This window comes from Pinus tabuliformis, chromosome 1_1, assembly GCF_031772625.1.
Source record: "Pinus tabuliformis cultivar Carrire ecotype Pingquan chromosome 1_1, CPIR1, whole genome shotgun sequence".
NCBI classification, from domain to species: Eukaryota; Viridiplantae; Streptophyta; class Pinopsida; order Pinales; family Pinaceae; genus Pinus; species Pinus tabuliformis.
Window position 1 is genome coordinate 745623295 of NC_142297.1, and position 72089 is coordinate 745695383.

Here is a 72089-nt window from a genome sequence, read left to right on the forward strand (position 1 = left end):
CTGCATGCTCAGCCAGGGCCGAGGACTTGGTCCTACCATGTCTTAAGTCAGCCGAATCCATATTTTATCTAAATAAATATGGATTATTAATGATTGTTTATGGGTATATTATGATATATTTAAACTTGAAATATTGATTTAATATTGAGTAGTTGACCATTAGGTTTAATAGATATTTACGATATACCAATTTGGATTTTAACAACCCTAAAATCTGTTTTTTCCTTAAGGAGCTAAATTCTAGGAATAATTATGATTTAACAATTTGTTGGAATTATTTAATTTTGAATAGACCCTTATATTTAAATAATAAATAAAAATAATATATTCTATAATTCTAACTTACCATTATTACCATTTACCTAATAATGTGTAGAAAATATATTGGAATTATATTAAATATGGATAAACGCGAAATAACCATGATAACTAGATTATTAAGATATGAATTCTCTTAATAATTAATATTAGATTTAATTATTTTTAATTAACTCCTTTATTATATAATTTTAAATATTGATTAACTAACTTGACTAGGGTCATTGGTCAAAATTAGCCGTTGGAGTCTCTGCACCTCTATTTAATCAAGCTAGGCCAGATTGGTTCTTCAACTTGTCCTGACGATGAACCACACTGGTTGGTTCGAAACGCGTCGACAAAAGATTGGTTATGTGATTTTGCCGAAGATTTTCTAAACAATTATTTTATTGTCTTGGTACTCAGTTAACTCATAGCTCATCTTATCATCCTCAATCTGATGGGCAAACTGAGATAGTAAACAAATGTTTGGAAGGATATTTTCATTTCTTTGTATCTAATAAATAGACACAATGGGTCAAATGGTTGCCTCTGGCTGAATGGTGGTATAACACTTCCTTCCATACTGCAACGAAAATGACCCCATTTATGGCACTTTATGGATATCATCCACCATCCATCACATCATATTTAAGAGAAAATTCTAAGGTTCAAGCAGTGGAAGATCACATCGAGCATCAACAACAAGTTCTCCAACTCTTAAAGGATAACCTCACCTTGGCACAGAATAGAATGAAACAGCAGGCAGATCAACATCGTAGTGAAAGAAGTTTTGGTGTAGGTGATTTGGTATTCCTACGGCTACAACCATATAAACAAATGTCCCTCAAGCAAGCTAAGAAGGATAACAAATTATCACCAAAGTATTATGGTCCGTACAAGGTGTTGCAAAAGATAGGTACTATGGCATACAAATTGGAGCTTCCTGCAGCTTCTCGAGTGCACCCAGTTTTCCATGTTTCATGCTTAAAGAATGTTACACGTGACAAGCTTCCAGTTTAGACAATATTTCCAGAACTTGATGAGGAAGGAAAAATCATATTGGAACCTGAAGCAGTCAAAGAAAAAAGAACTCGATACTTACGAAATAGATCAATTTCAGAGTATCTCATTAAGTGGAAGAACTTACCCGTTGAAGATTCCACATGGGAGGATGAGAATTTTATACAAAAGCATCCATAACTACTCAAGTGTTGAGGACAACACTTTTTTGATGGAGAGGGGCATGTTAGGTCCCTATAATATTAGTGATCCCCCCATTACTATTGTCATTGTATCCCTTATTTTTATTATTGTGCCCCTATTGTCCCCATATTGTTATTATTGTGCCCCATAGAATCTCTCTATTGTTATTTTTATGCCTTTATATTATTATTGTTAGGTCGACTTGGTTATATTGTGAGCCTATAGACTCCTATATATAGAAAGGAGGTTTTGTCATTTGAATCATCCAAGAATTGTTCATTTGTGTAATGTAAAGGAGGTTTTCCCCTCGAAGAGGCTTATTTCTAAGGCGTTGATCTATATTTTCTATTTTTTTGTGAGCTGGTTTCATAACATAGTCAATAGCCAATATCCCAAATCTAAGCATTTGCAGATTTTGTTCCATAAGTGTTATTTTTTTTCCTTATTGCAGATATCTTTCTTTGCTAGTAAGAGATGCATGCAAGAGAACCTAAAGTATGTTACTTTTCAGTCAAATTTCATTAATAAATCCTTTTTTATGAAGTGCTCTTTCATTGTTCATTTCTTTTTGCTGGTATGTCTCGCCAATTCGCACAATTTTTAATAAAAGAGGAGGTGAGGTTAATATGTTTTATCATGTTGTTAGTTTAGAATATTAAGAATCAGAATTAATGTTTTTTTACAAAATTTAATGGTAAGAGTTATGTGTCTCCTCCAATTTGAATAAAATAAGACCAAAGTATTTGTGGCAATTTCACTCAACGAAGTTCCATGCAAAACAATAAGTTTAAAGGGGATCACATGTGATAGTAGAGAATAAAACCACTTTTACCAAATACTTGATGATGACTACATGGTATTGGATTCTCCCAACTTTGATATGGACTTGCATTATCTTTTGACTCAAATAAATTTTGGGTGCCATTTCGCTAGATCAATTTTGTTTTATGATTGTTACCTTTTGTCTCACTTCTTAAATATTAAAAAAAAAATTGTATATAAAAACAAAATTTAATGTTCACTAACTTGCATTTAACTTAAAATGATTAGTGCAAAAAAAATGACCATCACGAAATTTTCATTGGAAGAGCGAAGCAAATTTAAATTCCAAACCTATACCCAACCATTATATTACATTTTATATTATGCCTTGAAATAAAATACACACCACTTGGTCAAGATATCATTTGATGTGATCGATCAAGAGATTGTGTTATGTGATGAACTTCTTATGTACAATTTTCCTACATATGACATGGTCACCCAACTATAATTTCCCCCAACCCCTCTACATTTTGCGTGTTATTTAGCTAGATAAATGTTGTTTTAGGATGGTTAACTTTTGTCTCACCTCTTAATTATTATAAAAAGACTATATATAACAACAAACTTTAATTTTCACTAACTTGCACTTAAATTAAAATGATTTTGAGAAGAAAATATTACCATCACCAAATTTTCAATGGACAAGCAAAGAAAATTTGAAATTCTAAACATATGCCCATCCATTTTATTCCTTATATTATATTTCATGTTATACCTCGAAATAAGACATGCACCAACTTGTTAAGAGATCATTAGATGTGTTGAATCAAGAGTTTGTGTAATGTGATGAGCTTCTTATGTACAATTTTCCCACATATGACATGGTCACCCCTCATAAGATTTAAACCCTAATGATGGTGTGATGTGATGGACCTCTTTTCTAAAGTTTTCCAAAATATGACATGGTAAACTCTGATAAGATTTCAACTCTAATGTCATTTTGACAAGGGTTGAGATCAACCTTTGAATTCTATGTTTCAATGAATGCTTTTGGTTTTTTAAATGTTTTTTACCATGAATGTAAATTTCAAAATGACAAAATTGACACGTTAAAAAATTTGGCTCTTAAATTTGATATCAAATAATTTGAGTTAATTATCATAATTTATGGGTTGGAAGAAAAGGAAGCCCAATAGTTACCAATATTGTAGAAGCTGTATCCAAAATTACTTGCAAATTTGTTTGTACAAGTACGTTATCTAATGGTAATGCTTTGCACTTTTATTAAGAATTATTTCTTATATAAATAGTTCCACAGTGGGCTAATGGTCACTATCGTAAATATGAGGATTTGCATTCTCATTAATTATTCCATATTTGTGATTGATTCTCTTCTTTTAGTGGATACATTTACTTGCTTCTAGAGATGAGTGTTGGGAAAACTATAACAAAGAAGGATAATTTTCATCCCAATTCCACTATCAAATCTATTTTTTATTGTTGTGATTCCTCATCGTTCTTTTATTTTTGCATGTATATGCTACAAATTTGTATCTTTCTAAATAATCATGTCATAATTTAATAAGATTTATATGTTATGACACTAAAAATAATACAGGCTATTCGTAATCATCATTTTTAACCATAATCAACCAAAATTAACCATAGCAAACCATGGTTAACATGGTCCACCATGATAAACATCACAATATTAAATAAGAAATAGGAAATGTGGTAATATAACCTAACCCTTAAGTGTAACGTACCTCCTGAGCCTATCTGGGAAAACAACCACTAGGCTCCATAAGTTTAAATCTTTTCTTCATTTACCGTGAAGGTTCACCTCATAGCACAAATATTATGTTTCTTTTATTACATGTCCATTTATTAGTTCTGCAACTATACTTATCTTCAAAACAACATAAGTAAGGAATCCATAGTACTACATACTCTTATAGTTTTTGCGGGGTCCATGATGGGACATTTAGATTCCTTATACCACTTAATATTAGATCTATCACAAGTTGTAGAAAGGGAGAATGCAACCCATACAATTATTCTCTATGGAATCATTAACAATATCTTGCATCTAGCATGAATCATAATTATCGTACTACATGCATAGTCAAAGATGTTAATGTCATAACTCCTAAGCAACATGACAAATAACTAATCCAGTCTTTGTTTCACATGCATAACTTGCTAGTCTAGTTTCCTTCGATGAATTCCTTATGACAGACATGGCATGGATGACCTAAACCATAATTAGATGCATTATCACCTAAATTGTTCCGCATGCACCATGGTATTATGCCAATTTAAAACATAGATGCTATCTAGTATTAAATTCAATAGTTATTCCAACCATGACCATCTCAAAGAGAAGTCTTAGTGAAATCATTATGATAAATATACACTGCCATTATCATTACCTATAGTATAAACAAATCATACTGAAATATATATATGGCACAGCCAGACTTAGCAGATGCACCCATTTATAAGCATAGTCAATGTTAAACCTTAAGATATTTCATGTCAAGCAATATATCAAAATATACATTTATGTTCTTCCTCATGCATAAGGTTTACATAAGTTGAAAAAATGACAACATGAACATTTATTTCATCCATACTCATATGTCATGTTCCTTTACTACATCTTGGACTACTTCCACCTATGCATGCATCTAAAATAATCTCACAAATTTCAATTAACACAGGTAATCTACTCATGTATAATGAAGAAACTCATGCAAATAATTCCATAAGCTAAATGAATTTGAAATGGATAGGAAAGAAGCATCATACAGAACATTTTGCACAAATGAATCCTACTAAAACGTCACTTGGAGAGCGGAGCACCATCGCCCAACCATGAATCACCTTTGATTCCCCCCCGAGTTGAGGTTCTTTCCATGGATCAACTGCCTCCAATTGATCTATGCCATGGGTATTTAATACCCTCTTTCATGATATAGTTTCCATTAGTGGTGTCCCACTTTTATAGATTTATTTCCATTTGCGTAGGTCTTTCTCCGGAAAATCTTTCCTTTATCTCCCACGAGGCGTTTCCTCATAAAATCTTGCCTTTATCTCCCACAAGGCTTTTATTTTTTTTCCTTGATGGATATTTATCTCCAATCCATCTAATCTTATCTAGAATCTTATCATAAAAGATTTATCCCTATCCCATTCCTCAAAGGGATTTGGCAAGAATCTCATCTCTTGGTGTCTCGCTTTTCCAAGTGATTTATTTATTAATTTATTTAATAATATATTTGCTTTCCATATTTCATATCACACCTGCATTTTCTTAGCTTAGGTTACAATAATCTAACACACAAGGGAAGGGTGTTACATATTACCCCCCTTAGATTTTACACTGTCCTCGGTGTATCCCTCCATCAAGTCCTCATTCATAGGGAGTTGGCTTCTAAATCCATCACTTTCATGGCCTTTCCATTTGATGTAAATCTTCCGATGTATATTGGTTACAAGGAGTGCTCCTAGCACACCTCCTTCCATAGCTACGTGTAACATTGTTTTCAACATTTTGTAAGAAAATTTAGATGCAGAAATGCAACTAGGTTTACCATGATCAATATCATAATTTGTTACTCAATACTACTAAAACAGCTATGGCTTATATTTCCCATTATTCATTTTATTTGAAGAATGCATGTTCTCCCCCTGCATTCTTCCAAGCCTTTGTGTTCTTGCCAAACACTTGCTTCATACAGGTTCTTTGCATACAACAAGTCAACTAGCATATGCATAAAACATTATAACATGTTAGCTCACATATCATTATAACCACATAAATTCATCATAATCATATGTATGCCATATTGCAATTAAACCATTGCTACTTACCCTTGAACCACTTCTTAATTATTTTTGCTGTGCAACTTCCAGGCCGGTTGCCTTGCTACACACCCACCTAGTGTCTTCATGCATACCTGCACATAAGGTGCATTACACATATAGCTATACATATCATGTTTTACTCATACCATGCATATATCCATATTGGTACCATATGTACTGCTTGTACATAGTACTATCTGTACCACTACACATCATACCATGTCCATAGCATCACCTGCACGACATACACTTATCCACATGTTTTTATTCATGTTAGCAGTATTCCAAACATTCCTTTATCTATTTCTGGTAAGTAGAACAATTCTGTTAAGTTCCTTGCTAAGGACTTTCATGAACCTGTTCCATTTCTATAACAGTCATCATGCACCTACAATAGTATCATAATAGTCATCATGCATACTATAACTCAATCATACCCATAAATTTTAGTTTTGGGATTTAATCTATCACCTATACCAGGTTTTAACGACAATGAAATATGTCATAAAGTGGACTATGATACTCTGTCTATCATAGATATTTGAGGTCTCATGCTTATCAGAACAAATCTGGCGAGTTCATAATATTTATTCCTTACTTAAATAATCATGTCATATGATTTCCTTCTTTCAACACCTTGTTGGTTCATGTAGGTCAAAACAGTATGCACCTGCATACAACTCCCAAATATGAGTTATAAATGAAAACTTATACCATTCACATGTTCACCTTCTTAAGACCAAAATATTGGTTATCATTTCTTATGTTATTTTTTAATTTAATGCTAACATTAAATTTTTAGATCATTATGAGTGTTGATTCTGCAGATAAAATATCTTTTCTTTACCCAATTCATTCTTACTAATTCAAAGGCATTTCCCGAAGAAGCATCAAGACTTGCTTCTAGTTTTCCATTTTGTATGTACAATGGATGTGCTTTTGAAGTCAGTCTATTGACCTCCTTATCATATATGTATGTATGTATACAATAGGTTGTATCGTTTTTCACACCTACCTGACAATCTCATTTCTTAGTTAGATTAACATGTTCTTTATGACTCTTACTTTACTCAACGAGAATTCTATAGATTCCAACCTATGCATGTTGAACTAACTATACATAATTCTTCATTAAGTTGATCATTTTCTTATTAAAATGATTCATTTTTTGGCAACCATACAACTTTAAAATTTTAAATATATTAGGTTGGTCATATCATCAAATCTATCAACCACATATTGCTTACTGAACTAATTGGTTTTGATTTTATTTCAATAAAGTTTTCTAGGGAGTCTCTCTTCCCCATACTATAACTATCCAACAACTTGTATGTTTATCATTTGTGTAATGATTAGTTTCCGTTTTTCTCATATATTCATTTAATGATTGTTAAGACATCATAGTTTAATCTTGGATTTCTTATCCAAAACCAATTACACCCTAGATTTCAGGGTAACTTCTTCTTTGATTTTATCATAGTTTAGTTGTGAGAATTTGTGATTCTTTCACATATTAAGGCACATCCATGCAACTCATTGCATCCCATAATGTGTCCTACATGCAAGTCACACTTGCCAATGTACAATTCATATTCTTCTACTGTATGCATTATTTTCCAACCAAATTAATATTGTCTTAATATGATGACTATTCTTTCCCATGACTGTCAATTATTTAATTATCCTGTTATAAGCCTCTATTTTCAATCATGTCATTGTATCCACATAAGAGTGTTTATCCATAGTGTAAATTTTAAAATTTTTACCAATTATAATAACTTTTTAATAGCAATAGCAATGTTATTTTCCCACTTTAGCACAGCTTTATGTAACATACCGAAGTAATTTCTAGCATCCATATACTAGATATGCTACCCCCAAGAGCATCATCTTATAACCAATATAAAATCATAGCCAATTTGTGGATTGGTCCATATGATGGCAACATTAGGTTAAACAATACCTATGTCTATCATGACTTCATCACATATCATCTTCATTTTCAATATCAAAGAAAAAATATTATTCAGCTAATCTCGAACCCATTCTAATAGCCATATGCCACATAGCGTAGAAACAATTATTCATGCCATATGTGTATACTATAACCATACTTGAACAAAATATAACATCATCAATTTTAAGCCACTTGTTCATTATGATGTATAGCATGCAATAACAACTTAGTTATAAGATTTTTTCATATAATTGTAGGAATTTGATACCTACCATATTTTTTCCAAGGTGTCTTAAATCTATGGTTTTAGACATGAGATAATTCTCATAACTTGATCATCCACTCCCTTGTTGCTTATCATAAGAATATATATATATATATATATATATCATGCACTTCCTTCTTGCTTATCATAAGAATATATATATATATATGCACACAAAGGTTAAGGTAGAACTTTCAAGCAACTCGAGAATGTTCATATCAATATAAAAGTATTCATGCATATTTTCTTCTTAATGATATCTTCTGCTTAATGTTCTTATTCAGCCACCCACAATATTTTCACTCAGACATACTCTGGAACTTATAGTTAAAAATATAGGTGAGATTTTATTATAACATTGTACTGTGAAGATTTATTTGAAGCCCTCTAAAGTGTATCAATCACTACTACATGTAGGGGGGTTTTAAGACAATATTTGAGTCAATTGTATTAACTTGAGACAAAAAGAAACTCAAATATTGTCTTAAATATTGTCTCTAAGCGGGTGTCTCAAAATATAATGTCTGAAAAATTTGTCTCTATAAAGACAATATCGAACACATATTATTATTGTCTCTATAAAGACAATTTTATTTGTCTCTCTAGAGACAATTTCATTTGTGTCTCTTTAGAGACAATTAAATTTTTGTCTTTTTAGAGACAATTCCATAATTCAAACTATTGTCTCTCTAGAGACAATATAAAAAAATATTTAAAAAAAATAAATGTCCATAATTCAAACTATTGTCTCTCTAGAGACAATATAAAAAATTATTTAAAAAAAAATAAATGTCCATAATTCAAACTATTGTCTCTCTAGAGACAATATAAAAAATTATTTAAAAAAAAATAAATGTCCATAATTCAAACTATTGTCTCTCTAGAGACAATATAAAAAATTATTTAAAAAAAATAAATAAAATCATTTTGAATGTCTGCTGGCCCGTATCGTTCTCACCTGGAACAGATTCGTAAGATAATAAGCAGGAATCTTCCACACAATACATACATATAATTTCAGTTCCCCATTAATGATCTTTAAAGGGGAAGTATAAAACAAGGGTGAGAATATTTGCAAATCTATTCCAAACATTAAAATTCAGGCTAGAGTTGGGACTTACATTTATAATACATTTTTGCAATTTCCAAGACACTAGAATAACCAAAACTCACAATCTGTCTAAATTTATAATATGCCCCAGCTCTACAGGAATTGTTCCCGTGATATTGCTGGAGGACAGATTTCTGTAAAAGCAGCAACGTTATCCATTATTCACATTGAATATGCTTAATGCAATTCAACAGCTCATTATGTTATAGGTCAATTTAGAATATGGCCGAGGATTACTTACAGATAAGTTAGCCTGTTAAGTTTTTGAAATTCCAAAGGAATAGTTCCATTCAAACAGTTGCCATGCACATTGCTACAGGACAAAGGACAATGAAGGCACAACGTTAATACTGTTAGCCAATGGGAAATTATGCTCCACAAATTCATCACTTGGCTTGAAGATTATATCACTTACAAGAAAATGAGAGCAACACATGAACTAATATTCTCTGGGATCGGACCTTCAAGTTGATTTCTAGCAAGATTTCTGTCTAAAAAAATACAACCTTGGAATGTTAAATACTTACAACAAGAATCCAAAAGATATCACAGATTAATGTTTAGTGTATGGGAGGTTTCAAGATATTTCTATCATTTTTATCCCCACTTTCTAGAAAAAGGTTTGGACACAAACTTACAATTCGAACAGCTGTTCCAAATTCCCCAGCTTAGGTGGAATTTGCCCAGTGATTGTCATTTAGCTGCTCGCATATGCATACAATCGTTGACTATCAAAGAGCTATTTCTTATCATGCACGTCCAGTTTCCATTTCTTACATATCAATCATCACAAAATATGTGATTGGAATCTCTTACAGGTATCCCAGCTTTGTCATGTTCCCCAATTTTGGTGGAATAGATCCCATGAGATTATTACTGTGTAAATATCTGAGTAGTGCAAAAGAAAGAACAAGAGAATCAACTTCTTGAAAATTGAACATAAAGGAAACTTAATGTCAAAAAGTAATGGAATTTCACAAACCTAGATGGGAACAATTCGAGCATTAACTATGCAAGCAACTCACAGTTTATCAGTGTAAGTCAAGTTGCCTAGAATCGGAGGAATTGTTCCAGTAAGATGATTATCACTCAAATTCCTGTAATAAATATTAAATGTATCAGTACACTAAAGCTTACACCATAATTACATAATCAAGTTTTTGCCAAAGGTCACAAAACATTTATCAATGAATGAAGGAATATTGATTGATTCTGCATAAGAAATATATTGACAATATCCAAAATCGTTATGGATTCTTATTGATCTAGGCTTCCATGCAATTAAATGTAAGAGATTATACTTTAATCTGATTACAGGAAAATTTTGGACAAGTTGAGATCCAGAAAAAACTGTACTCACAGAACAGTAAGAGCCAGCATGAGACCAATTACTTCAGGTATCCTTCTGGTCAGCTTGTTTCCTTGTAACGACCTAGGATAACCACTTTAAAATTAGGGTAGGACAACTAAAGCAACCAAATTAATGATGTCGGTTGAATAGTGCATACCCTGCAATGAATTGCATTACTTAGACAACCTGCATAATCTCATATCCCTGCCTATTCAACACAAAATTCCTGATACTAGAACACAGTTCAGTCCTGGAAATATCTCCACTTACAGAGTAGCCACTTATAGAAACCCAATATTGAAGGGGATCTCTCCGGTAAGTTGATTGTATGATAAGTCCCTGATAAGAATACCAGCCCCAATTCAGTAAGTAATTGAGATCACGAGTCTTGCATCAAACCATACATTTACACCCGTTTGTTCATTTAAAATCCAGTTAGGAAAATCAGAAAACATACAAAACTGCATAGCTTGTACAGTTGCCAATATTCTCAGGAATGGTCCCTGACAGGTTGTTGCCTCGCACATCACTGCATAACAGAGATCAAAGTAGTTGATTAGAAACATTTAAGCTACCACGAAGAATCCTTTAGGTAAAATTTGTTAATGCATTGAAAACGCTGCATCGAGATACATAAATTTAAAGATAAATGCTCTGTGACCGCGAGTTTTGATAGGTTTCATATGCAGAATTAATTCGAAGAAAGAAAGCTTTAAAAAATTCTGCATCTACTCCACAAGACAGAAGTATTGTGACTTACAAGAACCACAATCCTGTCAATTGACACATGTCAGGGGAAAGAGTCCCAACTAAGAAGTTGTTGCGCAGCCCCCTGGAAACGATAACAATATGCCCATTTCAAAAAGAATGGGCGCCAAATTTAGTTTGCAAACCTAAGAACAGTACTATTAACACAAATGCTTCTTCCAAACCTTAACAGGAAAATAAAAACAAATTTTGCTTAGTGAGAGAACGATAAGCCCAGGAAAACTCATAAAGAACCCAGACTCTTACAAATATTGCAAAACTTCATTCCAATAGATAAGCCTGGGGATCTCCCCACTTAATTGATTGTCTGCAAAATCCCTAAAAAATGCAAAAGCATTGTTAAATGATACTCCTCCAGAATCCAGAGTTTACACATCCTATGCACTTCTTTGACAAGTAAAGGGCAGCAAAGAGAGTAGAATCCAAAATAGTATTCCCAACCTACATTTTCTTCAAGTTTGGAATCTGAGACAACGTTGAAGGTATAGGCCCCATTAACTGGTTATTCTTCACAATCCTGTAAATTTGATCAATGTGTCAGAAGGAGCTTTCACTCCCTTCTAAGACAGGGCAAAATACAAAAACATCTACAAATTAAGCTAAATTCTTTACAATAGCGAGCAAGTGCAGAATGTTAGGATACTTACAGTTGTTCTAGTTGTTTCAACTTCGATATTGAAAAGGGAATGTCTCCATATAAATAATTTAAAGAGACATCTCTGCAGCAACATTGAAGATCAAATCAAGTCAGCGGTTTCTACGAAATATAAACCATGAGAATGATGACTTGTAGATTTGACTAGAGGGACGTTTAGACGCACACAACAGCTTGGTTTGGCATCAGATATCTTCTCAAAAGACAGTTGTTTTCAGCATAATACTTAACAATTATCTATAGTAAAGTAATATATGCATCTTGAACCAGACTACGAGTGTTGCATATGGTGAGATCTGCTTTAACCAACTTGTAGTTGAACAGTCATTTTTGTTTGGATAGATAAACGCTTGAAAAGAGACTTTCCTAGATAGGTGGGGTGAACATTTCTTTAAAGGGATTTTCAAGGGTTTTTCATGAGCCATTCTGTATGGAGATGACCTGATTTAACCACTGTAGTCTTGCAAGATTAGAGAGAGTAACTCACAAGATTTTCAATGCAGAGCAATCTCCAATCTCGTCGGGAATTTGGCCTGAGAGACCATTTCCTTTAAGGTCACTGCATGCAGAACACTGAATCAACTATGAACAACATATATATTATAAAGAGCTGCTAAATATAGTCTGCATTAAGACTATCAGTTTAATTGCAATGAACCCAAAGTGCTTAAAAGTAATATATAGTGAACCTATACAGTGAACTTCTGAATTCACATACATTGACTCTAAGCTTTTTAGATTTCCAATCACTGGGGAAATTTCTCCTCCGAGGTTCAGATGAGAGAGATTCCTGCACAACACAAACCAGAACAAATACAAACATATGAGCTTAAAGTAAGCATATAATCAAAACTCAAATAACGACAGAAGCAGGAAAATGCCAACAGAAGCAGGAAAAGCAAACCAGTATTGATCAAAACAACCAATAACATAGTCTGTCTATAAATTCAAAATTAAATTAAATTAAAATTCAAAATAAAGAGACATAAACGAGTAAAATAGAGTGCTGATAAAAAGGAACCAAAAAAGGGCTCATAGTTGCTCCATTGTCATTGATATTGAGGTTAAAAGGTGTTGCTACTGAGCCCACACTACATACATATCAACACAGGAAAATAGAATTGATAAGTCAAAAGTTCTCTTGGGATCGATCCAAGTTTAAATCCATGTAGGACCCTTTTAAACAAAAAGTTGAAAAGGCACTCCAAAAGCTCAAATGTACAGTGCTCCAATCAACAGGTGTCTACTACACCTGCAGAGGATGACAAAAAACACTACTTTCGTAAAGTCCCAAGAGACTTGATTTCAAGTGAAAATCAAAATCAGTCTGGAAAAATACAGAAATGGGAAAATAATAAAACTAATTATTGACGTACCTTAACCACATTTTGTCATTCAACCTTACCTGACTGAGCTATAAAGTTGGGTCAACATTTCATCCTTGGCTTTCTCAACTTGGCAAAGCACCATAGCCTGCAAATCATCAAATCATCAATTCAAGTATCATGGACTGAATAAACACTGAGATTATGTATGGTTGTATTGTGCGCTCATCCACATGGATGTCTTACTTTGGGAACATTTGTAGCAAGACTATTCAGAACAGCGTCCACATAAACACGGACTTCTTGAGCCATCATTCTGAGCTCCTCCTCCGGATCTACAGGCCTTCTTACCATGGTTTCTTGGATTATAAACAAGAAAATCAAAATGAGGTTGAATATTAAGTTGGGAAATAATTTTTCTATTCTCATCGTTGTATATGATCATGGTCTCCTAGGATAAAATGTGCATTGATTCTTAAATTATTTAATAGCGAACATTTTGATTATGTACATTTGCAACTTACGATGGAACTTTATGTGCTTCATTGCCTATATGCAAGTGTTTCAATACAAGCTATAGTTTTTCATGATTATACTTTGGGTTACATAAAGTAGTCTTGGCCTCTGGCCAGCTAAATATTGCCTACCCTCTACCTTATATCTATTTAAGTTTTAACAGTGGAAATAGTTTGTCTTGAAGATCAAAGAAAACTCAAAGGATGTTAGTCCTAGCTGAAAGAAAATACTAGCAATCTATTTTCATTTTCTGCTAGATAGTTCTCTACCAGAGAAACCAAATTTTTTGGTTACTTGTAATTATTCATAAGTTGAACGATTGTCCAGCAGCACAATGCCTACTTATCTGCAATATAATTATCCAATAGAAAATAATGTGACTAGCATGCATTTGAATGCAGTTTACTAATTTTTTAACCTTAAACAGACATGTGAGTACTCGATAGTAAATCAAGACAATTCCATATAACATAATGTAATTCAGTTAATGAAGGCTTCTCACCAGATCATGCCAAAAAATGAGTGATTTTTTGTCTCCTTTTGTTTCATTAATAGGTGATGACAATGAAGCATTTTTGTGCTCTATCTACTCTATACACATGGCATGTGATGATTTCAGATTGAATGAGGTGGCAGAGTATTCTAAGGCAGGGATCAACCAATTTGGGGCTACTGTAGATATTCAAGAAGTAAATTTGATTATTTCAGAGGTAAATGGCAGAGTAGTCAAATAATAAGAGATTAATAATAACTAGAAGAGCTTTTGAAAGAAAGGAAACAACAATTAAAAATCAGATCCAAATTTAGTGGCATTAATCTAGTTCTTTAAGGCATGAAATCAACAGTTCCAGATTTCAAGAGCATTTGAGATTGCATAAAGTCTAGTGGTTCTTGCATACTATGGTAATCACACTAGTGGTGACTACTGTATACAACCAAAATCGCACTAGCAGTGCCTATTGTATACTATTTTGTTTGAAGTCTGTATTTAGGTCAGAAAGCATTACAACTGGCCCAAAAATGTCAGGGACTGGGTGGGGTAAAAAATACCCGTAGGTCAGTTAAAAAATTGACCATGAACAAAAGTTCAATTACTTGACAACAAATGAATTCCATTTGGCTGACTTGCCACACCAAGGGGTGCTCTTTCATCAAAATCAACCAAAATTTGCACCATAATATTGGCCCTAACAACTAATTCGCACCTCCAAGAGAAGTGAATCCTCGGGGTAGCCTAGCATGGGAACGTCATCATCCTTAAACCACAACCCCATTGGCATGTCTCAACTAGTGCTATCACGAGCACCTACATCATCCCTACCGATAAACAAATGAGATCAACAACAAAAAGAGGTTCCAGCAAAAATAAAATAAACCCTATTTTCTCTTTCTTCCTAGTTCCATATTTCCCTTCACTACCACTGAGCCTCCATTTCCTTGATTTCAATGTAAAAGCCAAATGCAACTGGACAATCATAGCTAAATAAACCTGATCTTAAACAAATCGAGAATAAAACTTTTGCATCCAACAAAATCTCACAAAGAAAACAAGCCTGCAAACCTTAACGAAGCTACCAAAACTTCAGCTAAAGCCAAATCAAAGGCGTTCATAATGCTCTACAAGATATAAACATTATTCTCCAAAATTACCACCAAAACCATAAACCCTCACTAAAAAACCTAGAGCTTGTAAAATTACATTCACAATCAGCTGGACAAAATCATGTCGATCATGAAAAGAAATAAACTTTCACAATACAAGCATAAATTCTTTAAAATTTCTTCTTTGAACAACTTCCAGCAACATTATTTTTTTTTTCAGAACGAAAAAGCATAATTGTATCATATTGAGGCAATATAAAGAGAAACAGATAGTACATCCAAGAGCTTTTGAAAGCTGTAGCAAAGACAGGGCAAAAACCTGGATACCCTATGCATACTGGGAAGCAGTAGGGACTGACACACCAAATACCAAATACAGGATTTACTTAAACAAAATGCCTAGGATATAAAACAGATTGGCAAAGAAGGTCACTGATTTATACAACAAACCTATACAGGGACATATATCAAAATGATAAAAAAAATAGAGCACACCTGTAAATTTTCAGAGCATTAAAACCCAAGGAAAGAGAAATAGAATCAAGCTCCGACAAGGAAGTGGAGGATAATTTTGATTCAAAGAATTATTACCTTGAACTGAGGTAATGGGATTCGATCCCTCTGAAGTCTGTGCGCTATTGGAGTGTGGTAATGGGATTCGATCCCTTCGAAGTCTGCTCAATATTGGAGTGCGCGGAATGCTTTGGAAGAAAGAGATTTGTTCTTGAAACTGAAAAGGTAGAGTAGGACGGGCGGCATAAGACCCCCTCCGCGGAATGTGGCTCTATCTAGAACCTACGCTAAAACTTACGCTAATGTAATTACGTAAGTCTTTAACCATAAAATTCATTGATATTATGTTAAAGTGTGTTCTCATCGGTATGAGTGTCTTCTACATTTATTGCTTCTTTACACCTTGAGTAATATTATTTCTGATATATTTTTTGTTTGTTTGTTTTTCTGGTTGTTGGAGGAGTTTGGTAATACAAATTTTTTAATTTTAAGTTAATAAAAGTTTTATTTTAATGCAAAAATGAGTTTGATATAAATATTTCATTTATAATGCTAGTAATTTTATAAATTTAAAATTATTTTTCTCAAATTTCAAAGTGAATGGTAAAAATACATAGTCTTAAGGGTCAATCTAGTTAGTTGAGTTCCCATTGTTAAAAAATATTTTCTATTAAAAGGTCACTTGTTTAATTATCTTGACGTTATTGGAGTAAGACTTCATGGTCGAGCTTATAGGTTGTGATCCTTTCAAGTAGATTTTCCTGGTACAAATTGATACATATTTTATATGTTTTATAATGTTGATAATATAATTATGTTGGAGTGGAAGAACATGAAAAATTGTCCATGTTCTCTTGATGGTTTCAGTGAACTCATGGTTTTTCTACAAACGACAAATGGATCATGGATTCAAATTTGGCTGCCACAGTTAACCCTGAGATTAGATCAGCTAAATCAATAAATCGAGTTGTCACAGCTAGCCATGAGACAAAGGATTGATACATCAGCTCAATTAATCAAAGTATCAGTGACATTAGGGATTCAGGGCACTAAGCTAGGATTTTGGATAACAAATCCTACTTTATTTTACCAACTCGATACCACCAATGGTTTTTCCGACTCGAGAAGGAATTGAAAACTTAGACTTGGAGTAAATTTTATTAAATCTCAATACCATTTATGTGGGTAGTTTAGTATTGAGCATATTTTGTTTTGTTCAAAGCGAAATTTGATGATTTTTACGGAGGAATGAGGGATTGTTCTTTTAGGGCTTCATCAAGGTTCATGCATTATTTTCATTGAGGATATTTAGTGAGTGGCCTCATCCCAAAATGGAAAACAAATCAATAGTAAATGTTAAAAATGTCAAGGAAATCTCATATTTTGTGGAAACAAATCATTTGGGCCAAGTCAAAATTGCCTCAGCGAACACAACAAGGAAGTGGATTTGGGTAATTGCAAAACAATATCAGGGCATTTTAAAGTGGAGACTTGCCCACTTTAAATGGGAACAAGGAAGAAGAAAAAATTCCTAGAGAAACTAGTAGACATATAATAAAAGTAAACAAAATCTTTGAAATGCAAATTTCATCCATGGAACAATGCCTCCTTGAAGATAACATCAAACAACTTCGAAAAATCTACAAAGTAGAGGAAGAATTTTGAAGAGAAATGTCTCCCCTCCTCCATGATGGCACAAGTGTTGAAGATATAGTTGATGGTTTGATATTGAAGTCAAAATCCTTCCTGAACCCTTGAGCCAAAGAGGTCTCTCCTCCAGTATCTCTAAGAATATCCTATGAAGAGTCATAGCATTTAGCTTAGAAAGTATGACCCACCATGATCATATTAATAAATGACAACCACTAAACCAATGTGATAATGTATTCATAATTTCCTTGCAAAAAAAATTAACTTCTTGTTTGCCCCTTTTTTGTAGTGAAAGTAGATTTCCTGATTGTCTCCATCATATTATGCCCCAACACTAGCTAACCAACATGACAACCGATTCACAATAAATGTCATCGACAATGATGTCAAAATGCGCAATTGAATTTGTTAGTTACCCCTTGTGTATATCTCTTGCCAAAGAAGAGGAGTCTAATCTACTCTTCCTTGGCAAAGAACAATTGCCATTGTCCTTTCCACCTGCCAGAACGAACCTTGCAACCTTTAGCATCTTCATGACATCCAAACATACAACTAAATCCACCTCCTCTGATCACATTGCATTGGATAACTCGTCCTCATTCCACCATTTTGATCAACTATCAAAGCCTAGAAATCATTGACCCTTGCAAAAAAACCTTTGCAAAGTCCTCTCCATTCACATCTGATTTGGAACATTGCAAAAAAGTACTACTAGCGTATAATCTTCTCCCTCATGTGGTTCATTGAACTCATAACATCCTTTCAAGTGGTGAGATAAACAACCATTATTGTGTTCACGATTTAGAATACCCTTTTCTTTCTATTACTAAATAGCCAATACTACTTCATGCCTAGTTTAGTACATATCCCCTAGTTTTACCAAATACTTATTTTACTACCTCCAAAACCTATAACCCTCTACCCAAAATCCCCACCCTTTACAACAACATTGCTTCACGAAAGGCATTTTACATTGTTTCATAATTTTTCCTTTGTATATGAGAAAGAAACTAAATGTTACTTCTCCCTTATCCAAGATAATGCTCTTGATTACATATTGAACAATGTATCATGATATTTCCTTTCTCTCTTCGTGTGAACTTGCTCAATTAGCGTCTAAATACCTTGTGAGATAAAAAATCAATGCATGTATTGTATTTGGTATTGTGTCAATTATTCATTTTTAATGTCTTAATAATGTGTTAATTGCCTTCCAATGCATGGTCAGTCTCGAATTAAAATTTTGACATGGAAAATCCCAATTTTACAATTTTGGGAATCAGAGGCACATTGCAGGGACAGTGTGTATCCATCTTGGTGGATAGTGGGGCAACCCAAAATTTTATTGATGCACAATTGGTGGAGTGTAGAGGCATTCATATATTTATATATATCTTGAACAACGTGGGCAATAGAGGATGCCCATGCTTCGCCTCAGTTATCTTCTTGGTTGTTGGTTCGATATGTTGAGGATATGGTTGATGGGAAAAGTGTTGAGGATATGGTTGATGGTTCGATATTGAAGTCAAAATCCTTAACCCTTTAGCCAAAGAGGTGTCTCCTCAAGTATCTCCAATAATATCCTATGAAGAGTCATAACATTTAACTTGGAATTATGGCCCACCATGATCATCTAATAATTAATTGAAATAGCACTAGACCCCAATTTAGGGACTGGGTGGATCATATTGTGAGACTATGCTAGGGTTTTCCCTTTGAGGAGGGTCCAGAGAAAAAACTTGATTTTTGGAATTGCCTCGGATTTCCAAACCACCTTCCAGTGGTGCCAACTTGGCATGGGGTAGTTGATGTTGCAAATATAATGGTGAGCAACTTGGATGGTGTAAGAGGATCTGGATGGGTCCCAACGAAACACATCAAGATCGTTCTTTTTGACTGGGGCTCTACTATGCAAAAGGGATTGAAGGACAGAAAGACTTGCGTTAAGACTATTGGGTATGGCTGGGAAGGCCCAACCTGACCAAAGAAGGGTGTGAGGATCCCATTGGGAGATCTGGTTCAGGGGTAATGAATGCCTGTTCTTTAAAAAAAGGAAAGGATAGGGTGGACTCCCCCATGTCTGTTTATTGTCTGTTGACCCATGATTCTGTCTGCTCCAATATTGATGCTTGCACCTCCCTTGGGGATTTTTGAAGTATTTTGAGCAATTAGTGGAATTGCTCTCTTGCATAATTGTCAAATTTTGGAGGATTCTCTATTGGGAATATCTCGATCAAGAAGCTGCTGTCTAGGAAAATTGAGGTATTTAATTTCCAGAACTTTTTTCCACCATGCTGGGAGTCCAGTAATGAGTCTCCAAACAATTTTGCCTCCAAAGGCTAAATTGAGAAATTTAGGAGATCTAATTCCAATACCTCCTCGGTCTTGGGGCTAGATCACCTGCTTCCAATTAATCAAGTTGAATTTCTTTTTATCATTTTCCCCCTGCCATAGGAATTGGCGAAGGACGATTTCCATTTTGTTGTGGAAGGAGGTCGGAGCTTGAAGAAGAGAAAAATGATATAGGGGGAGAGAAGATATACCTGACTTAAGAAGAGTGAGGCGACCAGCTGGGTTGAGCCAAATAGATCCCCACTGGTGCACTTTTCTTTTCATTTTGTCGACTACTTTGTCCCAGACTTTTGCTCTAAAAGGTCCAGCACTTACCGGCATGCCCAAGTAAGAGAAGTGAGTCCAATCATACTTGCATGTGACTCCAAAGATGATGGCGATATTATGAAGCACCTGTACTATTGTATTCCAGCCATATATGCAGCTTTTCAAATTATTTACCATTCCGCCAGAGTAGCTCATGTATTTGTCAAGGAGAGATTTGAAGCGCTTGGCTATTCTGGTGGAGGCCCCTCCAATCAGTAGGGTGTCAGCGACAAATTGTGAATGATTTATGTTCTTGACCCCGTCCCCAAATTTTATTCCTGTGATTAAGCCAACCCTCCGGCTGAAGTATTTTGTGCCAAAGTTCATCGACATTGCGACCTTCACTTTCTCCGCCTTAGTGCTTAATGTAGCACATTCTTCCACATCTAGCTTATACAGGTTCTTCACACGAACCCCGATCTGCTTCACCTACCCCGTGGCTATGTGTCTCACGAATGTTTTTCCTTTGTTGAATATCACTTCACAACCATGGTAAACCAACCACTCAGTGAATGCTAGTAGACAGACCCCTAATCCTTTACCTTTACCTTTTTTTACTATCGCCTCATATTGAAATTTTGAAGACAAAATATTTCTTTTCTCTTAAAAAATTGTCTTAAAGTCCCCCTCCGCATAGTAGTGCCAAATGTAACAATAAACAATTTGTCTCTAATCGTATCAGCATATATGAAAGGGATAGAAGAGGAATTGATGTCCGAGAAATCTTGTCAGTAAAACTTGTCGTGCTCTTCTTAGTCGACTACCCCCACAAAACAAAGAGCCCAACAAACCGTTGTCTTTATATAAGATAACGTGAATGGTAAGTAAAATAACAACCTCGGTATAGGCGCAAGACAATAGATGTCTACAAGCTGGCTGACTTAGGGCGCACTGTCACAATCAATTTTTCAGTTGTAATTAGATAATATCATCCTAAATTGATGTGTTTGTGTCTTAATTGTTAATTGTATTAAACATAGGTTTTTTTTTCTAAGTAGTACTGATCTATTAATATAATACAAAAAAAGTTACAGAGAAACCTGATCTCAGAGATGTTAAGCATTAGTCATCATCACAAAATGCAACTGTTGGTATTAGACTGCCCCAACAGAGGGGAAACCAGTCCAAGAAGCTTTGAAGATTGCCCCTATTATGGGGGAAACTAGCCATTGAACCAGAATAAATATTTCAAAGTAGACCTTGGTTTTCCAAAATGAACAAAGAGGAATGCAATCCTGAACCAAAAAGATAGGGACATAACCAAGTAATAGTATGCCATTTCCACCTAGCAGAGAGTCAACCAGAGAATTCAAGACACTTGGCGTGAAGACAGAACACATCCAGACCACAAAACCACGAATCATAGAAACATATCTGCCTGGAAGTTGGACACCTTTGCGAGAGACCAAAAACCACAAAAAGTGAGACGAATCCACCTGCGAGCTGGAGAACTTTGCATGAGGCCACATGTTAGGCTGGTGGTTCCTCCATGGTTGGCTCTTCCTCAATCTGGTAGGCAAACTGATACCAATTGTCATCCTCTTAAGACACGTCGCGACCTTGAACAGTTGGAGAATCTACAATGCCTTCAGCATCCATCTGTCGCTTACCAGCGTCCCCAGCATTATCTTTGTCATGCAGAGCCTTACTGCTTTCACCTTGCTGCTTGTTGCTGATCCCATGACTACCTGTCTCTTCCCTGTTCTGCTTGTTCCCACGACTGGACAGAGTAGCTTGCGTCGCAGACTCTTCCTTGAAATAAATTGTGATGGTAGTAGTGATTGTAGGCCTGTTTAGTGAACTGCAGAAATGAAATTGTGTGCTGTGAGGGCCAAAAAAAGGAGGGAGTGGGAGATCCACAATGTGGATAACATTGTCCCTCCAACCTCTCCCACTTTTGGTATTCGGGTAGCTATGAGTGGGGTTAATGAGCGAGTTGGGAAATTCAGTAGTTGAGTCTGGGGAGTCAGAGGTGGAACTGGTAGAAGCTCGCGAGCGGTTAAAACCTCCATGCGAACCTCCACGCCTACTGCGCATGCAGTGCCTGAGGTGAGCCATGGCTGAATTGACAGTGGAAGAATTGGAATGAAGGCGACGATGAGCGGGAGCAGGGGTGGGTGAACCACAATCAAGAAGACAATGACAGGAATGCGAAAAATGAAAACCATTACCAAAATTCTGACAAGGGAGAATTAGGCAGCGACTGCCTGTAGCAGTTCTGAAACACGGTTCAGTCGCTTGTGGAGGAAAAACGCCATGGAGAAGGGGAGGAGTAACAAAACGGTTTGCAGGGGCCATGGTGTTGAAGGAGGTGAGCTCGTCACAGCTTTCGGAGTCAATAAATGTCACCTGCAAGGTGTTTTTAATCCATCTGCGGTGAGCTCTCAGGACGAAGCACTTAGCCAGATGGCTTCCCAACCCACCGGTGATCCGTCTTGTCATTTAAATGTCGTTGTTGACACCCGCATCCAGGTGCGTTTCCTCTGCATTTTCCCTTTCCTTTTGCACTAGATCATTGAAATCCTGCAATTGATGAGTATTGGCTATAGTGCTAAGAGCTCCTACATGAAGAGTCTTACCACTTTCAACGCCAATGTTTGCTAGGAGGTCTGCTACTTTGTTACCATTCCGATGAGTGTGCTTGATGGTAATTGCTCTACGAATGAGTAGACACTGTTCAATCTGTTCCAGCCTTTACGCCAATCTCCAACTGCTACCCACTTTATGTGCTGGAGTTCCCTATAAGATCTGGTTGATCATGTTAATTAAGATCTAAGAGTCCCCTTCAATTATGAGTGGGAAGAATCTATTGTTCTGAGCAAGGAGAAGTCCTTGCCAAATTTCTTCTAATTTGGCTGAGTTGTTTGTATCCCAACCTATTGACCCCATGAATGTTTGGAGAACATTACCCTTGTGATTTCTAAATATTCCCCCAAATCCTGCTTTACCTGGATTTACCTTTGATGCTCCATCAAAGTTGAGCAGTACCATGTGTGCGTGGAGTCCATTTGTCAGGTGTATCTCTAGAGGGAGGGATTTTCCTTAGGTGTACCTGCTCATGGTTCCACTGAAGGTTCTAGTTTAGCCATATATTTTGTTCCTGTGGTGTGGATGGGAAATCATCATCAAGCCACGTTTGGAGCATCAAGGTTTCTCGGATGTTTTGACATATATTGATCCATAGAACTTCTATGGGAGAGGAATGGTCTTTGAAGATCTGACTATTTCTCTCTTTCTAGATTGTCCACATGAGGAAACCTGGTATTAGCTTCCATAAGGTGTTTAAGATTTTGCTTTTATAAGGGTGAGGTGCCCAAGAACGAATAGTGCTGGTTAAATCCTCCTTATTTCGTCCATCTCTTTGACATCTGAAGCTAACCTTCTCCCAAAGTCGGGTTGCTAACAGACATGAGTTTAGGAGATGTTCCTTAGTTTCTTCTGCCTGTTTACAATTTGGGCAGATGGAAGGTCTGTGAAAACTCCGTTTCCTTAGATTATCCCAAGTAAGGATTCTATTTTGGTACAGCAACCAGAGAAAGGTGGAGATTTTTGGCCAAATTGGTGGTTCCCAAACTTTGTGCCAGAGGCTATCCTTGATAGTATGGTCCCTTAGTATTATATGATATGCTTCCCGGGAAGTGAAGGTACCTCTCGTTTCATAACCCCATCTGATGATGTCTTTCTTATCTGATTGGCGAATTTTCCTGTTTGAGAGTTCCGTATCCAGGCTATCTTTGATGGATTGCGTGGCTTGCCCAAGAATGAGGTTCGAGCATAACCATTGCCTATAACCTTGGTTGTGAACTTCCTCCCAAAGTTGATTTACTTTGATCGTCGGTTGCTCTACCCAATCCTGAAGCTGGTGGGGCGTGAGTAGGTCCTTCAATTTTGGTCTTTGCTGCCAGGAGTCCTCCCAAAACCTCGCATTATCTCCATTCCTGATTTCCCAAAAACTGTGTTGTTGGATTAGATCTTTATGTTGTTTAGCAGCATTCCAAATTAGAGAGCTTGTGCCAACTTCTTTGAGCCGAATTAAATCATCCACTGGTCTATTATGAGCATACTTAGCTGTCCAGAGGATTGCCTAAGGAGTATATGGGTTCGAGAGCCATCTCCACCAGATGCGTGCTCCCATGACCTCGTTGCTATGCTGAGGATCCCGTAATCCAGTGCCTCCAGAGGATTTTAGGTGACAAACTGTTTCCCACTTTACCAGAGCCCATTTTCTTTTTTGTTTCGTATTCCCCCATAAAAAATCCCGTTGAAGATTTTTGATTGCTTTAAGAACCCATTTGGGTGCTGCCAGGACCGTGAAGAGGTAGAGCGGCATAGATTGTAGCACTGCCTTGATTAGAACTAGGCGACTCGCCATATTGAGAGCTCTGAAGGTCCATGAAGAGATACGGGCTTCCAGTTTTTCTAGGAGAATTTTCTAGGATGAGTGCTTTAAGGCAGAGGCTGTCATTGGAGCTCCCAGGTATTTGGAGGGCAGAGATGCAATCGAGAAGCCCAAAATTCTGGCTATGGAGGCTTGAGTGATGGGAGGTGTGTGAAAGAAGAAGACTTAAGATTTTGATTTGTTAATGCAGGCGCCAGAGGCATCCGAAAAATCAGATAAAATTGATTTCAGCTTACGGGCTTCCTGGACCGAAGGATGACCAAATAACATATTGTCATCCACAAATTGCTAGTGGGTGAAAGCAGGGGTATTCTGGAAAGAAAGGCCACGTAATTGCTGGTTTTGAAGGGCATCTTTGTTGTAACATCCAAGACCTTCCGCCATAATAAAAAATAGAAAGGGTGAGAGAGGGTCCCCTTGTCGGATACCTTTGGACGGGTGGAAGGGGGTGGAGGGGGTCCCGTTGACAAGAATTGAGAAACAGGTAGAAGTGATGAGACTCATAATCCATCTTACCCAAGGGGGGGGTAAAGCCAAAGGCTAGCGGTATTTTTTGAATATATTTCCAGCTTAAAGTATAGAAAGCTTTTGAGAGGTCGATTTTAGGAGCATACCTGCCTTTTTGGTTTGCTTTAGGGAGTGAATGATTTCATGAGTGAGAATTATGCCATCAGTGATCTGGCTTCCTTCCACATAACTTGATTGCTCCGATGATATAAGAAGAGGAAGCAGGGGCTTAAGGCATGTGGCGATCACTTTGGAGACAATTTTATACAATACATTGCATAGTGCAATAGGTCAGAATTTGTCCAGAGTCTGGCTGTTCTCCTCCTTAGGGATGAGGGCGATGAAGGTGGAATTCAAGGATGGAAGCATCCATCTGTTAACTCTGGACTCCTCGACTACTTGCCAGACTTCCTCCTTGATTAGATCCCAGAAGTTGTGAAAGAAGTCCAAAGTGAAGCCGTCTGGTCCGGGTGCTTTCCCAACTTTGAGTTGTCACATAGTTGTCTCCACTTCCTGTAAAGAAATAGGCCTGAGGAGTATTTGATTATGTTCCTCAGTTACGATCTTAGGAATAATCTTGATGATCTTCTCTATAGCTGGCAGCCGATCAGTCTCCGTTTCCTGATGCACCCTCTGAAAGTGGGTGAGGAGTTCCTGTTCTATATCTTCATGCTTCTCTAGATGTTCCCCTTGTCGATTTTGGAGGAGAGTAATGTTGTTGTGCATTCTCCGTTGGATAGTGGTATGGTGGAAGAACTTGTATTGCGTTCGCCCTCTTTAAGCCATCGGATCCTCAATTTTTTTCTCCAAATAATCTTTGCCTGTCTTGCTCTTTCTGAGATCTGCATTTGTAGTTGACGTTCTTGTTCTGCTATGGTTTCAGATTTGCCTTCAGCTATGATTCTCTGCTGTAATTTTTGCATTTCTTGTTCAAGAGTGTTTTTCGCCTGAAAGATATTGCCGAAGGTAAAGCGATTCCACTGTTTTAATGTTTCCTTGATATGTTTTAGCTTTTGTTGGAGCTTGTACATTTTTGCGCCTTCTGGTGGTGTGAAATTTCTCCATGTCTCTGTTATCAGGTTATGAAAATCGGGGTGATTTAGCCAAACGGCTTCAAAGCGAAAGGTCCTGAGAACATTGTCTCCCGGTCTTTGCCAGTGAAGCCTAATAGGCCAATGGTTCGAGCCAGAGAGTGGCAATATGGAGGCCAAGAGATCCCTGCCAAGATGGATTGCATTATCAGAGATTAGGAATCTGTCCAACCGAGATGCAATTTGGTGGGCATCTGCACGCTTGTTGTTCCAAGTATAAACGCCATTATTGAATTCCATATCTATAAGCCTGTTGTTATGAATGTAGTTTTTGAAGTGCGTGCTTTCACAATCCAGCTTGATCTGTCCTCCTCTTTTTTCCTCCAATATTGTAATCATGTTGAAGTCCGCTCCCGTGATCCAAAGTGGGTGGGATCTTTCTGAGTTGATCTGAGTTAGGGTGTTCAATGTGTCTACTTTGTTTGTTGCCTCCTGAGGGAAGTAGACATTAGTTAAGTGTCCATGAACATTTGTCACTGTTAAATGAAACTTGGCCTGAATAAAGTGCTTACTAGCATGCATGTTGGTAAGTGTTATAGCTCTATCATCCCAAACGATGACTAGCCCTCCTGAGGCTCCCATGGCTTCCACCGCCACTTCTTTGCTTCCTGGCCATGCTTTGGCAAGGATGTGATCCAATGTTGTGGAATTACACTTGGTCTCTTGCAAGAAGAGAATTTGAGGCTTTTCCTGTTGTAGCATGTTCCTTATTAATCGTCCCTTCCCCGGGCTGTTGAGCCCTCTGATGTTCCATGAGATGAGCTTCATGGTTCACGATCGGGAAGGGGATTGTCTATAATTCTTATTCTTAGAGTTTGATCCTACCTAACTTACATTGAGATTTATCACCACCTTCTTGGAGAATAATGCATATGCCATATCTAAATGTTGGTATTCTTGTATTCAAATGCTCCACCTTATTGTGATATCAGAGATATTATTTTATTTCTTCAAAGATTCACTTAGCTCTCTCGAGACACTCATAACTTATGAGTAACAAGTATAATTAACTACCTTCTTAGAGATTAACATACACCAAGTTGCTTGCCTCTTACATCCAATCCTCCAACACTACTAGGAAGAGGCCCCATGGCTAACTTCAAAGGTAACATAAGCAAAATTTCAAAAGCTTAAATTACTCCCTTAACATCATGATCATTACACTTTTCTTTATGGCCTTAAATGTTAGAAATGCATCTCTTAAGCAACAGGAATACCTCTTTCTTTTCAAGCTTCATTATCATTACAAATATGTTACCTACTAATATACGCCTAATGATTTTTTCTTCATATTTCTTCTTTTAAATCATTTTCTTCTTTATTTCTAGTGTGTTTTAATATTCACATTCTCATCTCCATATATTCATTCTTAATAGTTTTTTTAATATTCACATTCTCATCTCTATATATTCATTCTTAATACTTTTTCAAACCAACAGTAGTTCTTATAAATATTAAATATAAAAGTGGTCATTGTATTAAATATAAAGTTTTGTCTTAAAATATTTTTGTCTCAAAATTTTTTTGTTTTAAATACAAAGTTTTGTCTTAAAATAATTTTGTCTTAAATTGTTTGTCTTAAAATAATTTTGTCTTAAACTATTTTTGTCTTAAATATAAAGTTTTGTCTTTAAATTTTTGTCTCAAACTACTTTTGTCTTAAATATAAAGTTTTGTCTCAAAATATTTTCGTCTTAAATTATTTTTGTCTTAAATATAAAGTTTTGTCTTAAAATATTTTTGTCTCAAACTACTTTTGTCTTAAAATATTTTTGTCTTAAACTATTTTTGTCTTAAATATAACGTTTTGTCTTAAAATATTTTTGTCTCAACCTATTTTTGTCTTAAAATTTATATTTAAGACAAATCAATTGATATTAATTTTTAATATAAAATAACTAAAATAAAAAAATGATTTTTTGAGATTTCTGAGTACCAAACATTAAGCAATTGGGTCACATCCTTTACTAAGAGCCAATAAAAACCAACTCAATTTACTATTCCCATGAATGCACATAGAAAATTATATGTACTCCAGGTACACTCTAAAGGGTGGAAACACAACACATCTAAGAAGTGGTATTAAAATTATTCAAAAGATGTCAATTTTATAGTAAAATGCAGCTGTAAATATCACGAATTCCATACCATCCAAAAATAATTCCTAGGGTTATAATACCCCAAGGCTTATGGGAGTGTTTCAGTTTGTGCTCATCTAACCACATGTAAAATACAAAACATTTCTAGCGACCACCTTCTCTGTTCTTACTAGTAACTCTGACATGCCTTGCCACTTGCAACCACAACAACATTTCCTTTCTTTCGCTGACTAGGAAGGAGAATTCTTAAGGTATATTTAATTATTAATATGATATATTCCATGGCGACATGAAGATATTTGACTTTTCCTCTATTGTTCAAACAGGGGAGACCATTTGTTTTTTTAAGGAGAGGAAAAAAAAGAAAGAAAGAAGAAGCTGCAATAAATTTCTCAACTATAATAAATATGCCAACTTTCCATTTTAAATCTGAGTCATATAAGGGGATATGAGCAAAAAGTTAAAATTACTGCTGACATGAATTGACACTATAGAATCATGTAGCAATTCACAAGAAGGCATGAACCATGATATTAAAACAAGTATTTAACTGCATCAACAACATCATCCACTCTGCTCAGTGATTGTTAGTGCATAATTATGTGTGCATGTTATTTAATTATTTGTGCACACCTATAACAAAAATACACACAATAAAGAGTTTTGTAATTACCCAAATCATAGCGTCAGAGTTATCGAGAAAAGGTTGACTTACTCTAGTTAGCATTGCTTGATTTTAACATGCATTGATAGATCCTAAGTTGAAGTAAGCTTGACTTGGAACATTCGTCTATTTTAAGCATAGCTAGTTGAGTTGTGGTTTAGTGAACTGCAAATAAGCAAGCAGTTAGAGTTAGAATGAAACATTTGCACTGTAACAAGGAATACATACTGAAATACGTGGATTGTTTTCTTTTCAGGGAGAGCCCACATCTTTGGTTGGATAGACTTATAGATCTCTTTTTTTCTGATTAGCAATCTGGAGCATCCATTGTTGTGAAAACTGTATTGAGTCAACATGATTACAGTCTTCGATTCAACCCATTCAACTTTCTCCTCCTTCTTACATGAGAGAGAATTGAGTGGGTGGATGCGTAATGAAGTCATGACTCCTCAGATTCACTACCTGCATGCCCCGCGCGGAGCGAGGATAATCACATGGCTGTCGATGTAAAGAAATCAAGTGAATACTTACCTCAAACTGACATATGTCCACCTTCTTAGGTTGGGTTTACGCAGAGTTAATTGCATTTTTATTTGGGCCGTCATCCTTGATTCATGATTTATACTACTACATGCTGCGTGATTTGTCATTTTAGCGTTGGATATGATTTTCCTTTTTTCCAAATAAAATAGAATGAAATCATTTACATGGGCATGAGTATGGATGTGATGGGCCAAGGGGCCTGAAAGTAGGGGTGCAACTGTAGCAACACCGCACATCATAGGCATGGACATGGCCCTCACCTTCCAACTTCTCCTCACCTCACATGCAGTGTACTGACACTGCAATCAATCTGTGAAAAAATATAGAATGCATGAAGCTCCTAACTTCCGGCGACGTCGCAACAACAAAAATCCCTTGTTCTTCTTCTTCCCATCTGTCGACGGAGAAATAGGCAAACGTCATCTCGTCCCCTGTGGCTCAAAAAGACGTTTGATGCTAAATATCCTCTGCCATCTTCACTACAAAACCAATCCTAACAAACGCTCATCTTTATCTATCTTCAAACAAAATTCTCTCGGAGGATAGAGGAGTAACATGAAATTTTCACTTGAGAACAACGAGTTCATTCAATCAGTGATGAATATCGGGATAAGCATCTTACCTTACTTGAAGTTGCAATTTTCTCAACAGAGGCCATACTTTCGTCATTACTGAGCAATGAATCAAATCTGGGGACTACCCTGTAACCGTTCCTGATTTTAACCAATTTGGGAATCCAAGGATATCATATTCTCACCACATTGTTGGATTCAAGAGCGATTTCTCATTCTAAGTAGAGTCGAATTCTACTCCAAAATAGAAAGCAGTTCCAGCTGACCGTGACTTCGAAACTAGTGTCACACAAGCAAAAAAAAAATAGACAACAATCAAAACCTACATCACTAATTCAATACTATGACTAACACGATTTCCAACACTAGGTCGTGGTTTCGCTCTACCTTCTGGAATCCCTTTCTCATCTCGGTCGACTCTTTCAACAGAAAAAAATATATGTTTATATAAAACTCGGGAGCGCAAAATTATGGAGGGACACACTGGTGCGTCTGCTCCACTGCATGCATACATAGCACTGATAATGGGTTCTCAGCGAGAGCGGTTTCGTGGAAGGGAACAATCGTTGAAATTTTGGAAATAGCCATATAGTTCTTTTCGAATGCAGTAATGTCTTTAAAGAAACCCGTAGTATCGAGCTGCTTCTAAAAACTCTAAAAAGTGAGCTTTTACAACCGCCTTTTCTTAATTCAATTGGTTGCCATGACTAGAAAACCTCCGCCTTGCCCTAGTTTTTTTCTGGAAGCGTTTGTCCTCACATTGCAAGGCTTGCATTCCAATGGTGGTTAGGTCTTATCTCCTAAATATTAATGCCCATACACTTTTAGATAAATCCATACCCTCTGCATGTTTTTGGGTTAATTCCTATCCGCAACTAATGCAGCGATCAACATGATCGGAGAGGGAGAGTGTAAGGTCCTCGAGCTTAAGCGCGGTTGGGCGCTGGGCAAGACGACGTGCACGGCGGGCGCGGGTGCGGGCCACCGGCGAGTCGAGCTGCACGAGGGCGCGCGGGCGGGCGCGGCGCACGGGCGGGCGCGGGCGCGCGCGGGCACACGGGCGGGCACGGGCGCACGGCGGGTGAGCGCACACGATGCGACGTTTCGGTGAACAGAAATGCGACGAAAGACTTAGGCCCAAATACGACTAAGTATTATGTGGACACACATATTATATGAACATATGGGGTTTATATATATGTGGAATAATAAAACAATAAAATATAATATAATCAAGCCATGTAAAAGGGATATGCGAAGCTTTATATACATGTTAAACGTGGAGCATAAAATATACAAAACCGACCACATAAAACATAACGTGAAGGCTTCATGGCATTATTTTACATGTCGGCCCAAAGTTATGTGCTAAGATATGAAGCGTATATATGAGAGGTGGATGCACCTCATTTCATCATGGAATCTTCGCTCATCTTCATTCGTACAAGGGGTAAAACAACATAAGGGTAAAGAAGACTACGCATATCTCATGCGTAGTACTTCTAAGGTGTAGTTTTGACTTAAGTACGGTTTGAGGTGTGAAGGTGGAAGTTGTGTGCTGTTTTATGCAGGATTTGGTGGGAAGGTCGAGTGGCTCGGGTGAGCACTCCTTCTTATGCAAAGGTGCATAAAATGTTGTAAAAGGCTGTCTATGCCTTGGTTGTAAATTGTTCTAAGTATAGACTTGGAGTTTTGCCAAGTATACTTGCTGATGTATTATTGAAGAAGTTGTTATAATATTATTGTTGGGCAGACTGTTCGGGAGTTGCCCCTCCCTTTATACTTGTGTATTGTTGATGTTCTCGGTTTATTGTTCATGGTTGATGATTGAGAATGTTCTTTGTTAAAGTATAAAGGATAAAACTTTATTCGGTTATAAGAACACAAGTTAAGTAAGTTTATGTTGAATTAAGCGTAGTCGATAAACGTTAGTATTGTTAAAAAGAAAGCGTTCGGTGGTGCCGCACCTCGCTACAAGCGGTTGGAAGATCACCGCAGGTGTAGGGGCGTGACAGAGAGGATGTTGATGTCTTTTATAATGATTTTGGAAGATTCCTAAGTATTGACAATTTATACAAATTCGGTTTCGACATTTGCATAAAGGGAAATTTTCAAAAAGTCCAATATTATTGTTATGAATCACGCACCCTAAAAATTCCTCCACATCCAAGCTCAGCGTACCCTACCTCCATACCTCGTAAGAAGGGAACACGCATGGGCAGGACATCATCTAGTGGCATAAGGATTTTCTGCATAGTATATATAATTTCTTGAAGCGATAGTGTTGGTGGTACCATGTGTTCTGCCCAGGGTGCTTTGTCAATTTTAAACTTCACTCCATCCTCATCGATGAATCTTACCAGGGGTTCCATCAATGAAATACATGGACGATATGAATGAGACCAAAAATACATGAATGCATGTAGGTGCATCGCTTGTCTTCATTTAGACGCATTAGAATAGTTCTCCACTGGATGTGATAGGTGGTATAAGGACATAGGCTCTATGAGAAATGTGGTAATGTCATCGAAATAATTATCATTATTTCAGACTTTCTCAAATACTAGATGTAACATATTTTTCCATAGAGATCCTCATATATATATTTTAAGATTAAAACCACATATCCCCATTTATATCATTGTCGATACCCTTTCCTTTAAATGATAACAAGGTGTTTATGGGATGTCAAATTTTGGACTGTGTTTGAATGCATATAACCCCATCTTCCTTAAATTTAGTTGCTTGATCCAACTAAATTATCATGCATATGATAATAATTCCTTAATAACCCATATTAACATTTGGATTCAACCTTCATGAAAATCAATACAGTATTAACATATTCTAAGTTTCGAGATCCAATTTCGTCTCTATGGATATCGGGGTTATTTTCCTTGTAAGGATTTTATAATTAAAACCTTTCAATGAAACACTATAGAGGTGGATTAGTCCATAGGCCTCAGTGTTGAATTTTGGCACTTCAATACCATTTGTAATGTACCTCCTGAGCCTACCTGGGAAAACAACCACTAGAATCCATAAGTTCAAATTTTTTCTTCATTTCCAGTGAAGATTCACCCCTTAGCACATGTATTATGTTTCTTTTATTACATGTTCATTTTTAGTTCTACAACTATACTTATCTTCATAAAAACACAAGTAAGGAATCCACAATTCTACATACTCTTATAGTTTTTGCCGAGTCCATGATGGGTCCTTTAGATTCCTTATACCACTTAATATCATATCTATCACAGATTGTAGAAAGGGAGCACGCAACCCATACAATTATTCTCAATGCAATCATTAACAATAACTTGCATCTAGCATGAATCATAATTATCGTACTATAGGCGTAGTCAAATATGTTAATGTCATAACTCCTAAGAAACATGCAAAATAGCTAACCCAGTCTTTGTTTCACATGCATAACTTGCTAGTCTAGTTTCCTTAGAAATCCTTATGATAGACATGGCATGGATGACTTGAACCATAATTAGATGCATTACTGCCTAAACTGTTTTGCGTGCACCATGGTCTTATGCCAATTTAAAATAGAGATGTCATCTAGTATTAAATTGAATAGCTATTCCAACCATGACCATCTCAGAGAGAACTCTTAATGAAATCATTATCATAAATATACACTGCCATTATTGTTGCCTATAGTATAAAAAAATCATACTGACATATATATATGGCACACCTAGACTTAGCAGATGCACCCGTTCATAAGCATAGACAATGTTAAACGTTAAGCTACTTCATGTCAAGCACTATAACGGAATATACATTTATCTTCTTCCTCATGCATTTTGTTTGCATAAGTGAAAAAAAATGACAACATGAACATTTATTTCATGCACACTTATATGTCATGTTCCTTTACTACATCTTGGACTACTTCCACCTATGCATGTGACTAAAATCATCTCACAAATTGCAACTAACACTGGTAATCTACTCATGTATAACATAGAAAATCATGCAAAGTTTTCCATAAGCGAAATGAATTTGAAATGGAGAGGAAAGAAGAACCATACAAGAAATTTTGGGCAAATGAATCCTACTAAAACATCACTTGGAGAGCGGAGCACCACCACCCAACCATGAATCACCTTTGACTTCCCCCGAGCCAAGGTTCTTTGCATGGATCAATTGCCTCCAATTGATCTATGCCATGGGTATTTAATACCCTCTTTCATGATATAGTTTCCATTAGCGGCATCCCACTTTTATGGATTTTTTTCCATTTTCCTAGGCCTTTTTCTGGAAAAACTCACCTTTATCTCCCACGAGGCTTTTCCTCATAAAATCTTGCCTTTATCTCCCACAAGGATTTTATGTTTTTTCCTTGATGGATATCTATCTCCAATCCATCCAAGCTTATCTAGAATCACATCTAGAAGCTTATCATGAAAGATTTATCCCTATCCCATTCCTCAATGGGATTTGACAAGAATCTCATCTCTTGGTGTCTTGATTTTCCAAGTGATTTATTTATTAATTTATTTAATAATATATTTGCTTTCCATATTACATATCACAGCTAGCTTTTCTCATCTTAGGTTACAATAATCTAACACACAAGGGAGGGGTGTTACATTAAGAAACATGACCTTGTGGCATAAATATTGAGGAACATATAAATAAAACATATGTCAACTAAGATGAACATCATAATTCTACATAACCATTAAGAAATATTACAATCCAACAAATCATTTCACAAACATCACAATGCAACTTAATCCTTCAAAAAAATTACAATTCAATCTAAGTCCACCAAGATGAACATTATAATTGGACAAAACCATTATGGAACATCACATTGAAACATAACCCTTAGGGAATGTACATTGCATCAAGACCTTTAATCGACTTATGAGATGTGATGAAATATTTTTGAATCAAAGTTAAACATAATCAACCATAATCAACCAAAATCAACCAGTTTCAACCTTAAGAAACTGTCGTCAATTAAAGTCAACCATAATCAACCATGGCTAACAACAATAAACATGGTTAGCCATAGTCCATTGAACTCAACCTTAATGGGTGATGGCCAACTCAAGATAACAATGGTTAACTTAAGTGAATCATGATAAACATTGTGATATGAAATAACCATTAAGGAATGCTACAATATATGCTAACCCTTGAGGAACACCACATTGCGACATAATAATGAATAAACATACAAATTTGACATAACCCAACCAAGTAAATCGTCATAATGCTACATAATGATTCACGAACATCACAATCCAACACATTGTTTCATGAACATCACAACATGACATAACCCTTTAGAAAATTTGAATTCAACATAAATCCACCAAGATGAATGTGGAAAAGAGAACCATTAAAGAACATGAAAATTGTGACATGACAATAACCAATGCAACAATGTTACATAGCTATTAAGAAATATGAGAAATGTAATGTAATTTTTTTCTAATGTTATAATGTGACATAACCCCTTATGAATATTACAATGCACCATAACCATTAAGGAATATTGTAATTCCATATAAGGTAACCAAGATGAATATCGAAATTCATTATGACAAATGAGGAATGTTACACTTAAATATAACCCTTAGGGAATATCACAAGGTGACATAGCCCTTTATGAACATTGCAATGTGACATAATCATAATGGACATTAAAATCCAATATAACCTTTGAAGAATACCACAATGTGATATGACCCTTGATGGATGCCACTTTGTATCATAATATTTGAGGAAAATAGCAATTCCACATAAGTTAACCATAATGAAAATCGCAATGTGACACTACCATAAGAAATCATGGTTTAACAAAAATCAACATGGTTAATCAACCACGGCTAGCCATTGAGCATGGTCAACCAATGTGATGCATAGTCAACATAAGCTAATTATAGTCAATCATGGTTAAATGTAGTTAATTATAGTAAATGAACATAAACAATACCAAACCCATAGTAAACCAAAGCAAACCACCGTGAACCAAAATTGATATTAATTAATTATGATAAATAATATTTAACCATAAACAACAATAGTCAACCATAATAAAACCAAAGCAAACCATGTTATAATGTTGTCAAACATAATCAGCCATACTAAAATATCATACTAATATTTTAATAATAATTACGTTTTATTTTAATTCACAAATCTAATAATCATCTCCACACAAATTTACAATCAATCAAAACAAGTAAATAATAAAATAAATCAATATACATTGATTAACACCATTAATTACAAAATGCAGAAAATGATGTTGCTTTATCAATCACTTTTAATTTTATAAGTGTGCTAATATATATTTTTAATATAGAATATATGATTAAAATCTTTAAACAAATTTCTTTAAAGATTAAAACATAATTAAAATGAATTATAACATTAATCATACGCAATCACCATTATACTTATTATTGTTAATATAATCAATACGTATCAAAATAAATGTTTTTTAAAATAAAATTTCATAACGCTAATCTATATTCATCTTTATTGTATCTATTGAAGGGAAGGCATCATTTATTTATTGTAAATTTAACGCATTCTAAAAATAAAGTAAAAAAAACAAACAAACAAAATATTAGTAACTATAACATCGGTGTTAGAGCTCTGCGGCGGTGTTAGATCTCTTCAGATCTGCGCTCCTTGCGATATTTCAGCTCTACGGCGGTGTTAGATCTCTTCAGATCTGCGTTGCGTACAACATCGACGTCGACATCATCGTTGGAGATTTGTGAAATATATTTTTGATGCTGGTTTACATCGAACGCTGAGATCTCTAACTTTTCTGCTGCACTCAAGGCCACCGCTGGAGCGTTGGTTTACATCGAACGCTGAGATCTCTAACTTTTCTGTCATAAAATAGTTCTGCTGCTGCATCATTGAACGCCGGGAGCTTTGACCGTTTTATGCTCTTGGCTGGAATTATGACGGGTATTAGCTCCGAATGATTGGGTATTTTTGATTTATCTCTTCAGATCTGCGCAGCTCCTTGTGATATCTCAGCTCTGCGGCGGTGTTAGATCTCTTCAGATCTGCGGTATTTTTGATTTATCTTATAAAGAGCACACCATTTAAACTTGGGTATTTATCTCCTCACGGCAGCTCCGAATGCTTGGGTATTTTTGATTTATCTCTTCAGATCTGCGCAGCTCCTTGCGATATCTCAGCTCTACTGCGGTGTTAGATCTCTTCAGATCTGCGATCTGCGGTTTGGCTTTCGATCTGGTGCAGATCTGCGTAAAATATGGCCCTGAGCTTCGCAAAAATAACTAGTGGCTCATCCGCCTCTGGAGGGCAATCTCCTGCCCATATCGTGAGTGAAGCCCCAGCTCCCACTATCCAAGTGGTCCAGGACTCACTCGATGAAGCTTTGAAGTTCTCCGAAAGTGCCCTAATTTGCCGGTTCAATGGTTTTTGGCCGCAGCTGATAGCACTCCACAATTGGATCTCGGAGGTATGGAAGCCTATCATTTCTGATGAAATTAATATCTACCCCTGTGCTAGAGGTTTCTTTATAGTAGATTTTGAAAATCCTGAAAGCAGACAATGTATTTTAGATTCCGGCCCTTGGTTTTGGGAAAAATCAGGCCTATTCATGAAGCCATGGAACCCATCATTCGATCCCTCTACAGCAGTGATAACCTCAGCACCAGTTTGGGTGAGATTGCCAAGCCTACCCTTGCATCTCTGGAATCTCTCCTCGCTAAAAGCCATCGGAAATGCAATTGGGAAATTTTACTGCAGGTGCCCAGAAACAGAGGAATATGCCAGAACCACCTATGCACGCATCTGTGTGGAAATGGATTTCAGCGTCGGATTCCCAGCTGAAATAAACCTAACAAGTAAAGACTATGTGTGGAACCAGAAGCTTGATTATGAAAGTGTCCTCTTCAGATGTCGATCGTGCTTTGAGACGGGGCATCTAGCCAAAAATTGCCCAAAAGCCTCTGAGAAAAATTTTGCTAGAAAAAACCACCACAGATCTACATGGTGGGAAGGAGCACAAAAAGAACACTACACTGTCATCAAAGAAGAATATTCTAGAGAAAACTCTGAGTCGCAAGAAATCAAGGAAGAAGGAAACAACTCTCAAAGCAAGCAAGGAGAAAGCCCGCCCCAACAAATCAACAGTTATGAGGATTTGAATACCGCGGAAAATAAACCTTCATTTAACATCAAAGCAGATCTCCTAAACCAAACTTCTCCGACTATAGATCGCGAAGCTAAGACACCAATGTCCCAAGAACCAGAAGAGATGAAGGAGATGCAAGACAAAGGAAGTTGGAAGACCGTAGAGAAAAGAAAGAAAGCTACAACACCAATCTCGCCAAGAAAGACGAGGAGCCAGACAAGTAAAAATTAAGAAAATTGTAGGTCCGATAGACCAATTTGGTCTCAGTGGACGTTAACCATCATCATCATCATCATCATCAAAAACAAACAAAATATTAGTAACTATATATAGATGTATTTATATAGGGTATAATATGTAAAATAATTAAACTAGTTCAAACTTTTCTTAGATCCAGAAATATTAATTTTATAAAGAAGGTTCAAATTTTTTATTGTGTAATTTTCTAAATACATGATATGGTATGGAATTAAATAATAAATTGAAGTAAATCAAACATCTATTCCATAGTAACTTTAAAGCATCTCACTATTGTCAATGCAATTACTATCTTTAAATAAACTAATTTTTTCGCCACAATAATAATTTTCTCAATACTACTTAATTATTTATCTCCTCGTCATCGTTTCTTTATATAAACAATTTTTTAAGAAGAGGTTAAAAACATAATATTCAGATATGAAAATCCTACTTGTCTTATTTGTGATTATGTTTGTGTCATGTAGAGATTATTAGTAGGTAGAGGTCATCTCTATAAGAAGCGTAGTATTTAGGATGTGGTTAGATCTAATTGGTTTGAAAGATATTCTCCAACTAATTAGCTTCCTATATTAGTGTGTGGTTGAGCCATTCACTCAACCACATGATTTTGTCATCAAGTGACTCATCTATCTCGAACCAAATGATGTATTATTTATATGTTTTCCATTATATTGTTTAATATAGTTCTTAGCACAATTTTACTTATACAATAATGTCTACTTTCTACTTTTACAATTAGATCCACACCTACTCACCTTTAGCATCTTGTCCTATAGTGGCTCTTCACTTCAAATCAAATCTTATCTTCATTTTCATTTCAATCATTGTTTTGAGTTTGAGAGCAACATGAAGAATTTTGGTGGAGCCCATATTGAATTTGTTCATGACACATCCCATGCTCAAGCCATTTGAGTAGTGGAAAACTATAATTGTTTGGCCATATCCATGGGCATGGCGGAAATGTTTAGTCTTTCTAGGGTAAGAGTACAAGTTGCTAGAAATAGTGGCTCGAAACTTGTAATGTCAACCTCCATGAAATTTTCCTTCTTGTGAAGAGATACGTGGATACCATTCATTGTACTTTCCAATTATGGTTCATGATGATATAATTATGGTGTGGATCTATTGAAGGCTATGATAAAAAGAGGTGAAACAAAGAAAATCCAAGCCATCTATAGCTAGTACCTTTTTTAGAATCATGAAAACCTGCTTCCTAGAGTAAGTATTCTAGTGTAGTGGGAATTCACATAATAAAGGAAATAAAGCGACCTACACCAAGAATGTGAGGGTGGTGTTAGGCTTAAGAGAATGGAGAAGGCATGTCATTATTGATAGAGATTGGAAGGAGACAAGGGCCATTTGGAATAATGGTGAGGTGTATGATTGGATTTCCATATATTGAATGGAAGTAAATGTGTGGTTAAGGGTCAAGTACTGGCAACACAAGTTTTGGTGTAGTTGATGTACACTAGACATGCTACTTAGATTTTGACATTATACAACAACAAAATTACATTTAAGTAGAGGAAGCCCTTGAAATCCCATTTCCCAAATCCCATTTCCCAATAACATGGAGTCTCTTTCTACCATAACAACCAAGTATGAAACATGGAGTCTCTTTCTACCATAATAACCAAGTATGAAACACACAATACTATCTTAAAGGAAGGCCACACAATCCTATCTTAAAGGAAGACGTTGAGGTATTGGATGAGTTATATGGGAAATTGGATGCACACATGGTGATGGAAACAAATTCTTTCATTCCTTCATGTTTTCATACGTATAGCATATATTAGAGAGTTAAGATGGAGAAAAATTTAAATATGTGTTCAAAAACATCGAGCAAGGGAAGAAATCCATGTTGGACTTTAAATATGCAAATTTCACTTTTGACAACTTTTTCCTCAGTACATATTAAACTATTTTATAGTATGCTTATAGGAAAGGAGTCATCTTTAAGTATAGGTACACTCATAAAGGACTTGAGATTTATTATTATCAAATTATGTTAGGGTTTTTTTAGGTTTGTGACATTTTGTAAATTCGTTGAAGGAAAAAGAAGGAATATCTGAGATGAAAAAGTAAAGTAGAAATGATGCATGGTCACATGATGTAAATTGGTTTATATTTTGGGTAGATGATTGCTAGAAAGGTAACATTTTTGTTGTTTTAAATTACTTTTGGTATTTATTGTACTAGAGTTGAAATGTTGTAATTGAAGATATATGGCATAGGTTGTACATGATCAATTTTACTTGAAACCCAAAAAGGTTTGGTAGAAGCTATAACATTCTAGCTATTGGAATGTGGATTTCTCCACATGTTTTGTAATCCCTATTGGCTTAAGCCTACTTGCATTAGTGTGGTAGCACATGTAATCAATTAATGTTTATCCTTGTTAAGCATAGACAAGATGTGGCATCAAGTTGTGGAATGAACAACTTGGTAGGTACATGTATGCTAGCTTGATGTAGAATCTAAGAAGTTGAGTCATCAAGTTAGCAAGGTGGGGGGGGGCATGTGACAAAGTAATATTAGAATGTTGGCAGGTTGGAACCAAGTTATGATTAAGAGATAGTTTAACATGTTGGTGAACTATGTAAGTGAAAAGGATTTTTAAAGAACTGAAAAGTACCATATATTACACCCATGTATCAATTTAGATGGATTTTTATTTATATGGAATTCAATGATCAATCTTTCTTCAAGTAGGAAAAGGATGAAAAAGTTTTCTACATGTACATGAAGCAGAAGAAAGCTCATTGCCATATCCAATGCGAAGACAATTAATCCAAGTGAAGACCAAAACAAAAAACATGTGCAAATAGCAATGAGGAGATTTCAAAAAGAAAAATAAGGACATGCATGTGTCCTAGATTCAGTAGTTCATAATGTAGGTGGAACCCTTGGGGTAGCAACCAATGTGAATTAATGATGGAGGATAAACAAGATAAAGTTTGTGAGTATTGTGGAATAATAATAGACTGAAGACCATATTGTCCTGGGAGTCACAATATTTTTTAAGCAAGTCTATGATGTCATGTTTGACTTGATGTACTGATCCTAGAAAATATTTGACTATGTACCTCATATCTCCATGAATGGAGTTTGTAATTGTATGTAGTTGATTCAGATGATGTACACCCCATAAATTTGTTATGTTGAGAAGGTCACGGTGATCTAAAAACCACTTTGTAGAGGAAGGCTTGTAGTAAGACAAAACAACTTGATATAATGTATTAGTTGTATTAAGTAGAAACCACTTGAGGCATAATGGTTGACGGTTATCCACAAAATCCCATAAATTTAATGATCAAGTGTGGTTATAAGTGAGTGAAGGAAAGCCAATGATGATGGCTAATGATCTTGTATGTGAGTTAATGTTACAACTATGAAGATATGTTATTAAGGGATGGTTGAATGAAGCATACACATGAAGGGGCATCCTACTAGGCCACTGAACAAAAGTACTAATTATCCACACATTCTAGTGGAAGGTTGTTCCTTTATATGGGTGTCAACATTTTGAAAGTGTTTCCATGATAAAGTTCTGATGTGTAAATGCCATAGGTAGACTTTCCTAATGAGGAGGTTCTTCCACTCATAGAGAATCATGTGTTTCATATGAGAACATATTCAATTGATGGAGATTAATGCAATTTGTTATTAAGAGGGAGTATTGGAATATGTAGCTCGAACTTGTCTTAGGTTGACTATGTTTGTGGATTGTTGAGAATATTGGTCACTATTAAGTAGAGTTCATCTTGTCACATTGAGTTGGTTAGATTTAGTTGGCAAGACATATTATCCAACTAATTAGTTCTTAAATTGATTTGTGATTGAGATATTATATTTTTCTTAAATGTATATTGCACAACTGTTTAACGTAATTTTATAAATAAAACAATGTTTACGCTCCATTTTCTTTGTTGAGTTTTTATACTGCTCCAATTTATAATGAAAATATTATTTATATTCAGGTGGTTTATAGTCCAAGAGATCCTCTAGATTGTAGATCCATTTTAAGAGAAGCTTTTCTCTTCGCCTGATGAGAGATTAAAATATCCAACATATAATTTGTGGTTATGAGCTTAGCGTATAAGCCCAAACAAATCATAATTCATTAAATTTTTTTTCATACTTCAATTTATAATGAAAATATTATTTTTATTCATGTCGTTTATAATCTAAAAGATTCTATACATTCTACATCCAAGTTTAAGAGAATCTTTTCTCTTTACAGGATGAGAGATTCAAATATCCAACCTATAAATTTTGGTAATGACCTTAGCGCATAAGCCAAACTAAATCAGAATTCATTTAAATCATCTCCATCAATTTTAACTTCAGTATAAGTGCAGTCAATTGCATTACCTGAAATCCTCTTTCTAGAGAGATCATGTTGTCAACTTTAAACACCATAACCTGACAGCAAAAAACACCATAAAAGCCAAAAAATATCAAGTGATGTGCTTAGAAGAATGCACTAAGCATACCGATCTTCTGATCATCCAGAGAAGATGAATCAAATTACAAACTAATTACCATACGGTGTAACATAGGCATAATATCGAAGTTTATCAGGAGTGGCATCTGCCATCAGGTAAACTGGATCAGATAACTTCGAAGCACGTATTAATGTCCTCTATATGCAATACGTATCGATTCTCGAGCATACCTCTGGGATGTGGACAGAAGTGTTAGCCGTGTCTTCAAGCAATAGACTAAGTTCATGCTCATCCTGGTCTTTCTTCAGTTTTCTGAAATGATTCCTCCCGAGCTTCATATCGACAGATGAACAAGATGCGGTGGATTCCAATTCCTCATGTATATCATCATATTTTTTCACTTTTCTAAATTTATTCGTTGTGCATTCCAAATCGTCACATTTATCATGAACACTTCGCTTTCCTCTAGCAACTGAGAAATCTGATCTAGGAGGCCAGCCTTCCTCGAAATCAATATCCTGCACAGGTGACGGTGGCTTTGGGGGGCCTGTGGAGGCATCCGAAGCCATGGAAGAATCCTTCTCACCGCCTGTAACGAATGACGCCTCATAATCATAATTTGGGTATCTCTCAGCAGCCTCTGAATACTGAGAATTTTTCTTCTGCGGTTGGTGAATATCAAACTGGTTGGTTGCGTTTCTATCGCTCGAGCTATCTATAGACTGATCCAAATACATTGTCCACCCAGACACCGAGATTTCATTGCTCATGCTCTCCTCGTTTTCACTTTTGAAATATTGGAACGGAGCAGTGTCATTAGGTATCGGATCTGCAAGTGTAGGAGGGATTAACGGTCTCTGCAACCTGCGATCCATGATTTTACTCGACATAGAGGCCAAGAAACAGTTGTCAGTACTCCTCAACTCAGAATCCACCATAAACTTGGAGTTCGTATGAGTAAGTCCCGAAATGTAGACACTGATATGCTATTCACTGCAACTATTTAATATCTGAAAATTAAATCTTAGCTTGATCTTATTTGCGATCACGACCATCTTAGCTATTCACGACCATCTCTACAGATTTGTCGACATCTTGCATTGGACTTATTGTCATTTTTTCTCGCTAAAATAGTACCTCAGATTATCTACCTCATAATGCTTCGTCTGGTCCAGAGAATTATGAAGACTTGTATTTTTCTGACTAAAAGTTTGGAGGTACTGTGAATTATCCAAGATTTCTTGACATTTCGTCAAGGTATTAAATGCAATGAAAGAAATCTATTGTGCTATCCTTGTATTGTCACTTTAGCTAAAGATTATTATAGAGTGATCGTACCCTAGAGTACAGAAAACAAATCGTAAAGTAGAATGTGACAATTAATTTCATCCCAAACATGACATGGGAAGCCAACCAACAAATTAATTTTCTCCCAGATGAGTATGATATCTTAGAAGAAAAACAAACATGGCACTCACGCTATCTCCCATCTAGTTGGTGTTCACTGTCAAGACAGTGAAAACCAGAAACAGGTCAAGGCGGATGAACTTCTTGGGTTTCCAATCTCGTTGATTCTACATCTCCCCATGGCCTGGCATAGAGCGAAAGCTAAAATGGGTGGGTGGCGCTCTACGACATTCTAACTGACGGGTCGGTCGTGCAAAGATATGAAATTGAAGGAACTGAAGTCCAAGAGAGCAGAGAAGGCAGGTGGGCATGACGGGTGAACTGTGACTAGTACCCCTTATCCTGTGGATTATGTTTGATATTTACTTGTCGATTAATTATGTGTTTTCACTTTTTGGTTTGTTCTTTACTATAATTATCTTTGTTAATTGTTATTTGTAATTATCTTTGTTAATTGTTATTTATCATATATAGTTTGCAATAATTAAATATAAAGTAGGTAGTAAAATGAATTATTATAGGTTTTTTTAACTATTTTAAAAATAGCAAAAATGAATTACTGTAAGTTTTCCACTGCTTTAAAAAAAATAGTAAATTTTCCACGGTTAAAAAAAAATAGTAAACAAAACAAAAATTGCACATTTCTTTTCTATAAATAAAAAAAAATAGTAAATGAAACAAAAATTGAAGATATTTTTAATTAAATTATTTTATAAAACAAAAATTGAAGATATTTTTAATTAAATTATTTTATAAATTATGTTTGATATTTACTTGGATATTAATTATATGTGAAAAGATTGGTTAATTATTATTTATTTTAAAGGGTTTTGATTAATAATTAAATATAAAGTAGTTAGTAAATTGAAATAAAATATAGAAGAAGTTTAGTAAATTGTATTTGAATGAAAAATTACTAAAAATATATTAGTGTAGCTATATAGATTAGATAGTTGATGGAATCTATTCAGAAAAAATATGAAAAAAAATATTTTATAATGCATTTAGATGGTTAAAATAGAAAAACAAAACATAAAACTAATTAAATTATAGCTTTATTGTAAATTATTATTAATAATAATAATTATAAAAAATAATTAATATATATGTTAAACATATACATGTGTAAAAAAACTTGAAACAAGTTTTTCAACTATGGAGATTTACACCATTTTCTATGAAGATTCTCAATATATAAATAGATTTTCTTACACTATTCCTATCATGGGTAAATACCATGGTTTATAAAGACTACATGCCTAAAAAATCATAACTCATTTCATATTAAACTAATTTATACAACTTTTTTATATTAATCAATATAATTAAAAGGTAAAAAAGTGCATAACTAGTTTGGAGATAAATCTTAATTTTTAATTTGTTTATATTATTGTGAATATTTAAAATATTTTATAGAGGTTAAATAGTAACCATATACCTGATATTTTTTTATAATTAAATTAAATTAATTTTTAAAAACACTATTCCAAAATAAAAACCATGCCAATCATATATATATAATTTGTAAATGTGTGAGAAGTAAAAATTTGTAATCTCTGTTACCTAATTTAAATACTTCCATACCTTTTTTTAAAAACAAAAAAATCATAATATTATATCATATATTCAAATATATAGGATATGTTCTTCATCCTCCAAACCGTTACAACATTCAAGGCATCTGGGTGAGCATATCATGCTTCCCCTCCAGAAAATATCAGATATATTAAACTACAAAAACATACAGTCCATCAGCCCATTATTGTTCCATGAAAATAAATAGTAGGCAAAGATATAATCAGTACACGGTCCAATAATGGACCCATACCATCTATCCAGGCAAGTGGGCAATCAACATGTCTATTCATCCATTCTAGAGGGAAAAATGATGAAGATAAACTAGTTCATCATACAAAAATTTACAAAAAAAAAGTGAAGAAGAAAAGAAGTTACCCTGGAAATGGAAATTCTCCCACTTCAAAAACATTTTGTTCCCATGATATTTCCATATGCATATTACCAATCTTACCATGCAGTCCCCTCTTCGAGAGTCCATCATCTTCCTTGCTCTCTTCTCTGCCTATATGATATATTGTGGAGTGGTTGTGTTGTTTCCATAAGACCTCGATTCTCTCAAGCTGGCCAAGTAGCAAGGGATTGTTGATGGTTGCTTTGCCTTTGACCCATTCAATGATGATCTTTGAATCACCATAAATATGAATGTGAAGAATGCCAAAGAAATTATGGAACCAAAAAAAACCCATAAAACCATTGCTTCAGCCCTAGTGTTGGTGCCCCTACCCATTCTAGTCTAGTAAACTCTATAAGACATATTAGTTGAAACTGCTATTAAAAAAAATCAAATACTTTCATACTCATCTAAAATGTATATAAATATGATAAAAACAAAAGTAGCGTTCAAATTTAACCCATGTGGTGGGTGTGTGTGATGATAGAACCACTTGAACTCCCTACCCGCTCCCATTAGCACAGCTGAAAGCATCTCTGTATACTTTAGTATCCAAATTGCAGATCAGATACACCCAGCTGTCTGAGTGCAAATGAAGAAACAATGCCAGCTAAAACTTCCCATGGTCGTACCCGATAATCACTCTGCTACAGATATTAACTTTAGTAGGTGAGTGTGCACTAAAATGTCTCCACCTTTTCACGTTTACCTATTCGTGGGCTCTACCCTGCTTCTTGAAAACCTTCCCATGTTTGTGGACCACGTTCGGATATATGTATATATATATATATATATATATATATATATATATAACTGTAACTATCGCTAAAAGTTTGACGGCATTTAGTTTTATATTTTCATCCCTTCCTTACAAAACCAGCTAACTTCTAATCCTGTTTGTTAGCGAAGAGCATGAATTCGGTTAACAAAGACATTTGAACATTTCAAATTTGAACGTATATATTTTTTTTTAAATGATTTATATATAGATATAAAATTAAATTTTAAATTTGTTGAGGAAGCAGTTTAATTGGTGATAGAAGTAGTATAAAATTTTTGAAAATAAGAGATCCCAGATTGAAATCCCCCTTCTCGAGGATGACAAGTCTTAAACACTAGAAATTTACTAATAGCACAAAATTAAGTGTTAAATAAATCAAATTTTAAAGGTATATATGTTCCTTTCCAAAACCTTTATGTTTTTGTTTATATATAAAAAATAAAGTGTTCAATTAAGTTATTGGTTTATCCTATTTATTATGTAAATAGGTAATGGTATTAGTCTCTCTTCTAAATTTTCTAAGTTTGAAGGAGATTTCATGTTGGTACAAAGAAGGCAATTTGTAAAAATATCAATGGGTAATTTTAAGTAGTTTTGTTTTTGTTTTTGTTTTTCTTAATATCATAATTCAACATTGTTCGACTTGATTCTATTACAATTGATAAGCTATGTGGTGGTCCAGGTCAGTTGGATCTGAAGCTTTATGGATGAGCTATGTTAACAAGAAAAGCCTTTGGAGAGCATTTTTTGGGAAGTGTATTTGCCAAAATATCATTTTTGATAAATATTTAAGACACATGTCCATTGAGAAATGGTATAGGAAGGGTGGGGATGCAATCAAAATGTGTTGTAGGGAAAAGTATCCAATACGGAATGCCCCTATCCCACTCTAAGGGTGATAGTACCTCAGCAACAAACAAGACAAAACTATCTAAGTATTCTTCTTTATGAAATGTAAATAGAGGAGAAGGATGTAACCAACCGATGTCTTCCGCTAGTTTGTTGATCCAATCTCACTCCTTCTGCTTGCTCCCTCACTGACCCAGCTACACCAAGTTCCTGCAAAATGGCAAGAGAGGGAAACTACAAGAAGCATACATTCATAACTAGTTTAAGGATTAGAATAAACTAAATATACAAGTACAACAAAACATCATTGAGATACATGCATATAGAAGAAACTCAAATGGCTTTATTGATGAAGAAGTAAAGTTCAGGAAGTGATACAACCAAATGAGGCCCAATCCAGCATCACCTTCCCAGCAGAAAGGAATCTCCTCTTCACCTCCTTGAAAGCAAATCACCCAATAGCTCTAATCTCAAACCAACAGCAATTCTTTGCAATAACAAAATTCCAGCCTCCTGGATCTCATGGAGGAGAGATCCATATATAGATATTTGGAGAGAGGATGAGTCAGCTTGAGATCTGACTAGTGTCCTCTCCCTCTTTCAGTTCTTGATTCCACTTGGAGGTTCTTGCTTCCACTTGGAGATTTGGAACCTCTTACTCATCACCAGTCGAATTCCCTGAGGCAAGTGTCATTTTGGAAGCTTCCTAGGCATTGACACCTTGAGGAATGAGTCTGCCACATGTCCAATCTCGCCCAGCGCAGGTAGCCAGTGTTGGAGTTGACATTCAGCGCAGGTAGCCAGTGGAGCCATTGACATTCAGCGCAGATGGTCAGTGGAGCTGTTGACATGATCCTGAATTGACTTGTTTTTGAGCAGTTTCAGGTGGAGAACTTATGTGAATTGCTGTGGTTTGTTGGCCTTGTTCCTCTAGGGGTAGGAACAACATGTTTAGGGACTTTGGATCCCTTAGATTATGGACATTTCATGCTCAATGCTGTAAGGCACAAAAATGTCTATAACAGTTTCCCCCTAAAGTATGAGGCCATTTATCGGGTGAAATGCTTTATCCAGGAGGGTCCGAAGTTCATCCATTTGCTGGGAGGAGACCTGTAATAAGATACAATACAATAAATTATGATTCATACTGCTTTCATGATCTAGCTGAGGCGGGCATTCCCATGCTCAGCTTTATAAATTCATTTTCGTACATAGAACAGACGATCGTCTGATGGTAGACTGATAATTTTGATGAAATTATCATCCTTTGAGTAGGATGATCATCTGTTGCAATGATGTACATGTCCAATGTCTTTATCTTTCCTGAATATATATTGCAGCCCGGATGGATGAAACTAGATCCGAGGTCTTCAAACTCGTTCGATCTTCACTCTAAGTACAAGTCGATCCATGTCAGAATTGTTCTGAAGTCGAACATGGAAAGACATCGCTTGATTACCGGTCAATGATGTAAACCGTTAACAAGCGCGAGAGGAATCACCAATAATGACAATGACCCTCAAGGTACTGCAGTACAATTTACGTGGTGTGAATAAAGGACTTGGCGTTGAACACCACGCAAAATCTTTCGGTCGAAGGTCATTGATGTATACCTGTCGCCGGAAGTGAGAAACTTGCCATTGAGGCATGCAAGCTTCAAAGTACTGAAGGGGATGTTCCTAGATCAACTTCTTGGATAATGAGCTGATGTCGACAAGAAGTGATCCGTCAAAGGAGGGCCTTAATGAATCCCACATCAGTGACACGGAACGGAGCTAATGATTTTGATGGAGGCGAAAACGATATGTGACATATGATTCAGGGTGGCGGTCATGAAAGGATGAAGGATAATGTAAGGCAGTGGATGGGACACGGTTGACTCTTTCTGAACGACTTCTCTTGAACATATTGCGACACTGATGCGATGGATCGGTAGCATTACCCCAATTATGGATGGTATGGCGAGACCATGGTGATGTGACCGGTGAATGAAACAACCCAACCCGATTGTGGTACAGAGGAAAAGTGTCATGTTCAAGAGCGACTTGTTACCATCAAAGCTTTCTTTGAGTTTCTCCCAATTTTTCCCCAGTCATTGCTGACTAGTACCTCTTTATTTTTGTCAAGCTTGAGGAGGATAACATATGCTTGTTCTATAACATGCCCTTCGGGCAAGCCCATCGCTATGTTTTAACGAGCCTAGCGATAGGGAAACTCGTTCTCGTCTAAAGACACGTTTGTCGCTATTTAATGATTTTAACGAGTCTAACGACAAGGATAACTCGGTCCTTTTCATTTTTAGAGAGTCTGAAAAGGTACATAAAGTTAACTCCAAAGTTCCTTTTTCGTCATCTAATCCCTTTAGTCCGAAAAAGTATAAAACAATACAGAAGGGATGAGTTTTCGATAGTTTTAACGAGCCGAACAAAACAAGCGCTCAATCTTTTTGTGCAATAATCCCTCAGGTCCAAAAAGATTAAAATCTAGAGGAGGGATAGCACTTCCGGTCGCTTTAACGAGCTGGAAGGCCAAAACTCGGCAATCTTTTCATATTTTACGAGTCAGTTGAAAAGAGCTCAAAGAAGACTCGTCTTTTGAGGAACGAGTGATGGACAGGGTTAGCAGCTGATTCCAGGTACAGGTTGGAATTTTCCAATCACGGCAGTGTCACAAGGATGGCTAGGTGAAATCACTCTTCGCAGCTGTTCCTCAAAATGGGTAAACAATCAAATGGAGGTGAATGATCGGCCAAATGAAAAGTGGAGGTGACGGTGCAAACACGACCAAGGCTTTAATGGCTGATAATCTCTACATTCACAGTGGTTATTTACCAGAAATTGGTTCATTTTTTATTTTAAAATGAGCTTAAACACTGGTGGAAACACTTGCTCATTGCTTATGTTTATTTTTTAACGAGCATGAAGTCCGCGTTAAAACTGCTCGGATCTTGCGTTTATTTTTTAACGAGCATGAACTGTGTGCTAAAACTGCTCGTTAAGTTTGCATGCCCCCAGCATAATAACGCAAATCGAGGTGCATGCCCCCCAAGCTTCATTGCATTCAACTCGGTGGTTGGAATGAAGGTTTACTTTTGAGACTCGGAAAGGGGATTTGTTTCATTTTTTAATGAGGTTGACACAGTAAAAGAACTATCCTCATGACTCCTTGTTTCATTTTTTAACGAGGTTGACACGAGATACGAACCGTCCTCGGAGCCCACTGTATTTACAGTATTTCTATCAGGGCGATGATCCATGCTGACAAAATGTTTAGGAATCTTCCGAATCCATTAGATATAGAAGATTTCATTTTGTAGGTTTCCACTGTGGCCACTTCCGCCAGATTACTTGGAGACGGTAGGGCAAAAGTACCCATTAAGGCAGGGTCTTTTAGGAGGCCTACCCCAATATTTTGAAGCGAATGAACGCTTCCATGGATCATTGGGATGCTTCCCGTAACTTGTGAACCGTTAGGGAGGAAGTTCTGTTGGTCGACGACCGTAATCCCTCCTTGAAAAGGGAATGCGATCTTCCTAAAGTAAGTCGACACTACAGCTGCCATGGCATATATCCATGGTCTTCCCAGTAGGATGTTATAGTCAAGATTGCCATCGATGACTTCAACATCTATTTCCACTGTTTTTCCTCCTAGTTCAACTTTCAAGTTATTTAGGATACCGTACGGGGTGTACGTCCTTCCGTCGAATGCCTTGAGTGTTGTCGAAGATCGCGACAAGGTTGGCGATCCTAAAGTTTTCCAGCAACTCATCGACATGATACATGTAGATGCCCCCTCATCAATAATTGTTCGGTGAACAGTTTTGTTGAGGGCTTTCACTTGAATAAGGAAAGCTAGTTGAGCTGGTAACTGAGGATCGTATCCTTTGTGGTCGAAGGATACAAGATTGGAATCCTTAGGATCAACCCCACCAATAGCTGATAACAAAGCCTGCCTTTGGGATGGACAATTTTGCAGTACTTCAAGAGTCGACATAGCGGATGGCGATTGGGCCAAATCTTCCACTATGTTATAATGCTGCGCCACTCTAGCGCGAGGATTAAATGTCGACTTGTGTACTACTCCCTTTGGCGGTTTTATTGTTAATTCAGGAATTATGGGTGGTACAACTTCTGTCGAAGTTGTCGTCGAACTACTTGGTTGATCTTTACCTTCGTCGTTCGACAGCTGCGGATTCCCGTAATCTTTGTTCCTTGTCGAAATCAAAGCATCATTTTGTTGCTTGGAGATCGACAACATTAGCACTTGCGACGGGGAAGCATTTCCACTATCAACTAGATTTTGACCTGGATTGGGAAACAGATCAGTTAACACAGTTGAGGTTTTAGAACTCTTAAAGAATCTTTTAAGCTCAGCTTTGTATGGAAAATCGGCTGTCCAATGATCCTCATCACATATCATGCATGGACTTTTTGGTTTCCCTTTCCTAGGAGGGTTTGAAGAAGTTTTCTCAGGGGATGACTCACCCTGTTTCTTCTTCTTCCCTTTGTTTTGCTTCTTCTTGCTTCCTGGTTGATTGGTTTCTTTGCCTTTATCTACTGATATGGCATTTACTTCCGAAGCAAGAATTTCTTCTTTTGCATTTTGATTTGAAGTCTTACGGGCTTTCTTAGACGAAGCCTTTATCGATTTCGCGTTTGCCGTGCCAATCACACCATCGCCGGCATGAGAGTTACTAGTTGATTTAGGAGGAGGAGGAATTGAAAATTCTGGTCTAGGGGCGTCAGGTATCTTGTCGTAGAGCGTGCCAGACTGAGTGTATACTAAGTCTAGATATTGAGCACGAGCGATGACTTGCTCCTCTGTTACGACTCCCCCCTTCCCCACATCTTCCGTTATGGCCGGAAGTAACGACTTTATAAACCATTCAACTAATAGCTGATCGGGAACGTACGTTTTCACCATCCTACGACGACGACGCCACTCATGTATATGATCAGATATGTGAGTAGTTGTTGTCTGTTTGAAGTTGGTTAAGATTTTGGTTCCCATTTCATACCTTATTGGTAATTGAAAATGGGTTAAGAAAGTCCTAGCTAAGGAGCTGAAATTGTCGAAAGAGGCTCTAGGTAATTCAATATACCATTTTGCCGCTGGACCCGTTAACGTCCTCTGAAAAAGGCGAAGCGTTATCGAATCGTCGTTTAGGGTGTTTGATGAACACCACAGATGGAATGTCATCACGTGATTCGACGGGTCTTCACCTGGATTTCCATTAAATTTAGGAATGTCCGATGGAAGTTTGTGAGGAATCACTGGCCACCAAGGGGCGTAAGCAATTGGATCGTTTGTTAACCGGTGTAAATCGGGTAACTCTAAAGTTGCCAGGAATGGTAACTGTTGACTCAGGTTAGGTGAAGCATACCCAGGGTACGACGAATCGCCTGAGCAGTTGGCCTTTGCATACCAGCATAATGTAATTGATGTTGGTATGACTGATACGGTTGGTGGACTTGACCACTATAAAGTGGTTGATTTTGATCGTTTTGAATATACGGTTGTCCACTGTTCGCAAAGATCTACTGCTCAGAACCTTGGTACACTTGCTGGAATTATGGTTGTTGGTATTGCACCAGCCACGGTTGTGAAGCCATGTTCTGTTGTGCTATACTAACCGGCAGACCAAGATGTGGGGTAATTGTACCCGTTTGGACCTGTGTCATCCCACCAGTTGGCGATTGTGGTTGAGTCACAGGGTCAAGGGGCTGTTGCATTACAACCTGAGAAATCTGAGGTTGACATACAACAGGCATCGTTTGAACTTGTGACACTGTTACAATAGCTGGCGTCGTAGGGATGTTCGACATAGGTACACATTGTTGCATAGAATACACAACTCTGGGTTGCTGGGGTAGCATAGGTACCCAACCACTTGTCGTAACTCCAGTATAACCTGAATACTGTTGTGAACTCCCGTATGGTTAACCTCCCGGAGCGGGTAATGAAAGGGCATACTACCCCCCATACGGTGGCGATCCTGCACTAAAAGGGATCGTTAACCCTTGAGAACCGAATTGCGCAAATTGTCCTCCGAACGGATCAATTTGCTGAGTTCCAACATAAGAGTTGACGGGTATTATCCCGTTAGAAAAAACAGGAACGGACCATACTGTCGTAATGGCCCCTGAAGGGGCTCCTTCCAGCTATTGAGAGCTAGTTGGGACAGATGGTATGCCGGCGAACATTGTCGGAGTGATGACAGGAAGTTCTGCTATCACTGTGTCATTTGACACAGTCCTAGATGTTGACGGTTGTTCAGACATTTTGAGTCTATCTAATAGATTGCCTAGCGATTCTACAGGAACTTCCACTGGTGATAAACTAACTTCTGATGTCGAAGGAAATAGAGTGACCCCGACTCCAAAATGAGTTGGAGTACTTGCTTGCGGATCTTCTACAATTTCCTCTATCGCAATCAGACCAGGTGGAAGAGGAAGACCGTCAGGTCCGTAAAATATTTCTGGTGCCGAAGAAGGGGGTGATTCGATAGCGACAGTTGTTTGAGGAGCAAGACTCTCTGAACCGATCGCAGATGGAACTGGTTCAGTAACACAAGTATTTGCTCTCAGACTAGGATCAGTGTCACTGTTCCTCTGTAACTGTTGAACTTCTTCAATAGAGGCAAGGTTTCCAGAAACGCTTGGAGTAACCGGAATCTCAGATGTTGTTGGAACACTTGTTCTAACTTTGATAGGAGATTTCGAACCGGTTAAACGAGTTCGCTTTGTCTGTACTATTTTCGATTCCGGAGACAAAGACGGTTGACTCGTAAGCCTCCGCGAACGATGGGGTTTCAATTGACTTTCTTCCACGATTGCGGATTACTTGATCAACTAAAATATAAAAGGGGAAAATGTGTTTCCGAATTGAATGAATTTTTTAGACGCTTTTAGACACAACTTGCTTTTTCACTTTTAAAGAGTCGAGAAAAAGCTAAAGATGACTCTAGTCTCCTTCGATGTTTTAACGAGCCCGAAGTGACAAATGCTCAGATGGACTTTTTCTGTTATAGAGTCTGAAAAAGGCCAAAAGAAACTGCTCTGGAGTTCTAGGTAGAGGGTGTGCCAAACTTTTCACAAAACCGCAGAATACTTTTTAGGGTACGGGCAGTCGATCTTCGTGAATGTTGTGTTCACTGCATTGCGATCAGTAGGGCGGCCGACACGGCTTCCTAAGGATAAAGGATATATGCCTATAGGGGTCTCCCAATATATACGCGACGGTACGTGGGAGCACAATCCGTACTAGCGCTATCGTCCCTCAGGAGGAATCACCCACCTTCCACGAGATCGACAGTCACTAGGCTTAACGACGCCGGAACACGTCTCTAGCCTAGACCTCTATGTTGTGCGTTATGTTACAAAGCATTGTTAAGTTCATTCAATTTATTTTAGGTTGATCTTGTTTAGAAGTTTGCCTTTCAGGATCACCACGAGATGTATGGTACAATTCCTAAATGCAGTCTAAGATGATAAGCAAGCTTTATTATCTTTTCAACTTTGAAAATCCTAGCTACTAAGGGAAAAGAAAGACATCATCTTTTCTCACAGAGCATAGAGCACACAGTAATGCACTTTTTCCTAAATCAACATGCAAGCTGTCAAAATGCAAATGCACAAATGCAGGTATTTCTTTTCTCTTTCTTAATATTGATGTTTATATAAAGAAAGATGTTGTATAACTTTGAATTCGATTTCAAGTGAAAACATAAACAAGTTCTTTTCAAAATCAAAAGACACCTTATGATTTACTTGTTTCGACACTAGAAATGCATAAATTCAAACCAAACGACGGAAGTAAAAGCTAAATCAACTGTGAACAGCAAACAAATTCACTCCTAAGATCAAAACGACACTTATGACAGGTCTAGATCTAAGGGCCACAGTAAGACTAGTTTACTTTCGTAATGGGAAACTGCAAATGATGTAAGAAATACACAAAGAACAAATACAGTTTCTTTATACAACCGAGGCGGAATTGAGGCAAAGAAAGGTGGTTTCAGATAAGAACACTGACTGATAACAGGCTGCAAAAACAGAGATCAAAACAGGGCAACAGAGAGCAGAGAACCCCAGCTGCACAAGGCCAAACTGGTTCAGCGCAACCTCAACACTGTGGGTTTGACATTCAGCGCAGGTAGCCTTCATGGGACCTGCGTTGAAATGCAGACTGCCTTCACAGCAGTTGCGCTGAAGGAGAAACTCTCGTTTCTCCTGGGTTCTGGGTCACAAATTGCTCAAAAATCAACAGTTTCAGGCCAAATAAAAGCTATCAATCAGGTATAATCTAAGGGATGATTCAAAGGAGGATGAAGATCTATCACTAAGAGCTGTTAGAGCACTTGTGGATCAGCTTTTCAGATCATAAACAGGCCCAGTGAATGGACAAGAGTAGCTGCTCTCTACTTTGCATTTGAAAGAGACAAATGCAGTTCGATTCGGCACTCTATGAGTTTATGAAATGAATAGCAAAAACACAACTAAACCAACAAGATACGTTCCCCAGCGGAGTCGCCAATTTGTTGTAGGGAAAAGTATCCAATACGGAATGCCCCTATCCCACTCTAAGGGTGATAGTACCTCAGCAACAAACAAGACAAAACTATCTAAGTATTCTTCTTTATGAAATGTAAATAGAGGAGAAGGATGTAACCAACCGATGTCTTCCGCTAGTTTGTTGATCCAATCTCACTCCTTCTGCTTGCTCCCCGCTGCTTGCTCCTTCACTGGCCCAGCTACACCAAGTTCCTGCAAAATGGCAAGAGAGGGAAACTACAAGAAGCATACATTCATAACTAGTTTAAGGATTAGAATAAACTAAATATACAAGTACAACAAAACATCATTGAGATACATGCATATAGAAGAAACTCAAATGGCTTTATTGATGAAGAAGTAAAGTTCAGGAAGTGATACAACCAAATGAGGCCCAATCCAGCATCACCTTCCCAGCAGAAAGGAATCTCCTCTTCACCTCCTTGAAAGCAAATCACCCAATAGCTCTAATCTCAAACCAACAACAATTCTTTGCAATAACAAAATTCCAGCCTCCTGGATCTCATGGAGGAGAGATCCATATATAGATATTTGGAGAGAGGATGAGTCAGCTTGAGATCTGACTAGTGTCCTCTCCCTCTTTCAGTTCTTGATTCCACTTGGAGGTTCTTGCTTCCACTTGGAGATTTGGAACCTCTTACTCATCACCAGTCGAATTCCCTGAGGCAAGTGTCATTTTGGAAGCTTCCTGGGCATTGACACCTTGAGGAATGAGTCTGCCACATGTCCAATCTCGCCCAGCGCAGGTAGCCAGTGTTGGAGTTGACATTCAGCGTAGGTAGCCAGTGGAGCCATTGACATTCAGCGCAGATGGTCAGTGGAGCTGTTGACATGATCCTGAATTGACTTGCTTTTGAGCAATTTCAAGTGGAGAACTTCTGTGAATTGCTGTGGTTTGTTGGCCTTGTTCCTCTAGGGGTAGGAAAAACATGTTTAGGGACTTTGGATCCCTTAGATTATGGACATTTCATGCTCAATGCTGTAAGGCACAAAAATGTCTATAACAAAATGGGATCACAGATTTGGTATGGTCCAGAAAAGGTTTGTAGGAGGTTACTTGATAATCTATTTTGGTCATTTGGCGAGACAAGCTTTTGATTGGGATAGATCACATTCAAGGGATGGAACATGTGCATTTGTTGAATGCCTTACATTCGAGGGGTTTTTTCTTCCTATACCAGGTGATTTGTCACACTTTGGACTCTTCCTCTTATTGAAATGAGTTGAATGCATCTGATCTTGGTTTTCATGGTGTTATGGTTGGTGCATGAACCCGCCATGTTGATGCACTTAAAATGGTTTGTCTGTATAGGAAACAACGGGGCAATGCTTTCATTTGGAATGGTTATCTATGCTGGGGAAATGTGGTGATATTAGACATTTAGAACTACATCTTGAGGGAGATACACCACATGCCAGATATTGTTGGTTCATGAAGGTGTGGAACAAGAATGCCCCATTGAATATCACTTCTCTCATTTGGTTGATTTGGAAAAATTGCCTCCTTACCTCAGACAATTCAGGCAGAAGGGGTTTCTTGGGCTTAGCCTAGTGTTTGTTATGTGAAGAGATGATGGAAAATGTTCTATATCATTTTCTTCAATGTCCTTTTGTTATTGTTCGTGGATGTAGATCTTAGATTATTATAAGATGTTGCCTTCCTAGACTTTTCACTCTATTGAGCATTTCTTACAGTGGTGCTTTAATAGACAGGGAAAGATAAAGTGTATTCTTATATTCATATTTTGTAAAGTTTGGCGAGCAAGAAATGCTCCCATTTTTGAAGACATACCCATGGATATTAGGAGGATTATTTCAAAGGTTTAGTTTTGGATGACATTTGCTCAGGATAAGAAGATTGATAAGGTACCAAGAATCATGAGGAATTATTTTAATCTTCAATTCCCAATGAGCTTCTTTGATGGGGCATCCCAGGCAGATAAATGTGGATGTGGGGCGGTCTTATGTTCTGGTTTGGTGGAGAGGGTTCAAATACTTATGCTGGGATGTTGGCTCTTTAGCGTTTGTTATACATGGCTAGGTTACACAAGGTGGATCGAAAATCATTCTACGGGGACTCAAAGACTATCATTGATGGTGTCACTAGATCCTTTAATTTCTCGCCTCCCTCATGGATAAATTTGCTTAGGCACATTAAGAAGTTGATTCAACATTTTTTTGGTATTTCCTTCACACAAATCTACGTGGAACATAATTGTTTTGTTGATTGTTTATTAAAGGAAGGTTTGGGGGCTCCCTTTGTTTTTTTCTCACTACAGGCTCAGATCTAATACAATGATTGTGGATGAGGGCTTGCACGCCGTCTTTTAATCTTGTTAAGGTTGTGGATGAGGGTTTGCAAGCCCTTTTTTAATCTTGTTGCGCTGGAGATTCCAATATGGTGTCATGTGTTTTATTTTTTGGCTTCCATGTTGTGTGCGTTTCATATTTGGATTTCATTTTGATATGTATGTGTGACATATATGTATATTTGGCTGGTTTGTGAGTGACCTTACTGGCACAATTACTATTTGGAAGCACTTTGGTAGGCACTCTCTTGTTTGGATTTTGGTTATATGAGCTTTTTATGAAGTCCATAGTGGATAATACTTGACTTATGTATTAGATATATTTTTAATATAAACCTGTTTCTTTTCTTCTTAAAAAAACAATCGCTAATTAATATATATATATATATATATATATATATATAACTAAATATATAATTATCAATTATAAGAATCATAAAAATTATAAGACGATGACCTTGATACAATTATAGTTAACAAATAATACTACAAAAATTAGTTACCATTTGACATAATTGAAAAATATTAATATTATTAATAATTCTTTATATTATATTAATTATTTTGAAAATATAATTTACTTGTTTAATATTTTTTCTTAATATCTATCAACCGAAATTTTTTTCTCAATGGATTTAATAACAAATTTGATATTTATCAAAGACATGTTAGAAACTATAAAATATCTCAGCAAACAAAAAATATATTTATTTCAATTTTTAAGAAAATAAAATAGTTATATACCAAATTTATATAAAGTATTTTATTTTAAATTTTAAAAACTATTAATTGTTTATTCTATTTTTATATTATTTTAATAATATTTAAAATATTATAATTAAAATTAATATTAATAGAAAAATATATATAAGTATTATTTCATAAATTAACTATTTGATAAATGTTTAGAAACATAAAAATATTTATTTAGCATTTGTAATTTTCAGAATTTGTAAGTTTAGTCTATGAGTGGAAATAAGGTAATACTTAGAGCTAGCACAAGTGTGAAGATCAGAGACCGAAAAACCCGCAGAAAATATTTAATTCCAAAATACTCTCGCATTGTTAAATATACATTCTCCATAATTTTGTGTTTTAAAAAAGATGAAAAATAAAAATTCTAAAATAAATAATTCATTAATTAATTAGAAAATATAAAAAAATCTCTAATATGAAAATGATATTATTTGAAATGTATATTAAAATAAAAAACCACATCCCTAATGATATTCTTTTTTATAAAGAGAGTTTTGGATTTAAATTCTGATGATTTTCCAGTCCTACAACAATCTTATTTTAGGATAAATAAATAGGATTTCCTCTTTTTTCAATCGTGGCGGTTTACGGGCATTCTAGAATCTAGATGAAACGGATGAATCGTTGATCTTTATCATATGACACGGAATCTTGTTCTTATATTTATTTTCCTTTTTGATGAGTAAGGGCCGGACATAATTTATATGTTTTGCAAAAAAAATTATAATTTATCCAGCATTCGTTAAGTTTAGGTTAATGAAAGGTGAATTTTATTAACAGACTAAAAACTTTAATACTGACAAGAAACCCCATTGATGAAGTCACCTATCAAGACTCTTGAAGTAAGAGAAAGGCCTATCTCGAAAAGCTTATCATAATGTACTTTTGAATGGTTTTTATTTATTTTAAAATGGGATGGGTATGTGAAGTAGAATTACATTTAAAAAATAATATCATAATATCTTTTTTATATTTTTTGTTTTTAAACATTTTTGATAATATTTTGTAATATTTTTTGTTTTTAAACATTTTTGATAAGAAAGCTAGTATATTAACATTTATATTATGTTTTTTTAACTATGAAAGGGGTTTAATTAAACAATTTGCTTCAAAAAAATTAAAATATTAAAGTATGACATTGAATTTAGTATTTGATTTTGAAAAAAATTAGGAAAAAATTAAATTTATGAAAGAAAAATTTATAAGTATAAAAAATATTTTACAATTTTAAAGGTATATGGATTATTGATTTTAATAGTGAGACATTTTTAAGTGATAACATTTGGAAATAATGGAGAAAGTGGTCGTGAGTGGTTTAGATTGTGTTTTTATTTAGATGTTAAATCTTATTTTTTAAGAGTTTATTGATCTCCTTAACAAAAATGTAATCACATAAATATGAGTAATCTTGTTTAATTAATTAATGAATGTTTAGCAGTGTTGCTTGGCAGCCTCTAGGTGCATCTCATCTCACTTGTGAGTTGTGCGTTTCATTCCCCAAATTTTTTCTTCAATATTTTTTAATCTGGTATTAAAGCACAAGGCTCGTCTTGGGTTTGTGATAGGGACTGGTGAGGTTGTGAGTCAACCTTGGAGAATCTATTTTTTAACATTAGAAGACCCTTTCCAGTGGTGAGCGAGAGTGTGTAGGACAATGTTAAAGGAGGTTGAGAGCGTTGAAGGCAGGGTAAATCAGTTTGGCGCATTGGATTATGTGCATTCTGTGAAGGGTTCATAGAAGAGACGAGTTAGGGATCTATCAGGTGAAGAAAAGTCATGTTGCGCACCCTCAATTAACTTTACAATGCACATATTTGAAATATTGCATAGATCCATTAAAGGATCAATGCACAATTTGCACAACCTTCAGTATTGAGAAATGCATATATCCACACAGAATCCATTCTTGAGAAGTACGCAATTTACCTACCCTTGAAGAGTTTTACTCCTACGCATTGTGTTTGTTGTAAGAGTGCATAGATCCATTTGCGTGGAATTTAAAATTTGGTTAAGCTTCAATTTTTTTGTTGTTTGAAGCTGCTAGCCTCTCTCTAAATTTAATTTGAGTGAAGCTTGGAACCCCAACTTGGCCATTGTTGGAGTTGTGGATTTGTCAATCGTGACAGTTTTTGACAAAGTATTTATGGAGCTAGTGGTGGTGTTCATGAAGTGTGGAGCAAGAAGCAAGGCACTGTTGGAAATTGGGATTTTTTTGTCAAGATGACTAATCCACTTGCATAGGCCTACCTCAAGAAGGCCAACAAATTGGACAACTTAAATTATGTTAACTAGAAATTCAAGTTGCAGACTTTGATGGAAGGATATGGCATTTAGACAATCACAAAGGGAGAAGAATTAAAACCAAGTGTTGTTGGAGGTGCAACAAGTACATCATTCCAAGATTAGGAGAAGCAGGAGAATAAAGCAAAGGTACTATTAAGAATGTCCATGAAAGATAATATAGTTCCTCATATTCATGATTGTAAGACCTATAATCAAACTTGGAATACACCGAAGGAGTTATATGAGACCAAAAATAAAAATCGAGTCCTCTTCCTAAAAAGTAAGCTCCTTTATATTAAAATGGAATAAAATGAATTAGTTAGTGCTTTTGTTTCAAGAATAAAAGATTTGAAAGATACGTTGGGAGACATAGGAAAATTAGTACCTAGTACTTATCTTGTGACAATCACTTTAAATGGAATCTCACAGGACTATCATATGTTTATTACAGTTCTTGTAGTAAGGGAGAAAGCTCCTTCTTTTGAGGAATTGAAAGGCATACTGATGTAGGAAGAAGAGAGGCGCAAAAATTCGGAGCCTTAGCATCAAAGAATTAGCACTTGTGGCAAAGAGGAAATTCTTCAAAGGAAAATAGGCAAAAGGATGTAAAGGTGGAAGTCCATTTCAAAGAAGGCCATCTCCAAACTCAAAACAGGGTATGTCATCTACTAGAGATAATTCTAAAATTAAATGTTTTTATTGTGGTAGAAGTGGGCATCTTGCTAGAGATTGTTACAAGAAGAAAAGTGATGAAGTGAGGCATAAACACAAAAGACATTTAGGACACTTTGCAGGAGAAGCCCTGAATTATGATCTTAAGAATCGTAAGTTGTTTATGTGTAATGTTGTGTTTTCTATTGAAATCGATGATTTCGATGCATGGTTTTTGGACTCTAGAGCTTTAATCTAGATGACATGTAATAATGACTGGTATGAGAACTTCAGGGAAATAAGTAATGGTGGAAACATTTATCTTGGATATGATTGTGCACATCACATAAAGGTATATGGTGATATTCCAGTGACTTTACCAAATGGAAATGTTAGATGCATTCATAATGTTATGTATGTTCTTGAGACCAAGAAAAATATGATTTATGTGTCCACAATCACAGATCATAATTTGAAGGTTCAATTGTTCAAAACACATTGCATAGTAAAGGACTTGATGAACCACTACAAACTAGGTGCTTCAAGAGTTAGGGTTGGAGCCCTGCACAAACTTCATGTCACTAGAAAGAGTCATCAAGCACTGACTTCTGAAACTGTGTCAATGGAAATTCAATGGCACTAGAGGCACTAGAGGTATGCTCATATCAATTTCCATGATTTTTTATTATTGCAGAAACAGAGAATGGTTGAAGGACTCACTATGTTAAAGAATAAATATGTTTCTTGTGAGGTTTGTGCTTTAGGAAAAATGTACAGAGATGAATTCCTCTCTAATTCGGATAGGAGAAGAAGAGAAGTATTAGAACTTATGCATATTGATGTTTGTAGACCCATGCAAACTAGATCCCTAGGAGGTGCTTATTATTTTCTTTTGTTTATTTATGATTGCACAAGGTATACTTGGGTGTACTTCCTTAGGAGAAAGAGTGATGTTTTTTAATATTTCAAAGAATTAAAGAACATGGTGGAGAAGCAGCTCAAGGAGGAGAGTATAGGTTGGGTAACTTCATCAAGTATTGTAAGGATTATGGAATAATGCAATAGTTTAAAATACCCTACTCTTCATTGGAGAACGATGTTACAGAAAGGAGAAACATAATGTTGGTGGAGTGTGCCTAGAGTATGATTAAAAGTAAGAATCTCTCAAATGATTTTTGGGTTGATGTGATTAGAACTCTTGTTTATTTAAAGAACATAATTCCAACACGGTATCTTGATCTCAAGGCCCCATTCGAAGCCTTATTTGGTTTTAAACCAATATTTCATCATTTGAGGGTATTCAGGCATAAGGCCTTTGCACATATTCTAAAAGAGAAAAGAAAGAAACTTGATGCTAAATCTATGAAATTTATTTTTGTAGGATACTATTTAGAATTTAAAGCTTATAAAATGTTTGATCCCTCTACTCATAAATTATTTGTGAGTAGAGATGTAATTTTCCATGAGCATGCATATGAAGGCAACAAGGATAACAACAATGAAAGGTGCTACATACTTCCTGAATTTGAAGAAAATAAAGAAGAAGCAGAAGACGATGAGCAGTAGAACCTTGAGGAAGAGTCCAGTGATGTAGACACCACCAATAGTCAAAGCTCACCCAAAGGTACAGAAGGACCTTTAGAGTATGGAGACAATGAAGTTCCAAGGAGATCTACGCTTCATATTTTATGATTCTTTGACGAAGTTTGAAGGAGATCTACATGAAGAGTGGAGAAAATCAATGAAAGAAGAATATGACTCTATAATTAAAAACAAAACATGGGAATTGACTGAATTTCCCCAAGATAAAGATCCTATAGGATGTAAATCCTTGTACAAACCCAAGTTTAAAGCATATGAAAGTATAGATAACTACAAAGATAGATTGGTGGCAAAATGGTACTCACACAAAGAGGGAATTGACTATGCAGAAAGTTTTTCACTTGTAGCTAAACTAAATATTATTAGGTTGTTAATTGCACTAGCTACAAAGTACCATTGGAATTCGCAACAACTAAATGTAAAATCTTCTTTTTCTGAATGGTGATTTAAAGGAGGAGGTGTATTTGACATAACTTGAAGGGTTTGTGAAAAATGGGTAGGAATATTTAGTTTGTAGATTAAAGAAATATTTGTAGGGGATGAAACATGCACCTATGTAGTGGTACAAAAAGATAGATTCCTCCTTTCTTCAACATGGTTCTATGAGGAGTCAAAGTGATCTAAACCTCTCTACCAAATGTGATTCAAAGGGGCATTCTGTGTTGATTTCTTTGTATGTCGACGATTTAATTATTACATGAAATTCAGTTAAATTAATTGATGTCACAAGTATCTGAGATGAAAGATCTTGGTGAGTTACATTACTATTTGGGTCTTGAAATGTGGAGAAGCGTTGGTCATACTTTTTTTGTCCAGGTTAAGTATGTCAGAGAATTGATTAAGAAGTTTAAGATTGATTAGTGTAAAGCTTCTTTTATTCCAATGCAACAGAATGTGAAATTTAATTTTTATTATGGCTCAAAGGAGGTTGATGCTACAGTGTATAGACAACTAGTGGGAAGCTTGAATTATCTTACTACAACCACACTTGATTTAACATACTATGTTAGTGTGTTAAGTCATTTTATGGCGAGACCTCTAAAATTCCCTTAGAGTGTAGTGAAAGGCATGCTCATATAACTTAAAGGAACAATTTATTTTTGTCTTAAGTATATTGATTCATTTGATGTTCAGTGATAGGTTACTCAGATTCAGATTGGGTTGGTAATCTGGATGATAAGAGATCTACTACATGTTATGATTTCAGTATTGGATTTAGGATTGTTTAATGGAGTAGCAGGAAGCATCCTCTTGTATATTTGTCATCCACTGAGGCAAAGTATAAAGTTTTGTGTGTAGAAAATTGAAAAGTTGCTTGGTTGAGGAGAGTTCTTCAATATGTTGGACAAGAACAAAAGAAGGCTACAATGATCAAATGTTACAATAAAAGCTCAATCAAGTTGGAAAATAATCCATTTTATCATGCAAGAAAAAATCATATTGATGTTTAGTTCCATTTTGTTAGAGAGAAGATATAGTCCAAAAAAATTTCTCTTAAATATTGTAATACTTGTTAAAATGTTGTTGATATTTTCACTAAGCCTCTTGGAAAGAGGAAATGTGTATTGTTTATGGAGATTCTAGGTGTAGAAATTAATCCTTTCTCCATTAAGGGTGAGACCTGGAAATACTAAAGAAAGTGGTTTTCTAGTGGTTTAGATTTTGTTGTTACTTAGTTGTTAGATCCTTTTTTCTAGGAGTCTGTTTGATCTCCTTAACAAAAATGTAATCACATAAATATGTGTAATCTTGTTTTATTAACCAATGAATTTTTAGTAACGCAACTTGGAAGCCTCCAAGAGCAACTCGTCTTCACCTGTGAGATGTGTGATTCATTCCCCAAATTTCGTTTTCCATATTTTTTAATAATAACATTTTATTTTCTGAGTTAAATATAACACTATACTTAATGAATGGATATATTATCAATGCACTTTTCATAGAATGCTTTCTCATTTTAAACCTTACAATGCTTCACTTATCCACTCTCGAATATAATTTAGTGTAATAGTGGTTGGACTAAGCAGGTTTTAGGTGAACATTAGATTTGTCAACCTCTTAATACAAGTATAATACCTTCTAATTAATAAAAAAAATTACAATATTCTAATAGTCTAATATATTTAGTCTATAAAAGATGATATAAACTCAAGTATTGACCAAATATATAAAATATTATATAACCTTCAAAAGAAAATATGGAGTGTTCCCATCAATCTTTGCAAAAGATAATATAAATTTGAAACATTCTCAACATTTTACTTGTATACTTACTCTAAGAAATAGGTTTACAAGAATATTCATTAAAATAATATAAAGTAATATATTCATAAAATTATTATAAAATAATTATAAGAAAATTTAAAATAAAAATAAAAAAATCCATGATAGTGGAGTTTGATGCAAAATGTTAGACAAACTAACTATTATACACATATCTTTTCGAGTAATATATATATATATATATGAATAAATGTGGAAATATCTAAACAAATAAAAGAAAATTTAGTTGTAAAAAAAAAGTGAAATAAAGAAGGGTAAATATTCTTAGGGAATTTTTTATTCCAAAGTATATATAGTCATAATAATTTCATTAAGATTTAATAACTTTTTATAGGATGAAAAATAAACTAATAACGAGAAAGATGTTTAATTTAGTACCTTTTCAATATGAACTTGGCAAATGACATTGAAAATAAAATATTTCATATCATCCATAAATGAAATAATTTAATCAGCTATTGTTATCTTTTTCTCAATATATATAAATTTAAATTAAACAATTACTTTATTGTATCAGTCTTTACCTCACGAGGGCCTATAGCGCTAGATTTGCAATCAAATTGTCTTGATTTTTTATTATTTTGTTGAGGTTTTGCAATTTTAACCAAGGTTTCTGGAAAATGCATAATATTTCTATTTCGTGTAAAATTCATTTTTTTTTAATTTTTCGTAATCTTATTTCTAATTTTAAAGTAGAGAAGCGAACCTTGATGCGACATAATTTCCTTGATGGAAGGAAATTTATTTTTTGGTACTTATTAGTACCAAACAAATTATTTTAAAATAAAAAAAAATGCTAATTTTGTGAGTGGTCATTCTTTCGATGAGTACTCTATCACTATTGTTCTTAGCATTGCTATTGCTCTTCTCATTATAGTAGAACTAGAAAGCTTCCAAATCAGTGATATAGTGTTATTCTAAACACGTATCTTAAGGTGGTGTCTTCTCTACTCTTCTACTCATTTATCACAGACTCTCTTCTTAAGAGTGTCATACCTTCCCTCTAGATAATAAATTGCAATTGATAATACAAATTTAAAATGTAATTTTAAACCTATAATAGTGTAAAATTCATTGATTATAAACTATACCGCCAACACACTCACTACCAATTGTGATCTCAATGCTGCGATCATAGTAGAAGGTGTCTATTGAGGTCACGATTTAGATTAGGGCAGTGTACTGGAGGTCACTATGGGATGCTAGTCATTCATCCTCATTGAATACTAAGGTGTTGTTGACGAACGCATAACTGTAATGATCCAAAAGATAGTAGGAAAAATTCCATTCCTCGCCTTTAAACAATAGAAAAACCATTGAATGTATGATTGAATTTTCAAATGGAGAAATTTGATATTGCTAATCAGTATCCTTACGTAAAAATGGTACAATTCAATGAGACCGAAGTGAATTACCATGTCCATTTATGAGACATCGTTTCTAGTGATAAGTTTTTGTGGAAGGGGAGTTTCCACAAAAGCGTTTATATGTCATGTAATATTCCTTGGTTTGTTTTTTATGTAATTAAAAGTTCATAGGTGTATTTTTGGTTAACTAAAAAGACAATTGAAAATTCTAATTATCAACAATTTAGTGTTGATACTAACTTAACTTATTGTAATTTTAATTGAGAAATTATGATATTGGCCAGTTAACTTAGAAAATAGGGAGTTGTCTTGAGTGGTAAACAAAATCTCATTAATGAGATGATAACTATCTGCCACCTGTTAATGAGGTGGAGACAATTATTAACCACGAAAAGAGTTGTAAATGAGAATTGGATGCAAATCTGTCTTTACTTTTTTTTGTCTATTTCTAAGAGTAGATGAGACTAAATAGAAGCAAGAAGTAGAAAGAAAATAGAAAGAAAATCAAGCTTGGTATGCTTGGGGGACGTTGGTTGTTTTGAAGTGTCAAGGTTAGGAATAGCCAAGTGCTTGATTACTAATTTTCTAGATAAATGTTCCAAGTCAATATTTCTAACTACGGTATCTATTTATTTTAAAGAAGAATAAAAATAAACTGTAAAATGTTATATAGTGGAAAGAGAAGAAAATAATAAATGGTGTAAGACTAACTGTTATGTTTAATTTATGTATTTGTTTGAAGATTTTGAACAAGAATATGAAAGGAAATGAAAAGAAATAATATACAAAGAAGGAAATTTTAATGATAACTGTAACGACTTATATGATTCCCATTAACAAAAAAGTAAACCCAAAAAGTTTTGAAACCCAACCATGGAAATAGAATATGAAAACAATATATAGAAAAATATTTTAATCATATATATACATTCACTTTATAGAAGTATAGAGGTAAAATACCATACTTCATATAATAGAATTGTTACGTTACGGGTTTCAAAATAACACTAAAGGAAATATACAAGTAAACAATTGAACAACCGAGTGTAAATGTACTATATATATATATATATATATATATATATATATATATATATATATATATATATATACTATCTTTTTATAGACTTTCAATTGACAACAAAGGCTTGTAGCCTTAGTAAAAAATATTCTTCCTAGATGAGCAAGAAGAATTCTTCAAGTTAAAAATATATATAAGATAACGAATCATGGATGGCAATCAAACTAAATAAATTTTAGAATGTTGAATTTAGAGCACAACAACCACACTTAGAAAGAGTAGGGAACCAAGAGTTGGAGTTCACCGACCTGGAAGAAGATGAATCGAGCCGACTTAGAGATATGTCGATACTGTACACATCGAAGGGAAAAAATTTCCTTGCCTTGAATATGAATTTATTACCTGAATGATCATACACCACAACGAAGTAGGAATTAGATTATATACCGAGAAAATAATAAATTAAAAATGGGAAAAATGACTGCAGAGAGAGATTTTTTTATAAAAAATAATTACCTTGAGAATTTGTCGACTCCTTTTATGCTCTTCCTTCCTGATTAGGAAACAAAACTAAAGTTAAAACTCAGCTTCTTGTACAAGAGAAACGGTAAAATAAATATAAAATGTATATTTTAAAGATAAGAACATATAGAGTGTTTTATCGTTAGTAAACCCACGACATTATTAATAAAGTTGATAAATAAATATAAACCCGAGCGTGTTATCTGTTAAAATCAACATTTATCTACAATTTAGTACTTTGTTGCAAGCTATAGATTCCAAAGGTAATTTCATAGTTAATGAATTGAAAATTTGGGACACAAATAAACTCTTGGACCCTATTAAACAAATCGAAGAAAATTAACAAAATCCTTTTCCTGTAGCAAGATTTAGCAAAATAAACCCAAGTGGGTTTTAAAACATATCAATTAATAACAGTAAGGACCATAAAACCATTCCTACTCGTGGTAATAGATTATCGAAAACTTTGAGAGTCGAGTTTGCAAATATTTACAAGAAAAAATAAGGACAAAATGAGAAGAGGTAAAAGTTTAAAAGCTTCATAACTCTCTATAATAAACTATAATAAACTACCCTATTATAGAAACAAACAGAAGTAGAAAAAGAAGAACAAATTGTTTATGAAACCCTTCGAATAAAAAATCGTAAATGGGTAAGTACATAAATTATATCAAAAAACCTTTTAATCTAAGGAGAGAAAGAACAACTACCTGAGCCATTGGCCCATAAAGTAAAAAACTTCCAACACAATAAAAATTGAAAGTATAGGTAACCCCTTCCCCTATTGGATACATTGTGTTAACAGACACCATTGACAAAGAATATAACTATAAGTCTCACAAAAAAATCCTACACGGTAAACTGAGTAGTGTCGTTACTTCAAATTAGTGTAAATAATTAACCTTAAAGGAATAAAAGGAGTTAAACCATAAATCTTGCCGAAATATTTAAATGTTCTCTCTTATGAAGTCTAAGAAACGAATGAGAATCATAAACTAAAATAGAGAAATTATAGAAACAAAAATAATAATTACTAGTAAAAAATTCTCAGGTGATTGAGTTAATACGCCATGGTAACTTGTAACATTCTCCTCCCACATCTACCCATGAAACTAGCCAGTAAGGGTAAACATGTGATGAGAGGCCACTATGATATGATTCGACCTCCTAAGTCATGTTAAGGAAGTGGAATTGACGGAAACACACCATACATGCATTTAACATTAGCGCCAGGACCCTTAGGAATCAATTCAATACTTTAGACAACTTGCCCTTGGGTCCCACTAAACTTTTAGACAAATTAAGCCTTAATTTCTATCATGCTATAGGCATGATAACGTCCAAAAAACCAAAGTTGTTCTCATAGGCTTACCTGCTAACATCCAGAGACTAAATTTGTTAGTGTTATGCTACTATCCCCGAGATTTGAGCCACCTTTTCAGGGCCAGATCCGAGGTCACTGCCCAGAATTGAGCCATCTCTTGAGAAAAATAAAATAACATGGAAATGACAATATTAAAGAAAATCCTTGATTGAAAACTTCACTAGACCCCTACTAACCATGACAGGAATTTCATTAACCATATCACAAATATGTAATCTACAGGTGTAAATAATAGTTCTCAGCATAGGGGTCTCATACATAGCTGAGAATCGCTAAGAACCATTGATGTCTCAACACGTCAACTTCCATTTCATCCATTAGGTCATATATACATTGATCATTTAATTACAAGTAAAAACATGATGAAATCCATACATGGTTGTTTTCATAAAACACATATATAACCAACATAATAGAAAAAAAATTACACATGAAAGTACATCCATGTAGACCATATATAATCCATTAAAATGCTCATAGAAATACAAGGAGAAATAACCTTTCATTAATGATGCAAAATTGAAACCCGAGATGGGACTTCCACGTTCCACCTGACTCTAGAATTGCTGAGCCAAATCTCTCTTCATCCATTCACCCCTGTGCCATATTCCAAGCATGAATGTGGGATCTCATAGAACACATCAATCAAACTCATACAAGGCTTCTAGAGGCCATCCACCTCAACCCATCAAATAGTGATTCCACCTCATGACCAGGCATCACAAAACCATCATCAGGTTGGTATCCATCCAAGCCTTCCAGGGCTTCCAAAGCATTTCTCCAACCAAGGCTTCCAGGACTAGTAACTCAACCCGCAACTTATACAGATCTTCCAAAACATTTTTCCAACCAGGGCTTCCAAGACTAATAACTCAACCCACCAAGGGCTTCCAGAGAGTTTGTCTAACCAAGGCTTCCAGGACTAGTAATTCAACCCAAGTTGTTATAGGGATTCGAGAGAAATTGTCAAACCAGGGCTTCCAGGACTAGTAACTCAACCCAAGCTAAGGAAAGACAATAACCAACCAAAAAAAAATGATGAAAGTAAATCCACTATCACTGTGGATATCCACAAAAT

General features: G+C 35.5%; 2 protein-coding genes and 1 long non-coding RNA gene across 3 annotated transcripts; all 3 read right to left on the bottom strand.

Annotated features, from left to right (window-relative positions):
* Positions 1 to 9308: 9308 nt before the first annotated feature.
* Positions 9309 to 10159, bottom strand: LOC149216141 (uncharacterized). Its single transcript, XR_016250535.1, has 4 exons — positions 10110 to 10159; positions 9887 to 9958; positions 9713 to 9784; positions 9309 to 9605 (listed from the first exon to the last, which is right to left on the bottom strand). It is a non-coding gene; the product is annotated as an uncharacterized LOC149216141 (long non-coding RNA).
* A 685-nt stretch (positions 10160 to 10844) lies between these two features.
* Positions 10845 to 13074, bottom strand: LOC149216142 (uncharacterized). Its single transcript, XM_089391149.1, has 9 exons — positions 12964 to 13074; positions 12733 to 12804; positions 12238 to 12309; positions 12036 to 12107; positions 11837 to 11908; positions 11583 to 11654; positions 11280 to 11351; positions 11093 to 11161; positions 10845 to 10980 (listed from the first exon to the last, which is right to left on the bottom strand). The coding sequence occupies exons 4-8, from the start codon at positions 12083 to 12085 to the stop codon at positions 11104 to 11106; spliced, it is 324 nt and encodes a 107-aa protein (XP_089247275.1). The 5' UTR covers positions 12086 to 12107; positions 12238 to 12309; positions 12733 to 12804; positions 12964 to 13074; the 3' UTR covers positions 10845 to 10980; positions 11093 to 11103.
* A 23954-nt stretch (positions 13075 to 37028) lies between these two features.
* Positions 37029 to 44024, bottom strand: LOC149216143 (uncharacterized). The gene is made up of 5 exons (XM_089389839.1): positions 43485 to 44024; positions 43352 to 43399; positions 43181 to 43231; positions 37508 to 37643; positions 37029 to 37216 (listed from the first exon to the last, which is right to left on the bottom strand). The coding sequence occupies exons 1-5, from the start codon at positions 44022 to 44024 to the stop codon at positions 37029 to 37031; spliced, it is 963 nt and encodes a 320-aa protein (XP_089245965.1).
* Between the last annotated feature and the right edge of the window lie 28065 nt (positions 44025 to 72089).

Excerpts from the sequence above, each read along its gene's own strand:
- LOC149216142 (XM_089391149.1), bottom strand. The coding sequence starts at position 12,085 with ATGGGGCCTATACCTTCAACGTTGTCTCAGATTCCAAACTTGAAGAAA. Across the intron at positions 11,655-11,836 it reads AATGAAGTTTTGCAATATTT|GGGGCTGCGCAACAACTTCT; the intron begins GTAAGAGTCTGG and ends TATCGTTTCCAG. Across the intron at positions 11,352-11,582 it reads TTGACAGGATTGTGGTTCTT|TGATGTGCGAGGCAACAACC; the intron begins GTAAGTCACAAT and ends TCTGTTATGCAG.
- LOC149216143 (XM_089389839.1), bottom strand. The coding sequence starts at position 44,024 with ATGAGCAATGAAATCTCGGTGTCTGGGTGGACAATGTATTTGGATCAG. Across the intron at positions 43,400-43,484 it reads CTTCTGTCCACATCCCAGAG|ATGCCACTCCTGATAAACTT; the intron begins GTATGCTCGAGA and ends ACCTGATGGCAG. Across the intron at positions 43,232-43,351 it reads TGCCTATGTTACACCGTATG|GTTATGGTGTTTAAAGTTGA; the intron begins GTAATTAGTTTG and ends TTTTGCTGTCAG.